The sequence below is a fragment of the Mauremys reevesii genome, linkage group 14, assembly GCF_016161935.1.
Source record: "Mauremys reevesii isolate NIE-2019 linkage group 14, ASM1616193v1, whole genome shotgun sequence".
In the NCBI taxonomy this organism is placed as follows: Eukaryota; Metazoa; Chordata; order Testudines; family Geoemydidae; genus Mauremys; species Mauremys reevesii.
This window is the reverse complement of record NC_052636.1, coordinates 14,637,187-14,704,060: the sequence shown is the minus strand read 5'-3', so window position 1 is coordinate 14,704,060 and position 66,874 is coordinate 14,637,187. Positions and strand designations below refer to the sequence as shown.

The 66,874-nt window shown below is 62.6% G+C and overlaps 4 protein-coding genes across 11 annotated transcripts; all 4 read right to left on the bottom strand.

The window, feature by feature from the left end:
* Positions 1–476: 476 nt before the first annotated feature.
* On the bottom strand, positions 477–4,578 carry LOC120381788 (thialysine N-epsilon-acetyltransferase-like). 6 transcript variants are annotated; one of them, XR_005588152.1, is made up of 7 exons: positions 4,369–4,570; positions 3,635–3,686; positions 3,361–3,444; positions 2,669–2,770; positions 1,831–1,871; positions 1,136–1,380; positions 477–764 (listed from the first exon to the last, which is right to left on the bottom strand). XR_005588152.1 is itself a non-coding variant. In XM_039499923.1 (6 exons), exons 1-6 carry the CDS (start codon positions 4,429–4,431, stop codon positions 750–752), a joined length of 561 nt encoding a protein of 186 aa, XP_039355857.1. In that variant the 5' UTR covers positions 4,432–4,575; the 3' UTR covers positions 477–749. The 6 variants fall into 6 exon arrangements, 5 of the variants coding, with proteins under 5 accessions (XP_039355857.1, XP_039355859.1, XP_039355858.1 ...); XM_039499923.1 differs by lacking the exon at positions 1,831–1,871 and having other exon boundaries at positions 4,369–4,575; XM_039499925.1 differs by lacking the exon at positions 477–764 and having other exon boundaries at positions 1,083–1,380.
* A 2,867-nt stretch (positions 4,579–7,445) lies between these two features.
* On the bottom strand, positions 7,446–21,058 carry CHRNB1 (cholinergic receptor nicotinic beta 1 subunit). Of its 2 annotated transcripts, none has more exons than XM_039499894.1 (11): positions 20,967–21,058; positions 18,218–18,357; positions 16,969–17,013; positions 15,193–15,302; positions 14,957–15,065; positions 13,988–14,135; positions 11,771–11,962; positions 11,206–11,429; positions 10,487–10,659; positions 9,193–9,340; positions 7,446–7,734 (listed from the first exon to the last, which is right to left on the bottom strand). In XM_039499894.1, exons 1-11 carry the CDS (start codon positions 21,016–21,018, stop codon positions 7,594–7,596), a joined length of 1,482 nt encoding a protein of 493 aa, XP_039355828.1. In that variant the 5' UTR covers positions 21,019–21,058; the 3' UTR covers positions 7,446–7,593. The 2 variants fall into 2 exon arrangements, with proteins under 2 accessions (XP_039355828.1, XP_039355829.1); XM_039499895.1 differs by having other exon boundaries at positions 13,988–14,108.
* A 5,192-nt stretch (positions 21,059–26,250) lies between these two features.
* Positions 26,251–51,159, bottom strand: FGF11 (fibroblast growth factor 11). 2 transcript variants are annotated; one of them, XM_039499914.1, is made up of 6 exons: positions 50,946–51,159; positions 47,563–47,759; positions 30,927–31,037; positions 30,164–30,267; positions 27,794–27,992; positions 26,251–27,613 (listed from the first exon to the last, which is right to left on the bottom strand). In XM_039499914.1, exons 2-6 carry the CDS (start codon positions 47,753–47,755, stop codon positions 27,498–27,500), a joined length of 723 nt encoding a protein of 240 aa, XP_039355848.1. In that variant the 5' UTR covers positions 47,756–47,759; positions 50,946–51,159; the 3' UTR covers positions 26,251–27,497. The 2 variants fall into 2 exon arrangements, with proteins under 2 accessions (XP_039355848.1, XP_039355849.1); XM_039499915.1 differs by lacking the exons at positions 47,563–47,759; positions 50,946–51,159 and adding an exon at positions 39,945–40,371.
* A 1,617-nt stretch (positions 51,160–52,776) lies between these two features.
* On the bottom strand, positions 52,777–56,288 carry LOC120381781 (translation initiation factor IF-2-like). The gene is made up of 3 exons (XM_039499911.1): positions 56,073–56,288; positions 55,489–55,546; positions 52,777–53,547 (listed from the first exon to the last, which is right to left on the bottom strand). Exons 1-3 carry the CDS (start codon positions 56,196–56,198, stop codon positions 52,832–52,834), a joined length of 900 nt encoding a protein of 299 aa, XP_039355845.1. The 5' UTR covers positions 56,199–56,288; the 3' UTR covers positions 52,777–52,831.
* Between the last annotated feature and the right edge of the window lie 10,586 nt (positions 56,289–66,874).

Sequence of the window (66,874 nt, the reverse complement as noted above, 5' to 3'; positions counted from 1 at the left end):
GGGAGTGGGGGCTGGTGGGTTAGAGCAAGGGGGGGCGGGAGCCAGGACTCCTGGGTTCTCTCCCCAGCTCTGGGAGGGGAGCGGGGGCTGGTGGGTTAGAGCAGGGCGGGCTGGGAGCCAGGACTCCTGGGTTCTATCCCTGCCTTCCCCCAGGAGCTCCTATAATCAGGAGCCACCGACCCAGAGTCATAAAGCATGGTCCTCGTTCTGCAGCTTTGAAGTCGGCCCCAGGCCCTGGGTCAGAGCACCGTGAACATAAGGACGGTCTCATGACCATGACCAGGGCCCTACCCGGACCCCCTATGACCGGGAGAGCCAAGCCCACTGCGGGATGATTTGGACACTGTGTGTCATACTCCCTCTACTGCAACTTCCCCATGGGCGAGTCCCCTACTGTCCAACGGATATTAGTTGAGTCTGCCCCCAACTCCCACTCCGCCATTCCTGGAGGAGACTGATTTACACACAGACAAATATTTGTTCCCCGTGGTTTTATTCCAAGCACTAGAGGCAGGGGCTTGCTGGGAGACGGGACCCCAGTGGATCTAGAGACCCCCCGCAGCTGGGGGGCTGGGCCCTCCCACCATCCTCATTCCCAGAGCCTTGTCTGACCCCGAAACCAACCCCCCCCCACAGAAATCGATCAGCAGAAAGGCGTTTTACAGGAGCATCTATGAAGTGCAGAGGAGTGAGAGGCCGGACTCCTGGGTTCTCTTCCCGGCACTGGGAGGGGAGTGGAGGCTGGTGGGTCAGAGCAGGGGGGCCTGGGATCCCGGACTCCTGGGTTCTCTCCCCGGTGCTGGGAGGGGAGTGGGGGCTGGTGGTTAGAGCAGGTGGCGCTGGGAGCCAGGACTCCTGGGTTCTCTCCCCGGCTCTGGGAGGGGAGTGGGGGCTGGTGGGTCTTCGCAGGGGGGGCTGGGAGCCAGGACTCCTGGGATCTCTCCCTGGCTCTGGGAGGGGAGTGGGGTCCGGTGGGTTGAGGGGGGGCTGGGAGCCAGGACTCCTGGGTTCTCTCCCCGGCGCTGGGAGGGGCGTGGGGGCTGGTGGGTCAGAGCAGGGGGGGCTGGGAGCCAGGACTCCTGGGTTCTCTCCCGGCGCGGGGAGGAGCGGGGCTGGTGGGTCAGAGCAGGGGGGCCTGGGATCCCGGACTCCTGGGTTCTCTCCCCGGTGCTGGGAGGGGAGTGGGGGCTGGTGGCCACGTCACTGTCCCAGCTGCCCCCGCGCTAGCTGCTTCAGGGCATCTCCTTCGACGTGGAAGAAGTGCCAGCCCTCCGCGGCCGTGAGGTCCACCGCCCCGTGGCCCCGGTAGAAGTCGATGGCCGCTCGATTCCAGTCCAGCACCACAAACTTCATCTGGGAGCATCTGTTCTCCACGCCGATCTGAGAAGGATCAACAGGGGGGGCTGGGAGCCAGGACTCCTGGGTTCTCTCCCCGGCTCTGGGAGGGGAGTGGGGGCTGGTGGTTAGAGCAGGGGGGTCTGGGAGCCAGGACTCCTGGGTTCTCTCCCCGGCTCTGGGAGGGGAGTGGGGGCTGGTGGGTCAGAGCAGGGGGGCTGGGAGCCAGGACTCCTGGGTTCTCTCCCCCGCTCGGGGAGGGGAGTGGAGGCTGGTGGTTACAGCAGGCGGGGCTGGGAGCCAGGACTCCTGGGTTCTCTCACAGCTCGGGGAGGGGAGTGGGGGCTGGTGGTTAGAGCAAGAGAGGCTGGGAGCCAGGCCAGTGCCTCAGTTTCCCCCAGGGTATAAGCGGGAACAATGATACCCCTAGGGGGCTGCCTTGCAATCTGAGACCAAGGAAAGGAAGGGACCAGAAAGGGACCAACATCCTGTTACCTCTGCAATTTTACTCATAAGCTTCTTGCCAATCCCTTTACCTGCGTGGGTAGAGAAATCAGTAAGTTAACAGCAGGGTCTAGTGGTTAGAGCTGGGGGGGGCTGGGAGCCAGGACTCCTGGGTTCTCTCCCCGGCTCCAGGAGGGGAGCGGGTGGGTTAGCGCAGGGGGGGCTGGGAGCCCGGATGCCTGGGTTCTCTCCCCGGGCTGGGAGGGGAGTGGGGGCTGGTGGTTAGAGCTGGGGGCTGGGAGTCAGGACTCCTGGGTTCTCTCCCCGGCTCTGGGAGGGGAGTGGGGGCTAGTGGGTTAGAGCAGTGGGGGCTGGGAGCCAGGGACTCCTGGGTTCTCTCCCGGCTCTGGGAGGAGTGGGGGCTGGTGGGTTAGAGCAGGGGCTGGGAGCCAGGACGCGTGGGTTCTCTCCCGGGTCTGGGAGGGGAGGGGGGGGGGGTGGGTTCGGGCAGGGGGGGCTGGGAGCCAGGACTCCTGGGTTCCCTCCCGGCTCTGGGAGGGGAGTGGGGGCTGGTGGGTCAGAGCAGGGGTGCTGGGAGCCAGGACTCCTGGGTTCTCTCCCGGCTCTGGGAGGGGAGTGGGGGCTAGTGGGTTAGAGCAGGGGGGGCTGGGAGCCAGGACTCCTGGGTTCTCTCCCGGCTCTGGGAGGGGAGTGGGGGCTAGTGGGTTAGAGCAGGGGGGGCTGGGAGCCAGGACTCCTGGGTTCTCCCCCCAGCTCTGGGAGGGGAGTGGGGGCTGGTGGGTTAGAGCAGGGGGATGCCTTACAGGCATCGCAGGGACTGTCTCTGGGGGGGACCCCAAAACGATCCCGTTCTCCCCCCGTTCCCTACCTCTGAACTCAGGCATGACGTACAAGTCTTCCATGTAGATGTTCCTGCCTTTCCAGGTACTGTAGGTGAAGAAATAGAGGCCGTACCCCACGACGGTGTGTCCTGGGGTGGGGAACAAAATCCAACAGCTGCCCCCACCTTAACCCCCCCCCCCAACTTCCTTGTACTCTCCCAGCCCCCCCGAACCCTCCCCCCAGCCTCCGAGAAATCCCTTCTCCACCCGGCCCCCAATTCCCCACCTCCGTGCCCCCCCAAATTCCCTTCCCTGCTCTCAGCCCCCCATTCTCCATCCCCAGAGCTCCCCAGGCACCCCCAAGTCTATCCCCTGCTGTGGGGACTGGTGGGTTAGAGCAGGGGGGGCTGAGAGCCCGGACTCCTGGGTTCTCTCCCCGGCTCTGGGAGGGGAGTGGGGCCTGGTGGGTTAGAGCAGGGGGGGCTGGGAGCCAGGACTCCTGGGTTCTCTCCCCTGCTCTGGGGGGGGCTGGTGGGTTAGAGAAGTGGGGAGAAGCTAAGTGTATCAGGGAAAACTGAGGATGCGGGGGGCTGGGTTCCCCCAATCTGCCACGGAGCTGGGCTGGGCTGGCTTCGGCCTCTTGGGGTCCCCCAGATCATGACTGTGATGGGATTCTGGACCCCACAGGTGCCTGGGGGGGTACCCCCCCTGGGGCATTGCTGGGATGGGGGGGCCTTACCGTCTCGACTCCGGTGCTCGGGCGGGACCTCCGCCACCAGGCATCTGTAGAAAGGGTCGTCGGCGAAACCGTCTTCCCGGAGCACTGGGGGAGGATATTGGGGTGACGGGGGGGTGGACATGGGGGGAAGGGGAGGAGAGAGAACCCCGTTGTCACTCGCAGGCAGGACCCCCCCACCTCCCAAATTGGGACACCATCAAAAGCCACTCGCTCTCCCCTCCTCCTGCCCCCGAAGAGGGGGTGCGTGCCCAGGTCCCCCGGGGGGAGGGCTCACCTCGGTCGCTGATTTCTACCTGGTCCGGGAGCTTCTCAAACTCTGCCAGCTCCTGGGGGGCAGAAAGGAAACCCCTGGATTAGCCCCCCCAACCAACCCCCCCAAATCTCCCCCCAAGTCCCCTCTCCATCCCTGCCCCACAATTCCTCTCCCAGCCCCCCAAACCCTCCCTCCAGCCTCCAAGAAATCCCTTCTCCACCCAGTCTCCCCAAATTCCTTTCCCTCTGCCCAGCCCCCCATTCTGCACACGCAAAGCTCCCCCCCACATGCTCCCCCTTCTATCCCCAGCTCTGGGAGGGGAGCGGGGGCTGGTGGGTTAGAGCAGGGGGGGCTGGGAGCCAGGACTCCTGGGTTCTCTCCCCGGCTCTGGGAGGGGAGTGGGGGCTGGTGGGTTGGAGCAGGGGGGGCTGGGAGCCAGGACTCCGGGGTTCTCTCCCCGGCTCTGTGCGGGGAGGGGGGGCTGGGGGTTAGAGCAGGGGGGGCTGGGAGCCAGGACTCCTGGGTTCTCTCCCCGGCTCTGTGAGGAGTGAGGGCTGGTGGGTTAGAGCAGGGGCTGGGAGCCAGGACTCCTGGGTTCTCTCCTGGCTCTGGGAGGAGTGGGGCTGGTGGGTTAGAGCAGGGGGGGCTGGGAGCCAGGACTCCTGGGTTCTCTCCCCGGCTCTGGGAGGGGAGTGGGGGCTGGTGGGTTAGAGCAGGGGGGGCTGGGAGCCAGGACTCCTGGGTTCCCCCCTTACCTTTATCATCCGCATGACGTCCGCGCAGTCTTCAGCCTTGCAGGGCCGGAGCACACACTCCATTCCCTCTCCCGAGCCGATCGCCTGGGTTCAAAGTCACGGCGGGAGGGAGCAGCCCCCCGCCCCTCCCTGCGGCTCAGCCGGGGGGCGGGGGGAGCTGCCGACTGGAGAGAATTTATTGCATTTCCCAGCATGCAATTGGCCCCACACCCTATGCCCCGTCCTACTTTCCATGGGGCACAACCCCCCCGTGAAAGAGGCCCTACCTCCCGCTTTCAACACGGAAATAGCTAATGGAACCCAGGAGTCCTGGCTCCCAGCCCCCCCTCCTCTAACCACCAGCCCCCACTTCCCTCCCAGAGCCAGGGAGAGAACCCAGGAGTCCTGGCTCCCAGTCACCCCTGCTCTAACCCACCAGCCCCCACTCCCCTCCCAGAGCCGGGGAGAGAACCCAGGAGTCCTGGCTCCCAGTCCCCCCTGCTCTAACCCATGAGCTCCCACTCCCCTCCCAGAGCCAGGGAGAGAACCCAGGAGTCCTGGCTCCCCCTGCTATGACCCACCAGCCCCCACTCCCCTCCCAGAGCCGGGAAGAGGACCCAGGTGTCCTGGCTCCCAGCCCCCCCCGCTCTAACCCCCCAGCCCCCACTCCCCTCCCAGAGCTGGGGAGAGAACCCAGGAGTCCTGGCTCCCAGCCACCCCTGCTCTAACCCACCAGCCCCCACTCCTCTCCCAGAGCCGGGGAGAGAACCACAGCCGTAACTAGCTATTTTTTTCGCCCTCCATATAATTTCATAGTCGTTACTTTGTAAAACGACGTCCATAAGAAGCAGAATTGTTAACAGAAAGTTTCTGCATTTGAATCACAGGATCCCTTTGCACCGGGGGGTCTTTGGGGGAAAAAAATATTGTTTGAAGCACCAACAATCAGAGCGTTTGTTTCTGTTCCCGGTTCAATCATGAGCTTTTGTGTTCGCACTAAGGACGCCTGTTTGCTAAGAAATCCCCAGGAAATTCTGGCTGCCCCCCCACCCCAGCCCTGGGCTCTCACCTTCCCCCCCTACCAGTGCCCCCCTGGCGCCCGAGCCCTGGGCTCCCCCCCCCCACCAGTGCTGACTCCGCCCGCTCCCCGCTCGCTGGGTCGGGGGAAGCGGCAGGGCTCCTGGCCGCGCCTCAGCCGAGGCTCAGCTCCCGCCTCCAGCACCGGCGCGGACCCAGGAGGGCAGAGCCGGGGCCGGCCCGGCAGGGGCTCCGTGTGCCCGTGGGCGGCCCCCGCCGAGCCTGCCCGGCCGTGCCACAAGGTGCGGGCGCCGCTCCCCCCGCGGCACGAACCGCAGCGGCCCCAGGGCGGCCCCCGCGTGCGACGGGGCCGCCAGGGGGGCGGAAAGTGGGTCAATTTGCCCCAGGCCCCCTGAATCCTCTGGGCCACTGGCTTGGGGCGGTGCTTAGACCCACGCAGCCAAGCTGCCCCCCCCCACACCCGTTCGTAGCCTCCCCTCCAAACCCTGCCGGGAGCCGGGAGCCCAACGTCCCCCCTTGCCGGAGCCGGCTCAGCCCCCAGGAGCTCCACGATCCGCACCGGGCCGGGCCCGACGTTCGGGGCTTTTTCCTGTATAACCCCCCCCACGTCCCGATTTTTCACATTTTGCCCCGTTCCCCCCTCCCGCCCTGGGCTGGCTCAGGCCGCAGGCGGCCCTGGAGCCGGGGCCTGGAATCGCTGCAGACCAAGTCCCGGCGCACGCGGAAAGGGGTGGCCGGGGGGGGGGGCTGCAGGTATCGGGGTTCCTGTTCTCCAGGGAGCCGCCCGCAGGGAGGCAACGAGCCCGACCCGGTTGGGGAGGGAGGCGAGAAAAATCAGTCTTGTTCTGCGCCCCTCCGCCGTGCGCCGCTGGAGAGAACCCAGGAGTCCTGGCTCCCAGCCCCCCCTGCTCTGACCCACCAGCCCCCACTCCCCTCCCAGAGCCGGGGAGAGAACCCAGGAGTCCTGGCTCCCAGCCCCCCCTGCTCTAACCCCCCAGCCCCCACTCCCCTCCCAGAGCCGGGGAGAGAACCCAGGAGTCCGGGCTCCCAGCCCCCCCTGCTCTGACCCACCAGCCCCCACTCCCCTCCCAGAGCCGGGGAGAGAACCCAGGAGTCCTGGCTCCCAGCCCCCACTCCCCTCCCAGTGCCGGGGAGAGAACCCCGGAGTCCTGGCTCCCAGCTCCCTGCTCTAACCCACCAGCCCCACTCCTCCCAGAGCCGGGAGAGAACCCAGGAGTCCTGGCTCCCAGCCCCTGCTCCAACCCACCAGCCCCACTCCCCTCCCAGAGCAGGGGAGAGAACCCAGGAGTCCTGGCTCCCAGCCCCACCTGCTCTAACCACCAGCCCCCCCACCCCACAGAGAGCCGGGGACAGAACCCAGGACTCCAGGCTCCCACCCCCACCCCCGCTCTAACCCACCAGCCCCCACTCCCCTCCCGGAGCCGGGAGAGAACCCAGGAGTCCTGGCTCCTGCCCCCGCTCTAACCCACCAGCCCTCACTCCTCCCAGAGCCGGGAGAGAACCCAGGAGTCCTGGCTCCCAGCCCCTGCTCTAACCCACCAGCCCCACTCCTCCCAGAGCCGGGGAGAGAACCCAGGAGTCCTGGCTCCCCGCCCCCCCTGCGCTAACCCACCCGCCCCTACTCCTCTCCCCGAGCCCGGAGAGAACCCAGGAGGCCTAGCTCCCCGCGCGCCCTGCTCTAACCCACCAGCCCCCACTCCCCTCCCAGAGCCGGGGAGGGAACCCAGGAGTCCTGGCTCCCAGCCCCCCTTCTCCAACCACCAGCCCCCACTCCCCTCCCAGAGCTGGGGAGAGAACCCAGGAGTCCTGGCTCCCAGCCCCTCCTGCTCTAACCACCAGCCCCCACTCCCCTCTGAGAGCCGGGGAGAGAACCCAGGAGTCCTGGCTCCCAGCCCCACCCCCGCTCTAACCCACCAGCCCCCACTCCCCTCCCGGAGCCGGGGAGAGAACCCAGGAGTCCGGGCTCCCAGCCCCCCCTGCTCTAACCCACCATACACCGGATTCAATGAAGCCGAAGGACCCGTTTTTACTGTGAACCAAACGGGGGGATTTATTCAGCCTCAGAAAACAACCAGCACCTCACAGCGCCCTCTGGAGGTCACGGGCAGCACTGACTCCCCCCCAATCCGGAGTCACTCCGCTGCCCCCCCCGGCGGGGTGTGAACGCGATTGGGAGTGACTCCGGATTCACGGGAAGGGGTGCGCGGGGGGCAGGTTGTAGCTGGCGTCGAGGAAGATGGTGAGGGTCCCGACGCTGGTGAAGGTGATGAACGTCCAGAGGAAGAGACGGTCGACGACCATCGCCACGTACTGCCAGTCCTCCTTGAGCTGGGGGGAGATGGGGGTCCCGGGGGGAGTGACATGGGGGGCTGCTCCTTGCAGCCCCCTAACGCTCTGCCAAGTAGGTGCACCTAGTGACCCCCAACCCTGCCCCACTGACCCCCCATAAACCTCCCCACCAGCCCCTAAGTCTGCCTCCTTGTCTGCCCCATAACCCTGCCCCACTGCAGCCCCCAACCCTGCCCCACTGACCCCCATACACCTCCCCACCACCCCCTAAGTCTGTCCCATTGGCGGCCCATAACCCTGCCCCACTGCAGCCCCCAACCCTGCCCCACTGATCCCCATACACCTTCCCACCAGCCCCTAAGTCTGCCTCCTTGTCTGCCCCATAACCCTGCCCCACTGCAGCCCCCAACCCTGCCCCACTGATCCCCATACACCTTCCCACCAGCCCCTAAGTCTGTCCCATTGGCGGCCCATAACCCTGCCCCACTGCAGCCCCCAACCCTGCCCCACTGATCCCCATACCTCCCCACCACCCCCTAAGTCTGTCCCATTGGCGGCCCATAACCCTGCCCTATCATAGCCCCCAACCCTGCCCCACTGACCGCCATACACCTCGCCGCCACCCCCTAAGTCTGCCTCCTTGTCTGCCCCATAACCCTGCTCCATTGTGGGCCCCAACCCTGCCCCACTGATCCCCATAAACCTCCCCACCACCCCCTAAGTCTGCCTCCTTGTCTGCCCCATAACCCTGCCCCACTGCAGCCCCCAACCCTGCCCCACTGATCGCCATACACCTTCCCACCAGCCCCTAAGTCTGCCTCCTTGTCTGCCCCATAACCCTGCTCCATTGTGGGCCCCAACCCTGCCCCACTGATCCCCATACACCTTCCCACCAGCCCCTAACTCTGTCCCATTGGCGGCCCATAACCCTGCCCCAGTGCCGGCCCCAACCCTGCCCCACTGATCCCCATAAACCTCCCCACCACCCCCTAAGTCTGCCTTGTCTGCCCCATAACCCTGCTCCATTGTGAGCCCCAACCCTGCCCCACTGACCCCATAAACCTCCCCAACCCCCAAGCCTGCCCCATTGGCCCCCTTAACCCTGACCCACAGATCCCCTAAGATCCCCCCCTAAACTTGACCCACTGGCCTCTAACCCCGCCCCACCAGCCCCCTAGTCCTGCCTCAGGCCCCCCTCAATTTGACCCCTTGGCCCCTAAGCTTGCCCCACGGATCCCCCCAAACCTGCCCCATTGGGCCAAGCCGGCCCCACCAACGCCCCCAATCTTCCCCACCCTCCAAGCCTGCCCCACTGGCCCCCCCTTAACCCTGACCCATAGGGGCCCCCAACGCTCCCCCAGCGACCCTCCCAAACCGGCCCACTGTGCTTGGTGCTGGACAGACAAGCTCCGATCCCAGGGACCGGGGGAGGGGGGCGTTGGCTGGGGACGGAGCCAGAGTCCACGGGTGATGGGCAGGCGGCCGCTCCCCACTCACCGTGTCGTAGTCCTCCTGGCCCTGCAGCTGCCGGGCGATGTAGGTGACGGCGTCCATGGCGGACTTGAGGTCGGGCGGCAGGACGAGGCATTCGCTCGGCCCGTCGATGAACCGCCTCAGGTCCTGCGAGAAGGGGTCCTGGGAAAACCTGAAGGGATCACCGGGAATTGCCGGGAAGACCTCCACAGGGGCCCATGAGATGCGCCCACCTCTGGGGCGGGGCGGCCGGTTACCCCGGGACCCCTCACCCAGCGCTGAGATGCGCCCACCTCTGGGGCGGGGCGGCCGGTTACCCAGGGACCCCTCACCCGGTGCTGAGATGCAGCCACCTCTGGGACGGGGCGGCCGGTGACCCAGGGACCCCTCGCCCGGTGCTGAGATGCAGCCACCTCTGGGGCGGGGCAGCCAGTTACCCAGGGGCCCCTCGCCCGGCGCTGAGATGCGCCCACCTCTGGGGCAGGGCGGCCGGTTACCCAGGGACCCCTCACCCGGTGCTGAGATGCGCCCACCTCTGGGGCGGGGCGGCCGGTTACCCGGGGACCCCTCGCCCGGCGCTGTAATGCAGCCACCTCTGGGGCGGGGCGGCCGGTGACCCAGGGACCCCTCACCTGGCGCTGAGATGCGCTCACCTCTGGGGCGGGGCAGCCAGTTACCCAGGGGCCCCTCGCCCGGCGCTGAGATGCGCCCACCTCTGGGGCGGGGCGGCCGGTTACCCAGGGACCCCTCGTCCGGTGCTGAGATGAGCCCACCTCTGGGGCGGGGCGGCCGGTTACCCAGGGACCCCTCCCTGGTGCTGAGATGCGCCCACCTCTGGGGCGGGGTGGCCGGTCACCCAGGGACCCCTCACCTGGTGCTGAGATGCGCCCACCTCTGGGGCGGGGCGGCCAGTTACCCAGGGACCCCTCACCTGGCGCTGAGATGCGCCCACCTCTGGGGCGGGGCGGCTGGTTACCCAGGGACCCCTCGCCCGGCGCTGAGATGCGCCCACCTCTGGGGCGGGGCGGCCGGTTACCCAGGGACCCCTCACCTGGTGCTGAGATGCAGCCACCTCTGGGGCAGGGCACGAGGGCTGCTTAACACCTGCACAGCCTTTTAGGCCCGGAAGGAAAGGGGAACCTCGCATCTGGCTGAAACTCCACAGGGGAATTCAGAGAGACGGAAGAAAATGCTGAAAAACTCTGCCCCACACAGCGCCCCCTAGCGCCGCCCTAGGGCCAGCCCTGCCTGCCAGGGGAGAGCGCCCCCTGCTGAGCCCCCCACCCCGCTCCCTGCCCCACAGCGCCCCCCATCCGACCTGCTGGGCTTGGGGAAGAGGAAGTCACAGGTGGGCTTGCGGATGAAATACTCGTCCGTGCCTCGGTTGCTCTTGACCCCCAGTTCCCGTCTGGGGGCCGGGGGCGGTTTCAGGACAGCCTCCGGTTTCGGCCGCTGCAGCCCCAGGTACCGTGGGAGCCGGTGAATGAAAATCTGCCCAGGAGAGAGAATCCAGGACCCTTCCATGAGCCCCCCAGAGGGGACAGGCCCCTGCCCCATTCCCCAGCCAGTCCCGCCCCGCCCTGGGGCCGTGGGGGCTGGCGCCCCCCCAGCCCAGCCAGGCCCTCCCCTGCCCCCCCCCCCCCAGCCAGTCCCGCCCCCCCTGGGGGCCGGGGGGAGCAGCGCCCAGAGGGGACAGGCCCCTGCCCCATTCCCCGCCCCCCTGAGCCAGCCAGTCCCTGCCCTGGGGCCGGGTGGGAGCCGGCGCCCCCCAGAGGGGACAGGCCCCTGCCCCATTCCCCGCCCCCCTGAGCCAGCCAGTCCCTGCCCTGGGGCCGGGTGGGAGCCAGCGCCCCCTAGAGGGGACAGGCCCCTGCCCCATTCCCCGCCCCCCTGAGCCAGCCAGTCCCTGCCCTGGGGCCGGGTGGGAGCCGGCGCCCCCCAGAGGGGACAGGCCCCTGCCCCATTCCCCGCCCCCCTGAGCCAGCCAGGCCCCGCCCTGGGGCCGGGGGGCAGCCGGGGGCGGAGGGGGCGCGTTACCTGCCGGACCCAGAAGGGCATGTCGTGGGTGTTGGGCGAGCGGTGGTGCAGGTTGAGCACCACCACGCTGAGGATGACGGAGAAGGTCACCAGGATCATGGTGAACATGAGGTACTTGACGATGATGGGCACGGCCAGCGAGGTCTCCGGCACCTTGTCCGCCAGCAGCAGCAGGAAGACGGTGAGGGTGAGCAGGGCGAAGATGGAGAGGGTCATCTTCTCCCCTGCGCAGAGACCGCGGAGGTGGGGCTCAGCCGGGCCCCGGGGAGAACTGGGAGACCCGTGGCCATCTAGCCTGGCCTCTGGTCTCTCCCCAGGCACAGGGGATTCTGGTGCCCATCTAGCCTGGCGTCTGGTCTGCCAAGGTGCCCATCTAGGATGGACTCAGGTCGGCTGAGGGAGACCGGAGTCCTGGCACTGGATTCCTCGCCCCTCTGGAAAGGAGGCAGTTCCTGGGAGGAGAGGAAAACCTGGCACTGGATTCCTGCCCCCCTGGAATGGGTCCAGCCCTTCCCCCGCCCCCCACTGCCCTGGGGCAGCCCGTGCCCGTCTGCCCGGCACCCACCGGCGTCGGGGGGCAGGTAGAAGACGAAGATGGCCAGGATGGTGATGAGGATGCAGGGGATGATGACGTTGATGATGTAGAAGAGCGGCTTGCGGCGGATGATGAGGTAGAAGGTCAGGTCCTCGTGTTGTGGCTCCCCGGGTAGCGTGTTGCGCCGCGCCGGCTTGTGCCGGATCTCCCACTGCCCGTTGTCTGGAGGGCAGAGAAGCGGGTCAGGGGCAAAGAGGTGCCAATCCGGAGTCACCCCACTAGGAGTGGCGGGGGAGTGGGGCCCAGAGACCATTGGTGGCAGTAGTGGGATCACTGAATATGCAGGGATTGGCTGTGTGATGCTGTGCAGGTTGTGTCTATGTGTCAAGTAACTGTGTGTGTGGGTGGGTGAGTGTGCATAGCTGGCGCTGTGTGTCATGTTGTATGTGTGTCGCTCTATGTGTGTCACTCTGTGTGTGGGGTGGCTTTGTGCGTGTGTCACTGCGTTTGTGGCGCGGCTGGGTGTCATTCTGCCTGTGTGGGCTGTGGCTTTGTCTGTGTATCACTCTGGGTGTGTTTTGTTGTGTGCATCACGGCTGTGTGTGTGCATTGCTCTGGGTGTGTTGTGGTCATGTGTGTGACACTGTGCGGGTGTGTGTAGCTGTGTGTTGCGGTTGTTCCTGTGTGCATGTAGTGGTTGTCAATGTATGTGTGTTGCTCTGTGTGTTGTGGTGGCATGTGAGATATGGCTGTGTGTGTGTGTACCTCTCTCTCTCTCTGTGTAGCTCTGTGTGTGTTGTGGTTGTGCATGCCGGGCTGTGTGTGTGTGACAGAGAGATGGCCATGTGTGTAGCTCTGTGCGTGTTTGAGATGATCGTGTGTTGTGTGCATGGCTGTGCATGTGTAGTGTAGGTGTGTGTGTAACTCTATTTGTGTGTGTGTTGTGGTTGTGTGTGTGTAGCTCTGTGTGTTGTGTTCATGTGTAGCTGTGAGTGTGTTTGTGTAGGTGTGTGTTTTGATTGTGCACTTGTAGCTCTGTGTGTATAGCTGTGTGTATGTGTGTGTCTGTGTAGCTCTGTGTGTGTTGTGATTGTGCATGTGTGACTCTGTGATGTGTGTGAATGTGTAGCTCTGTGTGTGCATGTAGCTGTGTGCGTCTCTCTGTGTGTAGCTGTCTCTGTGTGCAGCTGTGTGCACGTGTGTAGCTCTGTGTATGTGTGTCTCTGTGTGTAGCTGTGTATGTATGTCTATGTGTAGCTGTGTGCGTGTGTAGTTGTGTGTGTGTCTGTGCGTAGCTGTGTGTGTCTGCGTGTCTCTCTGTGTAGCTGTGCATGCGTAGCTCTGTGTGTGTGTATCTGTGTGTGTGTAGCTGTGTGTGTCTGTGTATAGCTCTGTGTGCGTAGCTGTGTGTGTGTAGCTGTGGGTGGGGTTGTGTGTGTGTAGCTGTGTGTGTGTCTGTGTGTAGCTCTGTGTGCGTAGCTGTGTGTGTGTGTCTGTGTGTGTGTGAGTGTGTAGCTGTGCATGCGTAGCTCTGTGTGTGTGTAGCTGTGTGTCTGTGTGTAGCTCTGTGTGTGTCTGTGCGTAGCTGTGTGTGTCTGCATGTCTCTGTGTGTGTGTGTCAGTGTGTAGCTGTGCATGCGTAGCTCTGTGTGTGTGTGTAGCTCTGTGTGTGTGTCTGTGCGTAGCTGTGTGTGTGTAGCTGTGTGTGTGTGTCTGTGTGTAGCTGTCTGTGTGTAGCTGTGTGTGGGTGTCTGTGCGTAGCTGTGTGTGTGTAGCTGTGGGTGTCTGTGCGTAGCTGTGTGTGTCTGCGTGTCTCTGTGTGTGTGTGTCAGTGTGTAGCTGTGTGTGTGTGTCTGTGCGTAGCTGTGTGTGTGTGTGTGTCTGTGTGTAGCTGTGTGTGTGTGTCTGTGCGTAGCTGTGTGTGTGTGTCTGTGTGTAGCTGTGTGTGTGTAGCTGTGTGTGTGTCTGTGCGTAGCTGTGTGTGCGTAGCTGTGTGTCTGTGTGTAGCTGTGTGTGTGTAGCTGTGTGTGTGTGTGTGTCTGTGTGTAGCTGTGTGTGTGTAGCTGTGCGTAGCTCTGTGTGTGTAGCTGTGTGTGTGTGTCTGTGCGTAGCTGTGTGTGTGTAGCTGTGGGTGTCTGTGCATAGCTGTGTGTGTCTGCGTGTCTCTGTGTGTGTGTCAGTGTGTAGCTGTGCATGCGTAGCTCTGTGTGTGTGTGTGTAGCTGTGGGGGCGGCGTGCCCGGCTCACCGATGAAGGTGTTGTCGAAGACGACGATCTCGCGCACCTCGCGCCCGTCCTCGCCCAGCGGGTGCAGGAGGCCGAGCTCGGCGGCGCTGTAGGCGTACGACTGGAACACCATGCTGCAGTTCTGCCAGTCGAAGGGGAAGTAGGTCACCTGGGCGGGGGAGAGACGGCGTGGACGCGGCGCCCCCTGCTGGGCCCTCGGCATGGTGCCCCTGCTGGGACCCCTCTGCATGGCGCCCCCTGCTGGGCCCTCAGCACGGCGCCCCCTGCTGGGCCCCCGCTGCACGGCGCCCCCTGCTGGGCCCTCGGCACCGCGCCCCCTGCTGGGCCCTCGGCACAGCGCCCCCCGCTGGGACCCCTCTGCACGGCGCCCCCTGCTGGGCCCCTGCAGCACCGCGCCCCCTGCTGGGCCCCCTCGGCACAGCGCCCCCTGCTGGGCCCCGCTGCATGGCGCCCCCTGCTGGACTCTCTGCACGGCGCCCCCTGCTGGGCCCCCTCTGCACGGCGCCCCCTGCTGGGCGCCCCTGCTGGGCACCCCTGCTGGGCCCCTGCAGCACCGCGCCCCCTGCTGGGCTCCTCTGAACAGCGCCCCCTGCTGGGCCCCTCTACCCCCTGCTGGGCCCCTGCAGCACTGCACCCCCTGCTGGAGCCCTAGGCACTGCGCCCCCTGCTGGGCCCCCCCTGCATGGCGTCCCCTGCTGGGCCCCTGCAGCACCGTGCCTCCTGCTGGGCCCCTCGGCACCACGCCCCCTATTGGTCCCCTCTGCCCCCTGCTGGGCCCCCTCAGCACGGTGCCCCCTGCTGGATCCTTCTGTCCCCTGCAGCACGGCGCCCCCGCTGGCCCCCTCTCCACGGCGCCCCCTGCTGGCCCCCTCTGCCCCCTGCTGGGCCCCTCTGAACAGCCCCCCCTGCTGGAGCCCTCGGTACGGCGCCCCCTGCTGGGACCCCTCTGCAGCACCGCGCCCAGCTCACCTGGATGCTGCAGCTGCTGCGGTACAGGGCTGGGGGAAGCCAGCGAACGGTCCCAATGTGAGAGACCAAAACATTCACAGCCAAGGCGATGTCGAAGTTCCCATCGTTACTGAAAGAAAGAAAGAAAGAAAGAAAGAAAGAAAGAAAGAGGGGGCACCACATGGGCGAAGGACCCTCAGCTGGTGCTGGGGCCTCGGGCTGCCCCCTCCCCGGCCCCGGCCCCCCGCCCGGCTCACTTGTTCATGAGGTAGATATCCGGGAGCCAGACTTTGTCGGACGAGGTCCGTATGGACGTGATGTCGTCGAAGTCAGACATGTTCCAGCTCAGGCGATAGTCCGTCCACTCCTGAGTGCGGCCGAGAGGGAGGGGTGGACAGAGAGGGGAAAGAGACAGGGGTGAGTGGGAAAGAAGGAAAGAAAGAAGGGAATAGTGGAAAGAAAGAAAGAAAGAAAGAAAGAAAGAAAGAAAGAGTATGAAAGAAAGTAAGAAAAAAATGGATGAGTGTGAAAGAAAGAAAGAAAAAGAAAAGATGAGTGTGAAATAATGCAAGGATGAGAAAGAAAGAAAGAAAGAAAGAAAGAAAGAATGGATGAGTGTGAAAGAAAAAAAGAACATGAAACAAAGAATGGATGAGTGTGAAAGAAAGAAAGAAAGAAAGAGAAAAGATGAATGTGAAAGAAAGAAAAAGAAAAGATGAGTGTGAAAGAATGCAAGGATGAGAAAGAAAGAAAGAAAGAAAGAAAGAAAGATGAGTGTGAAAGAAAGTAAGAAAAAAGAATGGATGAGTGTGAAAGAAAAAAAGAACATGAAACAAAGAATGGATGAGTGTGAAAGAAAGAAAGAAAGAAAGAAAGAAAGAAAGATGAATGTGAAAGAAAGAAAAAGAAAAGATGAGTGTGAAAGAATGCAAGGATGAGAAAGAAAGAAAGAAAGAAAGAAAGAAAGAAAGAAAGAAAGAAAGAAGATGAGTGTGAAAGAAAGTAAGAAAAAAGAATGGATGAGTGTGAAAGAAAGAAAGAGCATGAAACAAAGAATGGATGAGTGTGAAAGAAAGAAAGAAATAATGAGTGTGAAAGAAAGAAAGAAAAGATGAGTGTGAAAGAAAGAAAGAAAAAAGAATGGATGAGTGTGAAAGAAAGAAAGAGCATGAAACAAAGAATGGATGAGTGTGAAAGAAAGAAAGAAAGAAATAATGAGTGTGAAAGAAAGAAAGAAAAGATGAGTGTGAAAGAAAGAAAGAGAAAAGACGAGTGTGAAAGAAAGTAAGAAAAAAGAATGGATGAGTGTGAAAGAAAGAAAGAGCATGAAACAAAGAATGGATGAGTGTGAAAGAAAGAAAGAGCATGAAACAAAGAATGGATGAGTGTGAAAGAAAGAAAGAATGAGTGTGAAAGAAAGAAAGAAAAAGAAAAGATGAGTGTGAAAGAATGCAAGAAAGAAAGAAAGAGAAAAGATGAATGTGAAAGAAAGAAAGAAAAAGAATGGATGAGTGTGAAAGAAAGAAAAAGAAAAGATGAGTGTGAAAGAAAGAAAGAAAGAAAGAAAAGACGAGTGTGAAAGAAAGTAAGAAAAAAGACTGGATGAGTGTGAAAGCAAGCAAGCAAGCAAGCTCCTCCCCCTGTGTTTGTCCTCCCAGCCCCACCCCATCCTGTGAGGCCGGGCAGGGCTGTTTGCCCCATGGCACGAATAGGGAAACTGAGGCACGCAGTGACCTGCTCGCCGTCTGTGGCTGAGCTGGGAATGGACCAGCCCCCCCGCCCGGCTCCTGTTATAAGTAAGGAGGCAGAGCTGGGGCACCTTTCCTCATCCCCCCCTTTTATAACCCACAGAGGCCCCCCCCGACCAGAAATCTACCCCCGCACTTCCCCCCAGCAGCCATCAGGTGGCGCCAGCGACCTGCCCAGGTGCGAAGAGGCAGACTGGGGAACAGCCCCCCCCCCCCCATCTGGGATGGGATATGGGGGAGGGGGGGCAGTAGGCATGGCAATATTTTGGGGTGGGGGGTACCCACCAGGTCCATATACACCTTCGTGGTCAGCTCCTCGTTTTTTTCGTTCTGGGGGGGGTGAGAAAAGGTTAAAAAGTCATTCGGGGGATACCCCCTTCGCCTCCAGAATCCTGCCCCCTCCCCAGGATCGGTACCTGCCCCCATGTAACCCCCTTGAGAATGCCCCTCCCGGTGGCGGGATCTTGGGAGGACTAGGGCCCTTTCGGGGGGACCCGCCAGTGGGGGTGGGTTTTTGGTGGGGGGGCAGATGGAGCTGAGATGTGCCAACCCCATGCACGTATCCAGCGTCCCCTCCCCCTCCAGCCCCATTTCCTCCCCCCCTTCCCCGTCCACTGCTATTTATAACCTGCCTGGGACGGGCTCCGTGACAGCTGCTGTCTCTGTCTGTGGGCCAAGGGGGCGGGCGGGAGGTCCTTAACCCTCTCCCTGCCAGAGCCGGGGGTCCTGCTGCCCTCCCCCACCCCGCCCCCACGGGCGCTAGCTGCCTCAAGAAAGAAATCTAGAGCGAGAGGCCCGGGCGTCACAGCTGAAGCAACCGCGTTCTAGGTCGCTCTAGCGTGGCTTTGGGCCCTGGCCTGGAAGAAACGACCGGAAAGCTACTCTAGAACACAGTCGGTGCAGCACAGGAGCAGAGGTGAGCTAGGCCGCTCTAGAACATGGGCTAGAACGGCTCTGGAACGTCACTGGGGAGACCATCTAGGACACAGGGTCCTGTTCTAGGCTGCTCTAGATAGCACTGGGGCGGGGGGTGATTGGTCTAGGCTGCTGCCAAGGAGGTCACCTCAGAACACGGCACCCACTGGCCAGTATCGATCAGGAGTTGCTGTGTTCTAGGCCACTCCAGAACCCAGCCTGAAATAGCCTCGGTAACCAGTCTGGAACGTCGTCAGGGAGCGAGCCTAGAGGAGAGTCGCCTCTGGGCAGCGCGCCTGGCCGTGCCACACAGCTGAGCTAGAAAAGGTTTGATGGTTGAGCAGCCCAGACACCCCCTCCCCCCAAAAAAGCCAATCTAGATTGCAGTCCCTTCGGGGCCATCGAGGACCAGGAGCTACAGGCACTAGACTGGTCTAGAACATGGTCTAGAACAGTATGAGTGGCTCATCCACCATCCCACGTGTAAATTAATTTAGAACGTGGTCTCTTTTTTTTTTGCCAGCAAAGGACCAGGAGCTCTGGCCCAGTAGGACAACCTAGAACCTGGTCTAGAACATTCCAGGGTGTGTGTGACTGATCTAGAACGCTGGTTCCTCACCAGGCTGATGAGCTGGGAGAGCGACATGCCCACCCGGACGAACACCTTGTCGGTGAGGGTGCGGGCGGGGCGGACGTTGGGGTTGTAGTTCTCAAACAGCTTCTCCAGGAGACGCTCCTCGGTCTCCAAGCCGCCCGCCACTGCCGGGAGAGAGAAAGAGTGTGTGTGTGTGTGTGTGTGTGTGTGTGTGTGTGGTTCCCCATCACACACCCCTGCAGCCTGGTACTGCTCCATGGGACATAGGTAACTACTGAGCCAACTATCTATCCATCCATCCATTGCCCTCTCCCCACACGTTCCCTCTATTCATCCCCACCCAGACACCTCTATGTCTCTATCCATCCCTCCATCCATCCATCCTTCCATCCCTCCATCCCCATACACAGCTATCCATCCCTCCATCCATCCGGCCGGCTGTCCCCCCCGAGCCTTCAGTCTGTCTGTCCCCACACCCCTCTATCTATCCATCCCCACACAACCCCTAGGATCTATCTATCCATCCACTCCCACCCGTACATCCATCTCCACACACCCTCTGTCTATCCATCCATCCCCCCCATTCATCCCCATCCGTCCATCCCCCACCCTCCCATTCATCCCCATCCACCCCATCCATCCATCCATCCCCCAACTCGCCCATTCATCCCCATCCACCCCATCCATCCATCCATCCCCCAACTCACCCATTCATCCCCATCCACCCCATCCATCCATCCATCCCCCAACTCGCCCATTCATCCCCATCCACCCCATCCATCCATCCATCCCCAACTCACCCATTCATCCCCATCCACCCCATCCATCCATCCATCCCCCAACTCGCCCATTCATCCCCATCCACCCCATCCATCCCCCAACCCACCCATGCATCCTCATCCACCCCATCCATCCATCCATCCCCAACCCTCCCATTCATCCCCATCTACCCCATCCATCCATCCATCTCCCAACCCTCCCATTCATCCCCATCCACCCCATCCATCCATCCATCCCCCAACCCGCCCATTCATCCCCATCCACCCCATCCATCCCCAACCCACCCATGCATCCTCATCCACCCCATCCATCCATCCATCCCCCAACTCACCCATTCATCCCCATCCACCCCATCCAACCATCCATCCCCAACTCGCCATTCATCCCCATCCACCCCATCCATCCCCCAACCCACCCATGCATCCTCATCCACCCCATCCATCCATCCATCCCCCAACCCTCCCATTCATCCCCATCCACCCCATCCATCCATCCATCCCCACCCCTCCCCTTCCTCCCCATCCACCCCCATCCATCCATCCATCCCCCAACCCGCCCATTCATCCCCATCCACCCCATCCATCCATCCATCCCCCAACTCGCCCAGTCATCCCCATCCACCCCATCCATCCATCCATCCCCCAACCCTCCCATTCATCCCCATCCACCCCATGATCCATCCATCCATCCATCCCCCAACCAGCCCATTCATCCCCATCCACCCCATCCATCCATCCCCAACCCGCCCATTCATCCCCATCCACCCCATCCATCCATCCCCAACCTGCCCATTCATCCCCATCCACCCCATCTATCCCCCAACCCGCCCATTCATCCACATCCACCCCATCCATCCATCCATCCCCCCACCCTCCCATTCATCCCCATCCACCCCATCCATCCATCCATCCCCAACCCACCCATTCATCCCCATCCACCCCATCCATCCATCCATCCCCCAACCCACCCATGCATCCTCATCCACCCCATCCATCCATCCATCCCCCAACCCTCCCATTCATCCCCATCCACCCTATGATCCATCCATCCATCCATCCCCCAACCCTCCCATTCATCCCCATCCACCCCATCCATCCATCCCCCAACCCGCCCATTCATCCCCATCCACCCCATCTATCCCCAACCCGCCCATTCATCCCCCTCCATCCATCCATCCATCCATCCCCCAACCCGCCCATTCATCCCCATCTAACCCATCCATCCATCCCCCAACCCGCCCATTCATCCCCATCTACCCCATCCATCCATCCCCCAACCCGCCCATTCATCCCCATCCACCCCATCCATCCATCCATCCCCCAACCCTCCCATTCATCCCCATCCACCCCATCCATCCATCCATCACCCAACCCGCCCATTCATCCCCATACACCCCATACAACCATCCATCCATCCCCCAACTCGCCCATTCATCCCCATCCACCCCATCCATCCATCCCCCAACCCGCCCATTCATCCCCATCCACCCCATCCATCCATCGCCCAACCCACCCATTCATCCCCATCCACCCCATCCATCCATCCATCCCCAACCCGCCCATTCATCCCCATCTACCCCATCCATCCATCCCCCAACCCTCCCATCCATCCCCATCCACCCCATCCATCCATCCATCCCCCAACCCTCCCATTCATCCCCATCCACCCCATCCATCCATCCATCCCCCAACCCGCCCATTCATCCCCATCCACCCCATCCATCCATCCCCAACTCGCCCATTCATCCCCATCCACCCCATCCATCCATCCCCCAACCCTCCCATTCATCCCCATCCACCCCATCCATCCATCCCCCCACACACCCGCTATCTAGCTCTCCACCGCCCCCACATCTACATCAGATCTCTGTCCCCATCTCTCGCCCCAGTGCCCATGGCTCTGTCTGTCCCTACCCGGAGGGCCCCATCTCTGGCCCCACACCCCGCTCTCTAGCTGGGGCCTGGCTCAGGGGCTGGGGGGGGGCTGAGCTTACCCACTGCCGGGAGAAGCCAGAGGATCACCAGCACTGGGGGCGCCCACGCCATGGCTGCGTCCGTGTGTCCGTCTGTCTCCTTGAGGCCCAGCTGCCACCCAGCGCGCCCGCCCGCCCCCCACCCGCCACCCCATTGGTCCCACCAGCTGTCACTGGAGTGTGTGTCGCGGGGGGGGGGGGTGGAGAGTTCCGGGGCGGGGGTGGGGGCCACGTTCCATCGCAGCCGCGGGCAATCTGGAGGCGCCCCCGGTTGTGGACTGGGGGGGGGGAGGGATCTTTAACCCTTTGGGACCCAGAGCCTGCTAGGGGAGGTGAAGGGTTCCCAGCAGGATTCAAACCCACACCCCTCTGCAGGGGATAGATAGATAGATAGAGGGGGTGGATGGGGATAGATAGATAGAATAGATAGATAGAGGGGTGGGGGATAGATGGATAGATAGAGGGGTGGAGGGGATAGATAGATAGATAGAGGGGATAGATAGATAGATAGATAGATAGATAGAGGTGGTGGGGATAGATAGATAGATAGATAGAGGGGTGGGGATAGATAGATAGATAGATAGAGGGGTGGAGGGATAGATAGATAGAGGGGTGGATGGGGATAGATAGATAGATAGAGGGGTGGAGGGATAGATGGATAGATAGATAGATGGATAGATAGATAGAGGGTGGATGGGGATAGATAGATAGATAGATAGATAGATAGAGGGGTGGGGATAGATAGATAGATAGAGGGGGTGGATGGGGATAGATAGATAGATAGATAGATAGATAGAGGGGTGGTGGGGATAGATAGATAGATAGAGGGTGGAGGATAGATAGATAGAGGGGTGGGGATAGATGGATAGATAGAGGGGGGGGATAGATGGATAGAGGGGGTGGGGATAGATAGATAGATGGGCACAGAGGGATGAATGGAGGGGTGTGGATGGGGATGGACGGATGAATGGAGGATCGATGGGGGTGTCGGGGGTGGGGGGCGGCTTTCAGGGGCTGACGCCACCTGGAGACAGGGAAGACCCGGAACCGGACTCCCCTGTGCCCTGGAACGGCCCCTGGGGCAGGTGCTAGAATGTAAAAGTCTCACAGAAGATCCGGGTGGGAAGGGACCTCAGGGGGGGTCCAGTCCCACCCCCCTGCTCCAAGCAGGACCCATCCCCAGATTTTTACCCCACTCCCCTAAGTGGCCCCCCTCAGGGATTGAACTCACAACCCTGGGTTTAGCCGGCCAAGGCTCCAGCCGCTGGGGGGCTGAGGAAAACCCGGGGCTGGATCGTGGCCCCCCCTCGCCGGCGAGGAGGAAGGCCTGGAACTGGATCCCGGTGTGGCCTGGAGTGGAGTTAAATGGCAGCCACTTGTCCTGGAGACGGGTAAATCCTGGAGCTGGATCTCAGCACCCTCCTGGATCGGAGCTGGGGGGGTAGCTGCTCCCTCCCCCCCGGGAATGGGGTAAATCCCAGATCCAGGGCCCCGGAACAGAGTCAGAACTGCCCCCTACTCCCCTCCTGAAGACAGGGGTAAATCCCGGACCGGATCCCGGCTCGGAGTCCCACACAGCCCCTCCCCCTGGGATGGGGTAAATCCTGGACCGGATCCCGGCTCGGAGTCCCACACAGCCCCTCCCCCGGGACAGGGGTAAATCCCGGACCGGATCCCGGCTCGGAGTCCCACACAGCCCCTCCCCCTGGGATGGGGTAAATCCCAGAGCCGGATCCCAGCTCGGAGTCCCACACAGCCCCTCCCCCGGGACAGGGGTAAATCCCGGAGCCGGATCCCGGCTCGGAGTCCCACACAGCCCCTCCCCCAGGACGGGGGTAAATTCCGGAGCTGGATCCCGGCTCGGAGTCCCACACAGCCCCTCCCCCGGGACGGGGGTAAATCCCGGAGCCGGATCCCGGCCTGGAGTCCCACACAGCCCCTCCCCCGGGACAGGGGTAAATCCCGGAGCCGGATCCCGGCCTGGAGTCCCACACAGCTCCTCCCCCGGGACAGGGGTAAATCCTGGAGCCGGATCCCGGCTCGGAGTCCCACCCAGCCCCTCTCACGGGACAGGGGTAAATCCGTCACACCCCCTCCCCCCTGATGGGGGTAAATCCAGCCGGATCCCAGCTCGAGTCCCACACAGCCCCTCCCGGGACAGGGTAAATCCCAGAGCCGGATCCCAGCTCGGAGTCCCACACAGCCCCTCCCCCGGGACAGGGGTAAATCCCGGAGCCGGATCCCGGCCTGGAGTCCCACACAGCCCCTCCCCCGGGACAGGGGTAAATCCCGGAGCCGGATCCCGGCTCGGAGTCCCACACAGCCCCTCCCCCGGGACAGGGGTAAATCCCGGAGCCGGATCCCGGCTCGGAGTCCCACACAGCCCCTCCCCCGGGACAGGGGTAAATCCCGGAGCCGGATCCCGGCTCGGAGTCCCACACAGCCCCTCCCCCGGGACAGGGGTAAATCCCGGAGCCGGATCCCGGCTCGGAGTCCCACACAGCCCCTCCCCCGGGACAGGGGTAAATCCCGGAGCCGGATCCCGGCTCGGAGTCCCACACAGCCACATGGAGCCAGGTAGAATCATAGAAATGTGGTTTATTCCCTTGGTTGTGCAGGTCGGGGGGGGCTGGCCCCATTGCACTGGGGGGGTGGAAGGTTGAGGGGGTTATTGCAGAGGGAGGGGCTGGCACCCATGCAGGGACCCCAGGGTGCAGGCCAAGGCCCTTATTGCTGTCTGTGCAGGGAGAGGGTGGGGGAGGGGCAGGAAGAAGGAGGAGCTATAAAGGGGCGGGGCCGAAGAGGGAGGGGGCAGAAAAGGGGAGGGGCTGTAGGGGAGGGGCAGGCAGGAGCCGGAGAGGCAGTAGGGGTAAGAAAGTAGGGGAGGGGCAGTAAGCTGGACTGGGGAGGGCCAGTGGGGTGGGGAAGAAAATGGGGAGGGAAAGGGGGCCCAGGAGGGTCCCGTGTTCCCCTCCCCCACCCGCTACACATGGTGGGGGGCAGGCTGGGGCCCTGGGGGTCAGAGCTGTACAGAGATATACACAGTGTCGGCTTGTGAGAGAGAGAGATGTCCCCCGATCTCCGGAGCCCCCAATCCAGATTCTCCCGCCATGAATGTGACCTGAGTCCTTCACCCCACGTGGCATGATCCGGAGAGCGCCCCCTGCTGAGCCCCCCGCCTTGCTCCCTGCCCCACAGCGCCCCCTAGCGCCGCCCTGGGGCCAGCCCCCGGCCCGGGGGGAGCGCCCTCTGCTGAGCCCCCCTCCCTGCCCCACAGCGCCCCCTAGCGCCGCCCTGGGGCCAGCCCCACCTGCCGGGGGAGAGCGCCCCCTGCTGAGCCCCCCATCCTGCTCCCTGCCCCACAGCGCCCCCTAGCGCCGCCCGGGAGCCAGCCCCGCCTGCCGGGGGAGAGCGCCCCCTGCTGAGCCCCCCCAGGCACCAGTGAAAGGGAGAAGATAGAAGTCACTGTGTGTGTGTGTGTGTGTGTGTGTGTGTGTGTGTGTCTCTCAATGTGGGTGTATGTGTGTGTCTCCCTCTGTGTCTGTGTGTGTGTCTGTCTTTGTGTCTGTCTTTGTGTCTGTCTGTGTCTCTCCGTCTGTCTCTCTGTCTCTGTGTGTGTGTGTGTGTGTCAGTCTCTGTGTGTGTGTGTGTGTGTCTGTGTGTGTCTGTCTTTGTGTCTGGGTCTGGGTCTCTCTGTCTCTGTGTGTCAGTCTGTGTGTGTGTGTGTCTGTGTGTGTGTATTTGCTGCCCCCTGCTGGCTGCTCCCCCCCCCCACTTCCCTCTCGCAGACTAGACGGACTCACAACTGCTCCTGTATGTCATGCCCCCCCCATCGCCACTTTGTGGAGCTCCCTGTAGGCCCCCCCCTCCTCATGGACCTTCCACCCAGGCCTCACGAGGGGCAATTCCCCTGGGAGGGGGGGCAGAGGGGACCCCCCCAATATTCCTGAGTTCTTCCAAACCCCTGTTATTGCCTGTCATGGGGAGAGGGGAGGGGATGGGAGACCCCCCCCTCCACAGCTAGTTATGGCTCTTTCTTCGCCCCCCCCCCGCCATCTGGGGGGGGGGCTGTAGGTAGCTACCCTGCATATGGCTGGTGGCCAGACGGGCTAGGGGGGTGGAGCCAGGCGACGCTCCTCCTGTGATGGCTGGGAAAATATTGAACCAGGGAGAGAACCCAGGAGTCCTGGCTCCCAGCCCCCCAGCTCTGACCCACCAGCCCCCACTCCCCTCCCAGAGCCGGGGAGAGAACCCAGGAGTCCTGGCTCCCAGCCCCCCTGCTCTAACCCACCAGCCCCCACTCCCCTCCCAGTGCTGGGGAGAGAACCCAGGAGTCCTGGCTCCCAGCCCCCCTGCTCTAACCCACCAGCCCCCACTCCCCTCCCAGTGCTGGGGAGAGAACCCAGGAGTCCTGACTTTAGGAAGGGAATGGGGTGCACTGGGTTATAGTAGGAGTGGGGGGAATGGGTGGGCTGTGAGCCAGGACTCCTGGGTTCTCTCCCCAGCTCTGGGAGGGGAGTGGGGGCTGGTGGGTTAGAGCAGGGGGGGCTGGGAGCCAGGACTCCTGGGTTCTCTCCCCGGCTCTGGGAGGGGAGCGGGGGCTGGTGGGTTAGAGCAGCGGGGGCTGGGAGCCAGGACTCCTGGGTTCTCTCCCCAGCTCTGGGAGGAGAGAGGGCTGGTGGGTCAGAGCAGGGGGGGCTGGGAGCCAGGACGCCTGGGTTCTCTCCCTGGCTCTGGGAGGGGAATAGGGGCTGGTGGGTTAGAGCAGGGAGGGCTGGGAGCCAGGACTCCTGGGTTCTCTCCCCAACTCTGGGAGGAGAGAGGGCTGGTGGGTCAGAGCAGGGGGGGCTGGGAGCCAGGACTCCTGGGTTCTCTCCCTGGCTCTGGGAGGGGAGTAGGGGCTGGTGGGTTAGAGCAGGGAGGGCTGGGAGCCAGGACTCCTGGGTTCTCTCCCCAGCTCTGGGAGGAGAGAGGGCTGGTGGGTCAGAGCAGGGGCTGGCTCTGGGAGGGAGTAGGGGCTGGTGGAGGGGGCAGGAGGGGAGGGCTGGGGCCAGGGGGTTCTCTCTCTCTCTCTCTGGGAGGCGGGTGACACATGGCAGAGGGCCCGAGTCAGATAATTAGTAACCTAGGCCAACGCCTGGCCTAATGAGAACAGAAAGTGGCTTTGACTCGCCCCATCCCCACATATTCCCCCCTCCCTCCCCCACTAAGCAATAAAATTCAACCGGTGTCCATCAAACATCGACCCTCCCCCCCCCCCCACGATTGTCCTGGAGTCTGGCTCCAGCGTCCTCGCGACTGGCTCTGGCTCCTGTTGTTGCAGGGCTGCGTCCTACAGTATTTGGCATGTTGGCGCCGGCGGGAAAAGGGGGGCGGAGTTCCCGGTCGCCCCTCATTTCCCCCCCCCCCCGGATTGGCTTCTCATTTCCATGGAAACGGCGAAGAAATCTGGAACCGCCGGCTCTCTTCCCCTCCCCCCTTGTGACAATGTCACCCCCTGGTGGTCAAAGAAGGTACCACGCCCCGGTGACGTCTGGGACCCTCTCTCCTGCTGCGACCGGGTTGACACCTAGTGGGGAGAAACGGTATCAACAAGAACCATCTGTCCCCTCCCCAGTGTGACAATGTCACCCCCTGCTGGCGGGAAAGAGGAAGACGCCGTCTTTTTATTGCAAGGGAAAATGGCGTAGGTAATAGTCTCTCCCAACGTGACCGTGTCGCCACTCGGTGGTCTCACGCCAGGGGGCGACGGCCCAGTGTCTCCGCCCTCCGCCGGAAGAGGGCAGGAGACCCAATTTATTATTATTATTCTTATTATTATTGCAAAGGGAAGATCTCGCCCAGAACATCCTTTCCCGCTGCGCCCCAGCGGTCGAAAAGCGTTATCGTCCGCTGGGCCATGGAAGGGGATGTTTCGAACAGGCTTTCCCAATGTCGCCCTCCGCTGGCGAGAAAAAGCATCGCGCTCTTCTTGCGGCAATCAGACGCTGTCCCAATGTCGCCCTCCGCTGGCGGGAAAAAGCATCGCGCCCTTATTGCGGCAATCAGACGCTGTCCCAATGTCGCCCTCCGCTGGCGGGAAAAGGCATCGCGCCCTTATTGCGGCAATCAGACGCTTTCCCAACGTCGCCCTCCGCTGGCGGGAAAAGGCATCGCGCCCTTATTGCGGCAATCAGACGCTTTCCCAACGTCGCCCTCCGCTGGCGGGAAAAGGCATCGCGCCCTTATTGCTGCAAAGGAAGCTGGCATAGACCAGAACCTTTCCCAATGTCAATTCCTTGTTGGCGCAACAAGGAATCATGCCCTCAGCTGGCATGGAAGACCGTATAGATATAGATATATACACACACCCCCCAAATTATTTCTCCAGCAGGGCAATGTCGCCCTCCCAGTGGTGGCAAAGGGTATTACACCCTCGATGGCATTTTTTTTTCTGAGGTCCAGAGGTTGAATGTAGGTAGGCAGGCGTCCTGAGCAGAAGGGGGCAGAGCGGGACCGTGCGAGGGAGGGGCGCTGCTGGAGCGGCGCCGACGCCCCTCCCCGCCCTCGGGGTTACGTCGCCTTGCGGGGCTTGGCTGTCTCTTTGCTGGGGGCCCCGGCCTCGTCTGATTTCTGGGGCGCCGAGGGGTCCACCACGTTATGGAGCGACGGCTCGCGGTACATGGCCACTGTAGGGAGGGAGAGAGAGACACACTGAGAAGGAGGAAGTGAGGGATAGCGCGGGATTGGCTGCTCCAGCCACCCTACCACACAGAAAGACACCGGGATTGGTGGTGGGGTGTCTCTATTTAACCCCCCCCATTGCTTCCCCTAGCCCCTGCCCCATTGTTCCTGCTTCCCCCACTCACCTTCCAATAGCTTGGGCAGGAAGTGGGCGGCGGCTTTGGTCTTCTTGACTCGGTTTCCCTTCATGGGCTGCCCTTCCTTGTTGATGCCCAGGTACCAGGAGCGGCCGGATTCGCGCTGGCGGTACAGGGTGGAGGAGTACGTGACGTAGTAGTTCTCGAAGACACACTCCTTGAACCGGCACTCGGCGGTGAAGTGAGCCTGGGAGAGGGAGGGAGAGAAATGGGGTGAGCGAGAAAGAAAGAAAGAAAGAAAGAAGATAACGATGTCGGTGGTGGGGGGGTGCAATGACCAACTGTGGCCAGTAGAGGGCAGTGCCCGCTCTGGTCTTTCAGCAGGGAGGCGACGGGTCTCAGAGCTGCACCTTGGCTCGGACGCCTGGGTTTCACCAGGGCCCCCGCTGACTGCCAGGGGAGAGCGCCCCCTGCTGAGCCCTCTGGCCTGCTCCCTGCCCCACAGCGCCCCCTAGCGCCGCCCTGGGGCCAGCCCCCTGCCAGGGGAGAGCGCCCCCTGCTGCTCTCGAAAGGAAGCTCTGAGCTATTCCAACCCCAGTTAACTTTGGGAAGACCCCGGCTAGTGGCATCACGGCCTGGGGCCAGGGTCCAAGGGTCCTGACTGCGTTGGGGTGTCTGGGCTTCAGCAGGGGGCGGGGTGTGTGGCTGCCGTGTGTGTGGGGGGGGGGCTGGCTCGCGGGTAGTGAGAGGAATATTCCACAGACCTGGGGGGCGGCCCGTCGGGAACCATTAAGGGCGGCCCGTCGGGTTTGAGGGGTTGTGAATTATGCAGTCCCTGTGTGTGCGAGAGATGCAGGAGAAAGGGGGAGTGATTTCAGAGAAAGAAAGAAAGAAAGAAAGAAAGAAAGAAGTGTATGGGGAAGGCAGAAAGGATGGATGGATGGATGGGAAGGCATCCAGGGGGCTGGATGGATAATTAGGTAGATGGGGTGGGCTGCCTGGCTGGATAGAAGGGTTATGTGGGGATGGATGTTATTTTCCCTGTCAGTGTCACGTTCACCATTATTTTCACTATCAGCACCACATTCACCATGATTTTCACTACCAGGGCCACGTTGACTATTCTTTCCACTATCATCGCCACGTTCACAGTTATTTTCTCTGTCAGCACAACGATCACCATTATTTGCACTATCAACACCATGTTCACTGTTATTTTCACTATCAGTGCCATGTTCACCATTATTTTCACTGTCAGCACCAGGTTCACTGTTATTTTCACTGTCAGTTCCACATTCTCCATTATTTCCCCTATCAGCACCAGGTTCAGTTATTTTAACCGTCAGCACCAGGTTCACTGTAATTTTCACTATCCGTGCCATGTTCACCATTATTTTCACTATAAGCACAACGCTCAGTTATTTTCCATGTCGGCACCACATTCACCATTATTTTCACCTTCAGTACCAGTCACCGTTATTTTCACTACCGGCACCACTTTCACCATTATTTTCACCATCAGCACCATGTTCACCATTACTTTCCCTGTCGGTGTCACGGCGCCACGTTCACCATTGCTTTCCCTCCCATCCCGCTCTCCCCTGCCCACACCGAAAGCTCCCCAGCTTTCGCTGACCTCCACCATGCACCGTGGCTCGGGAGAAGCAGGGGGGGCCTGTGCGATGGAGAACGACAGGGAAAGCGAGTCAGAAAGACACAGCCAGACAGGCGTGCACGGGCCTAGGCAGACAGACAGAGGTGCACGGGGGACAGGCAGACAGAACAGCGCACGGGGATGGCTGATGGTGCAAGCCATCTCTCTCCCCGGTTGCGGGCGGGGATTTTCTTGGTCGCTCCCAGGGGTTCCCTAAAAATCAGGCCAGCTGCTAAATTTAATTCAGCATCAGCGGGGCGGGGGGAAGGATACGCCAAGGGGGAGGAAGGGCCCTGGTACCATGGGGCCTGAAGAAGGGGATTGTGTGGGGCAGAGTTAGGCGGGGGCACTCCTATCCCAGAGCACCCCACATGGGGAAAAGTGGGGGGCTGTTTTGCGGGGGTGGGGATGCCTGACAAATATGGAGGGACCCCTCTCCACTGCCCCAGCTACTGGCAGAGAGCTGATACTGCCCCCCTATTAACCACAACCAGCCCACCCCTCCAGGGCTCACCCAATGATCCCACCGCTGACACCAATGGACGCTCTGATCTGCCTCCCTAGGGATGCACTGTCACAACCCTCCACTAGACCCACCCTGCAGGCAGCGCCCCCTGCTGGAAGAGAGAGAATCGTGCACCCTATTGGCTACTCCACCGCTCTGGGACCCAGGGTGCATACACAACCCTGCGATCCCACTGCTGACACCAACGGTCGGTTTAGTCAGGAGGGAGGGCCGGGGCGGGGGGGGGGATGACACTCACGGAGGTATAGAGGTAGCCCTCTGCGTTCATGGCGATATACTGCCCCGACTTGGTACCCTGGATGGCGACCACGCGCAGGCCCACGGGGATCAGGTTAAAGAGAGCTGTGGGAGATGAGACAGACAGACAGCGAGGCATCAGTGCTGGCACCAGCAGAGGTGGGACTGGGACACGGGGCCTGTCCCCTCTAGGGGGCGCCGGCTCCCACCCGGCCCCAGGGCAGGGACTGGCTGGCTCAGGGGGGCGGGGAATGGGGCAGGGGCCTGTCCCCTCTAGGGGCGCCCCAGGCGGGGACTGGCTGGATCAGGGGGGTGGGGAATGGGGCCGGGGCCTGTCCCCTCTAGGGGGCGCCGGCTCCGATCCCCACTGCCCGATTTTGCAGATGCTCTGCCTGGAACCAGGACTCCGGGGTTCTTCCCCACGCAGAACCCCTCCCCCATTCTGCTTTAGAGCTGGATTTATTTTTCCTCCCAGTCATCCCTTCTCGGGGCTGGGTGAGCTCTGCTGCTGAGACGTTAATCCCCTTCTCTGCAATCCCAGACCGGAGACAGCTGGGAGCGGGAGGGGGATGGGTGGGATTAGGTGGAAGCAGGATTAACCCATCTCCTCTATGCACATAATGTGCTGCCCCCTAGAGGGGACAGGCCTCTGCCCCATTCCCTGCCCCTCTGAGCCAGCCAGTCCCCGCCATGGGGCCGGGTGGGAGTTTCCCCAGCTGCCCTAACCCTGCGTAACCGCTCGGCCTCGCCCGGGCGTCACTCACTGAAGCTGTTGGCGTCTTCTTTCGTCCCGTCGATGCTCCCGTCCGGGTGCAGGCGGAGGTAGAACCCGTGTCTGCAGAGGAGCTTGGTCACGATGCCTTTCAGCTGCGGCTCTGTGGCCGGAGGGATACGGCGATGGCGGCGGGGGGCGAAGAGAGGACAGAAAGTAGATTATTCACCGGCTGGGAGGAAGCCCTCCCTAAATATCTTTCTTACGGCTAAGCAAAACCACCGGGGACATTTAACTCTGGACATATCGAATTCTGAATGAAAACCCCTCAAGCAAACGCCCAAACAAATCTTTGCCCAGGCTGAGAAAGTCTCGGCAATTTCAAATCAACGAAGAGATTTTCATTCAAGCCAAGCTAAGGAAATTCCCCCCCAAAAAACTTGGTTAGGACGGAGAAAGCATCAGTAGTTTAAAATCAAGAAATGCAGGGGGGGGGGGTTGTATGAAAAAACCCTCAAGCAATTAAACAAATCTCTGACAAGACAGAGAAAGTATCTATCCAGGGATTTGCATAAAAAAAAAATCGGAGACAATATTCAGACAAATCTTTGCTAAGATTCAGAAAGGGTAGTTTTGAATCGACGAATACAACCTTTCATCTGAAAAGACGAGGCCAAACGAAAAACCCTGTGAACGTTGCCTAAATATCAGCGACTGTATAATTTCGCATGAAAAACAAAGACAATCCCCAAAGAAAACCACTTTGCTGGAAAGTAGCCGTAATTTAAACTCAGTAATTACAGATGCTCGTAAGAAAAACTAAGGACATTCAAGAAAACACGTGGTTAAGGCCGAGGAAGTATCAGTAACTTGAAATCAATGAATATAAATTTTTATATGAAAAACGAAGGAAATTCCAGACCAAAAACTTTGTTAAGACTGAGGAAGTATCAGTAACTTGAAATCAATGAATACACACATTTACATGGAAAACTAAGGCAATTCTGAACCAAAAACTTTGTGAACGTTGACAAAATATCGCTCGTTATAAATCGATGCATAAAGACAAGGAATTTCACATAATAACTGAAGAGATGCCCAGGCAAAACCCAGCCAAAACCTTTGTGAAGACCGGGAAAGTATCAGCAACTTTCATATGAAAAAATAATAAATAAATAAACGTCCTGACAAAAAAAAAACGGGATATCCTTAGTGTGACATCTGGTAACGGTGAGAAACTAAAGATATTCCAGATGAAAAAGATTGTTGGAGAAAGGATCCGTAGCCGTCAGAGAGCAAATATCAACTTTTATTTGAAAAACTGAGCAAATTCCCGGATCAAAAACACTTGGTTAAGCCGGACGTGGAGCTCACTAAATATTGGAAGTGGTAAAAGATAATTGAATGAGAGATTATTTTAGTTCTGATAGTGATAGATAGATAGATAGATAGATAGATAGATAGATAGATAGAGGGGTATGGGGATGGATAGATAGATAGATAGATAGATAGATAGATAGATAGATGGGGGGGTATGGGGATGGATAGATAGATAGAGGGGGTGGATGGGGATAGATAGATAGATAGATAGATAGATAGATAGATAGATGGGGGGGTATGGGGATGGATAGATAGATAGATAGATAGATAGAGGGGTGGAGGGGGATAGATAGATAGATAGATAGATAGATAGATAGATAGATAGATAGAGGGTTGGAGGGGGATAGATAGATAGATAGATAGATAGATAGATAGATAGATGGGGGGGTATGGGGATGGATAGATAGATAGAGGGGGTGGATGGGGATAGATAGAGGGGGTGGGAGGATGGGGGTAGATAGAATCTCTCCCGTAGGAATTTGGGCCATTGGATGCTGCATATGGGGGGAGGCCGTTCTCTGAATGCACGTCAGGTGGGGAAACTGAGGCATGGGGACCTGACCTGACTTGCTCAGGGTCACACAGAGGGTTTGGGGCAGAGCCGGGGAGAGAACCCAGGAGTCCTGGCTGGCAGCTTGCCCTGGTCTCACCACTAGATCCCACTCCCCCCCCCCAGTCCCTGGCAGAGGCCGCGTGCGCTGGAAGACGGATTGTTTGTGTTGCTGTGAAGGACGCCGGAGTGAAATTAGCTCTGACAGGGCCCCCCGTGGGACCCGGCCAGGCAGCGCTGCGCAGAGCGCGGCTGGCAGATAAATAAAAGATGCACCATAATTTCCTGCCGCTTTTAGCCCAGAATCCCGCAGGGCTCCACTGGCCCTCACCTCGCAATGGCCAAAGCCGGGGAGAGAACCCAGGAGTCCGGGCTCCCAGCCCCCCCTGCTCTAACCACCAGCCCCCACTGCTCTCCCAGAGCCAGGGAGAGAACCCAGGAGTCCTGGCTCCCAGCCCCCCTGCTCTGACCCACCAGCCCCCACTGCTCTCCCAGAGCCGGGGAGAGGACCCAGGAGTCCTGGCTCCCGGCCCCCCCTGCTCTAACCCACCAGCCCCCACTCCCCTCCCAGAGCCGGGGAGAGAACCCAGGAGTCCTGGCTCCCAGCCTCCCCAGCCCCCACTCCCCTCCCAGAGCCGGGGAGAGAACCCAGGAGTCCTGGCTCCCAGCCCCCCAGCTCTAACCCCCCAGCCCCCACGCCCCGCCCCGAGCCGGGGGGAGAACCCAGGAGTCCGGGCTCCCCGCCCCTGCTCTAACCCCCAGCCCCACTCCTCCCAGAGCCAGGAGAGAACCCAGGAGTCCTGGCTCCCAGCCCCCCTGCTCTAACCACCAGCCCCCACTCCCCTCCCAGAGCCGGGGAGAGAACCCAGGAGTCCTGGCTCCCGGCCCCCCCTGCTCTAACCCACCAGCCCCCACTCCCCTCCCAGAGCCGGGGAGAGAACCCAGGAGTCCGGGCTCCCCTCCCACCCCCTCTGCTGGGTCCCAGTTGTGTTGTGTGTATGGGGCAGAGTGTCTGTGCATAGTTGTTGTTGTGTGTGGGGTTGAGGGGTGCAGTGGGTGTGGTTCTGTGAACGCACACGGGCGTGTGAGGAACCATGGGGCGCGCGGACGGCTGTCTGGGGGTGCGTACGGGGCCGCAGGGCTCAGGGCCATTGCGACGCTGCCCCTGTGTGAGGGCGGGTGTGTGCGGCACTGGAGCGGGTGTCTTTGGCATGTAGGAGGAACATGCAGCCTGCGTGTGTGTCCGTGCGCTCAGCCTGTGTGTGTGTCTATCCGTGCATAAAGCCTGTGTGCGTGTGTATCCGTGCAGACAGCCCGTGTGCGTATCCATGCAGACACCCTACGTGTGTACGTCTGTGCAGACAGTCTGCGTGTATATCCGTGCAGACAGCCTGTGTGTATGTGTGTGTATCTGTGCAGACAGCCTGTGTGTGTGTGTAACCATGCACACAGCCTGTGTGTGTGTGTGCAGACAGTCTGCGTGTATATCCGTGCAGATGGCCTGTATGTGTGCGCATCTGTGCAGATAGCCTGTGTGTGTGTGTAACCATGCACACAGCCTGTGTGTGTGTGTGTGTATCCGTGCATAAAGCCTGTGTGTGTGTGCGTGCCTGTGCAGACAGCCTGCATGTGTGTAACCGTGCAGAAAGCCTGCGAGTGTGTAACCGTGCGCACAGCCTGCATGTGTGTATCCGTGCAGACAGCCTGCGTGTGTGTGTGTATCCGTGCACACAGCCTGTGTGTGTGTAACCGTGCACACAGCCTGTGCATGTCTCCGTGCACACAGCCTGTGTGTGTGTGTATCCGTGCACACAGCCTGTGTGTGTGTGTGTATCTGTGCAGACAGCCTGTGTGTGTGTGTATCCGTGCACACAGCCTGTGTGTGTGTGTGTATCCGTGCACACAGCCTGTGTGTGTGTGTATCCGTGCACACAGCCTGTGTGTGTGTGTGTATCCGTGCACACAGCCTGTGTGTGTGTAACCGTGCGTACAGCCTGTGCATGTATCCGTGCAGACAGCCTGTGTGTGTGTGTGTAACCGTGCACACAGCCTGTGTGTACGTCTGCGGGCTGCGTGGGGCGCTGCACCGCCCCGGTGTCATTATTCCTGGGTGTGGCACCCGCTGTTGGGCTGTTTAGCTCCCCCCCCCCACCCCGGCCTCAGCTTCGCTCCCCCCCCATCCCGTCCCGTTCCCAGCTGACCCCCCGGTGCCCCTGCCGGGCTGATTTATGGGAACACATTACACGGTGGATGCACCAATAATGATTTGCCTCCCGGCGGCGAGTAAAGGGTCGCTGACGCTGCGGGTGTGCGCGCGGGGGGTCCCGGGGTGAGGGATCCACTCGTGAAGGGTGCGGGAAGCCCAGCCCAACGGGGGAGCTCCCGAGAAGACACCCCCATGTAAGGCGGGGACATGGGGGGGGGGAATCACCAGGAGGAGACCTGGCAGGACTGATTTGGGTTTCACCGGCCCAGCCCCTCCCCCCGGGGCAGGTTATGCCAGGACGGTGGTGGAAATTGGCCCATTAAATCCCCTGCCCCCATCTGTGCTCCAACCAAAGCCTCCGGCCCCCCTGGGGGCTGCACAAGACCCACCCACCGGCCTTTCGCCGGCCGGGAAACAGAGGGTTGGGCCTGGCTTGTCTCATGCCCAGGGAGAGAACCCAGGAGACCTGGCTCCCAGCCCCCCCTGCTCTAACCCATCAGTCCCCACTCCCCTCCCAGAGCCGGGGAGAGAACCCAGGAGTCCTGGCTCCCAGCCCCCCCTGCTCTAACCCACAAGCCCCCACTCAACCCACAAGCCCCACTCCTCCCAGAGCCGGGGAGAACCCAGGCCTCCTGGCTCCCAGCCCCCCCAGCCCTAACCCCCCAGCCCCCACTCCCCTCCCAGAGCCGGGGAGAGAACCCAGGAGTCCTGGCTCCCAGCCCGCCCTGCTCTGACCCACCAGCCCCCACTCTCCTCCCAGAGCCGGGGAGAGAACCCAGGAGTCCTGGCTCCCAGCCCCCCCTGCTCTAACCCACCAGCCCCCACTCCCCTCCCAGAGCCAGGGAGAGAACCCAGGAGTCCTGGCTCCCAGCCCCCCCTGCTCTAACCCATCAGTCCCCACTCCCCTCCCAGAGCCGGGGAGAGAACCCAGGAGTCCTGGCCCCCAGCCCTCCTGGGACTGCTGGAGTGAGTCAAACGCAAAGGGACGTCTTAATGGGCTGGGTTTGTATAATTCATAACCCGGCATCACACGGGCTCTGCGCGCACGGAGCTGTACGCACGCTGCGGGGTGGCTGCGGTGGGCCCGTGCGCTGGGATGCACTGGGAGGGCGCGTGGGGGGGGGGGTCGCTTGGGGCGTGCGTGTGTATCCTCCCCCCTTCCTTTTTCCTTCACCCCCCCCCACCCCCGCGATGCCCGATTGCGCCCGGCCACGATGTAATTCCACTAAGTGCTCACATCACCTCGGCCGCCCCAGTGCCTGGCCCTGCTCCAGACCCCGCAGGGGGGGCTGTGGGCTGCGGGTCGGGAGTGAGGGGCACCGGCAGAGCTGGGGGGGGGGCAGGGCTGGCAGGGGCTGCGGGTCGGGAGTGAGGGGCACCGGCAGGGAATTTCCCTGGCTAATGATCCATCCTCTCATTTCATAGCAGCGGGTTCCCAAGCGCTCCCCCCCCCCCCCGCGTCAAACTTTGCTCCCCCATCCAGCTGCGCTCCCACAATGCCCTGTGCCTCCTGATGCATGCAAATGTATTTAAATGACTTTAATTTATTTTAATGTGCACACGCTGCCTGGCCGTGCAACGGATTATTGGCTGGGGAGGGTGAGAAAAATCATTGGGGCTTATTCAGCTCCATGAATGGGATTCAGCCAGGGATAAAAATTACAGGAGGGGCTGCGGGTCAGGAGTGAGGGGCACCGGCAGAGCTGGGGGGGGCAGGGGCTGCGGGTCGGGAGTGAGGGGCACCGGCAGAGCTGGGGGGGGCAGGGGCTGCGGGTCGGGAGTGAGGGGCACCGGCAGAGCTGGGGGGGGGGGCCGGCGCTGCGGGTCGGGAGTGAGGGGCACCGGCAGAGCTGGGGGGGGCAGGGGCTGCGGGTCAGGAGTGAGGGGCACCGGCAGAGCTGCGGGGGAGGGGCAGCTCCCGGACTCCTGGGTCACTGCAGAGCACGTGGGGCTTGGCCGGGGGCCACGAGCGCCTCGGTTGCCAGCAGCAAGGACGCGGGAGGAGAATGAGGTGCAGGCCCGGGGCCAAGGTGGCACCAGGCCCAGCGGGGATCTCGGCGTAACCGCGGCCAGCGGTGGGGGAGGGGCAGGAAAGCGGAGCGGGGGCGGGGGGGGGAGACAAGCCGCGGATGCGGCAGGAGGCGCCAGAGGGGGGATGGGTTCGGAGCAGGCTCTGGAGTTCAAGCCGGGCCTCGCGGACCCAATATGGACCCTTCCCTGCGCCCTCTGGGGGGCGCCGGCTCCCACCCGGCCCCAGGGCAGGGTCTGGCTGGCTCAGGGGGGCAGGGAATGGGGCAGGGGCCTGTCCCCTCTGGGGGGCGCCGGCTCCCCCCCAGCCCCAGGGCAGGGACTGGCTGGCTCGGGGGGGCAGGGAATGGGGCAGGGGCCTGTCCCCTCCGGGGGGCGCCGGCTCCCCCCCAGCCCCAGGGCAGGGACTGGCTGGCTCAGGGGGGCAGGGAATGGGGCAGGGGCCTGTCCCCTCTGGGGGGCGCGGGCTCCCACCCGGCCCCAGGGCAGGGACTGGCTGGCTCAGGGGGGTGGGGAATGGGGCAGGGGCCTGTCCCCTCTAGGGGGCGCCGGCTCCCACACGACCCCAGGGCGGGGACTGGCTGGCTCAGGGGGGCGGGGAATGAAAGAATGGGGCAATGGAGGGAAAGACCGAAGGGAAGGAGAAGATCCGCTTGCCACCCGGACTCCTGGGTCCAATCCCTTGGGTTCGGGACCCCTCCCCCTCAGGATGGGGCCCCGGCTGGTTCCCCAATATCGCCGCAGCTCCCGCCCCCTCATCAACCCCCCTGCCGGGAAAATCCCCGGGACTGGGCTATCCAAGAGGAAACGGTGCGTTGTGTGGAGCAGGGGGCGCTAAAGGCCGATACAGACCGGTCCATATAAACGCCACCATGTTTGGAACCCAAATTACGACTGGAAGCGACTGATTTCTCCACAGGAAACGATTAATCGGTGGAGGCGTCGATCAACAGGGGATTAGGGAGAGAACCCAGGAGTCCTGGCTCCCAGCCCCCCCTGCTCTAACCCACCAGCCCCCACTCCCCTCCCAGAGCCGGGGAGAGAACCCAGGAGTCCTGGCTCCCAGCCCCCCCTGCTGTGACCCCCCAGCCCCCACTCCTCCCAGAGCTGGGAGAGAACCCCGGAGTCCTGGCTCCCAGCCCCCCTGCTCTAACCCACCAGCCCCCACTCCCCTCCCAGAGCCGGGGAGAGAACCCAGGAGTCCTGGCTCCCAGCCCCCCCTGCTCTAACCACCAGCCCCCACTCCCCTCCCAGAGCCGGGAGAGAACCCAGGAGTCCTGGCTCCTGGCCCCTGCTCTAACCCACCAGCCCCACTCCTCCCAGAGCCAGGGAGAGAACCCAGGAGTCCTGGCTCCCAGCCCCCCCTGCTCTAACCACCAGCCCCCACTCCCCTCCCAGAGCCGGGCAGTCCTGATCTCCATTGACCCATATCTTGCAGTAGCACAGAGAGGCATAACCCAATACAGGGCGGTCCATAAATTTCCTCCAGGAATGGGACCCGCTCTAGCCCCGTATAGACCAGTCCGTATAAAACATCAGGGTGACTGGAAACCAAAGACACCCCACAGCAGGTATATCACCGAGGGGACAGTGCAACATCAATACGTTTCATCCAATGGGGAGCAATGACGTCCTATATGGACCAGTCCATATTGACCCTACTGTGGTTTTAAACCCTAGAATCAGGGACGCTTGTTTATCTGAGGGGGACGACACTTTTTGTGCTCGTTGGGGGTGACGCATTATTACCCAATGGACCAGTCCATATAAACATCACTGGAGCTGCAAATGAAACACTCACTGGCATTTCTTACTCTGAAAACAATGATCCCGGGGCAACACACCTTTTGGCCAGCAGAGGGCATTCTAGTTTAGATACCGCCCGGTCCATATACTGAAAGCATTCCACCTGTCTACTCTGTCCCTCCCTCAACTGCACCCACTACCCCAGCTCCTCCGCTTCTAACCTGGGCAAAACACCCCCCTGCCTCCCCCAGAGTGGTGACCCATAAATAATATTGGTTTACGGCGCCCTCTGCTGTCAGCACCAGGCATTGCAAGGAAAGATGGTCAATATATGCAATATATTGCATGATCAGCTCTGTCACAGTGCCCCCTGCTGGTAACACTAGGCAATGCAAGGAAATACGGTCAATATAAGCAGTATATTGCATGATCGACCTGTCACAGTGTCCCCTGCTGTTAGAACTAGGCATTGCAAGGAAAGATGGTCAATATATGCAGTGTATTACATGATCGGCTCTGTCACAGCACCCCCTGCTCTGAGCACTAGGCCTTGCAAGGAAAGATGGTCAATATATGCTATATATTGCATGCTTAACCTGTCACGGCGCCTCCTGATGTTACCACTAAGCATTGCGAGGACAGACGGTCAATATATGAAGTATATTGCATGATCGGCTCTGTCACAGCGCCCCCTGCTGTTAGCACCAGGCAATTCAAGGAAAGATGGTCAATATATGCCATATATTGCATGTTCAACCTGTCACAGTGCCCCCTGCTGTTAGAACCAGGCATTGCAAGGAAAGACAGTCAATATATGCAGTATATTGCATGACCGGCTCTGTCACAGCATCCCCTGCTGTTAGCACTAGGCAACGCAAGGAAAGCTGGTCAATATATGCTATATATTGCATGCTTAACCTGTCACGGCGCCTCCTGATGTTAGCACCAAGCATTGCGAGGACAGATGGTCAATATATGAAGGATATTGCATGATCGGCTCTGTCACAGCGCCCCCTGCTGTTAGCACCAGGCATTGCAGCCCGGGCATTAGCAGGAAATAGCCCAAGCTCTGTACCGTGCCCCCTACCATTGGCATCAGGCCACTACAGGGCTATATGGCCCCCCCCACACACCCCCTTCGCCGCTCAGAAATCACTCACCAGGTGTTTTTTCCAGCCGGCCTTTCCGCCCGCCGCAGAGCCGGACCTTGGAGATTAAAATGAGCAGCTGCTTCTGGCAGAGGGACTTGGTGCCGCGGGGGCAGACCTTCCTCTGGGGGGCCACGGGGCGGCTGGCGACGGGTTCCCGGATCTCCCGCTTCTGCCGGATCAAGGAGCTGGCCAGCGCCGCCATGGTCCTCGGCCGGCCGGTGCCCCGCTCGGGGGGGTTTCACGCCGCGCTCATCCCCCCGAAGAGCCGAGCCATGCGGGGGATTATACCCACCCCACCTAGATTAATCCGGCTAGGGGCGAATTTAGCCCCGGGTGGGGGGTCGCTGGTTTCTCTCTCTCCTTTCCAACAGATCGGCCGGGAGCTTAATAAAGCCAAGCGTCTCCTCCGGCCTCCCTGCCCCAATCAGGGGTAGTCAATATTTTGTGGTCACGGTGCCAACGGCGAGGACGGTCATGGTCCGGCCTCCGGCGAGGACGGCGGCATCGGCGAAAATCAATTTCCTTCCAAAGCGACCGGCGGGCCGGATTCGGGGCCCCCCATCCCACCTCCCGCCCCACCCCGCTTCCCTCTCCCCACACCGCAGCCTCCGGGAGATTTCCAGGGAGCGCGGCGAACTCGGTCTCTGAAAATCACCCGCCAGGAGCCGGGTCGGCACCAGAAATTAACGAGCTGGTGGCGAGATCCCCGGAGCTCGAACTTCTGTGATTCCTCGGGGCGCCGGAGAAAGCGGGGTGGGTGGGTGGCCCCCCCACACCAGGCAGACAGACACACACACACACAGCGCTACACAATCCCGGTTGTCCTTCAGCCGGCGAGGTTAATTTGTGGATGGCACAGGCTGCTGTGTGTGTGTGTGTGTGTGAAGCAGCGGTGAAGCGGAGGGGAGGGATGGAGGGATGGGAGAAGGGCGGGGATGGAGAGAGAGAGGGATGGAGAAACACACACACACACACACGGGAATCTGTGGGGGGGGCTCCCCCCACACCCTTGGGGAACTAACAGCTGGCGGGAATTCCCCGCACCTGCCCCAAAGAATGGCTCAGTTCCAGCCCCCCTCCCAGACCAGCTTAGTATTGGGGCCCCCCCTCTCCTAGTCTAGTTTATTGGGGAGCCCCCTGTCCCCCCCTAAAAATGGGCTCAGATCCAGTCTAGAAGCAGGGGGCTGCTCGGGCTTCTGGATTGGCTGAGACCAGGGGACCCCCCTGCACCCCCCCCAGAGATGGGGTGTCTGTAGCGGGGTGATGGGGGATTTGGGTCCCCCCAAACAGCCATGGCTCCCCATCCTCCCCAGTTCAGCAGGCAAGGAGAGAATGATTGGGGTTCCCCCCCACGCTGGGAAGCAGAAAGGGGGAGCTCCAGGTTTGGGGGTGTCTGCGCTCACCCCACCCAAAAATGCCCAGCAATTTAGCAGAGGAATTTTGGGGGGGGATCCCTGAGCTCCCCCTGCAAAGGTAGGATTGGAAGCGACTTGGAAATGGTTACCCCCCAAACCTTTCCCACCTGCCTGGATTTGGGGGTGTTTGTCCCGCCCTGGGCTCCCCCCGAGCCCCTCACTCCCGACCCACAGCCCCCTGCTAGCCCAGGCCTGCACCCCCCAGCTCTGCCGGTGCCCCTCACTCCTGACCCGCAGCCCCTGCCAGCCCAGCCCCCCCCCCCAGCTCTGGGAGGGCCCAACACAGAGAATACTTCAAAGGTGACCCCCCCCCCACTCACACAACACTTGGGGAGGGGGCGGGGGGGCTGGAGCAGGGAGCCCCCGACAGCCCCCCCCCCCGAAGGTTTGACTCCAATCAGGGGGCGGTGCAGTGAGACGGGGAGGGGGATTATTGAGACCCACCCTCCCCTCCCCGCTTCCCTGCTCCCCCCTCCACCAGTGCCCTCCCCCGGCTCATTAAATCTCCTCGCTCCAGTGGCCAGCCGGGGGGGGAGGGGGGACGCGGCTGGTGACACAGACCGGCCCCCCTGCCGAGTCCCAGCGGCGAAGGGTGACATTTGCTGGGTTCAGTCGGCTCCTGCCTGGCTGGAAAAAAGCCCCCCCCGGGTGGAGCGGTGGGGGGGGGGGCTCACGCGCTAGTGACAGGAGCTGGCCCCACAGCCGGGGAGAGAACCCAGGAGTCCTGGCTCCCAGCCCCCCCTGCTCTAACCCAACCAGCCCCCACTACCCTCCCAGAGCCGGGGGGAGAACCCAGGAGTCCTGGCTCCCAACCCCCCTGCTCGCACCCCCAGCCCCCCGCCCCTCCCAGCGCCGGGGAGAGAACCCAGGCGTCCTGGCTCCCAGACCCCCCCTGCTCTAACCACCAGCCCCCACTCCCCTCCCAGAGCTGGGGAGAGAACCCAGGAGTCCTGGCTCCCAGCCCCCCCTGCTCTAACCCAACCAGCCCCCGCTCCCCTCCCAGAGCCGGGGGGAGAACCCAGGAGTCCTGGCTCCCAGCCCCTGCTCTAACCACCAGCCCCACTCCCTCCCAGAGCCAGGGAGAGAACCCAGGAGTCCTGGCTCCCAGCCCCCCCTGCTCTAACCACCAGCCCCCACTCCCCTCCCAGAGCCAGGGAGGGAACCCAGGAGTCCTGGCTCCCAGCCCCCCCGGCAGGATCTAGACTCTCGTTGAGCAGGGCATCACCGAGGAGGGGGGAGGAGGAAAGGAGCCGTGTGGGGCGGGGGGTTGCACATCAGAAGGGGGGAAGCAGAAGGACCTGAGGGGAGAGAGGAGGAGATGGGGGAGGGGAACAGCGGGGGGGTGGGGGACGCACCGCTCCGCTGCTTTGCTAGGACGGGCGCTCAAGGTTGCATTTTGCAGCGGTATTTTTAGCCACCTGGTGGCACTGGCAGCGCAGCGCAAGGGGGGTGGGGGGGCAGCCCCAGCTCGGTGTGTGGGGGGTGGCATTCGGGGTGTCACCTCCTGACAAAAGGGGGGACGAGAATGTGCAGCTACACCCTTGAGGGAAACTGAGTCACGGAGCAGCCAAAGAACCCAGGAGTCCTGGCTCCCAGCGCCCCCCCTCCCCCCCAACCCCCCCCCCCCCGGGGGGGGGGGGGGGGACCCCCCCCCCACCCCCTACGATTCACCAGGACTTCCCCCAGCCTCCAGCCAGCCAGTAAATTTAGAAGGTTTAACAACGACACACACACACAGTCCACACACACAGCAGCAGGCACAGACCCCCCCCCCCATCTTGGGGGGGGGGGGGGCCCCCCCCGGCCCAGGGGGGATCAGTCTCCTGCCTGCCTCTCTCTCTCCTCCCTCACCACGTTCTCCCCCCAGTCCTCTCCCCTCCCTCTCTCCTCTCTCCTCTTCCCTTGTCTCCCCTGGCCAGAGGTGTCTCCTCCCCCCACAGACAGTCTGTGCTTTCCTACTCCTTCACACCCCACTCCCAGAGCAGCCAAAGAACCCAGGAGTCCTGGCTCCCAGCCGCCCCTGCTCTAACCACCAGCCCCCACACCCCTCCCGGAGCCGGTGGGAGAACCCAGGAGTCCTGGCTCCCAGCCCCCCTGCTCTAACCCAACCAGCCCCCACTGCCCTCCCAGAGCCGGGGAGAGAACCCAGGAGTCCTGGCTCCCAGCCCCCCTGCTCTGACCCACCCATCCCCAGGCTCCGGTATATACTTAGCCAGGAGATCACACCCAGTGCTGAGATGCGCCCACCTCTGGGGCGGGGCGGCCAGTTACCCAGGGACCCCTCGCCCGGCGCTGAGATGCAGCCACCTCTGGGGCGGGGCGGCCGGTTACCCAGGGACCCCTCGCCCGGCGCTGAGATGCAGCCACCTCTGGGGTGGAGTTTAACAGCGATATTCGCCAAGCGTTCAGGGTAGGAACCGAGGCGGAATCGTGCCTGGGCCCACGGGCCAGGCGGGGGATTTCAGGAGGAGGGATGGCCCCGCCCCCGCTGAGATTCTGCCCGGATGCCGGGGTTCAGAGCCTGACTTTCGGGAGAAAATCCAGACGGGCTTTAGAGATTATGGGTGAGAAGCGAGACTGAGGATTATGAGTCATCGAGACTCACCACTGCAGGCAGGGGAGGGGGCGCCCCCTGCTGAGCCCCCCACCCCACAGCATAGCAGCTCCCTGCCAGGCCCGTTGCTTGGTGGATGGGAGGGGGGGGGCCTTGAAACTGACTTTTCTGGCTCGGTCTTGAAACGGGAGCCAATTTGTATCCCGATCTGCATATGCAAATTTGGCCACTTCATTTGCCAAGCAGGAAAGAAGCAATGCCAGAAGCTATAAGCGGATCAGGATTGTAATCCCCCCCCCCCCCACACCAGCCATTGGGTGCGGGTGCTGGGGCTCATGGGATAGTGGGGGGGTTGGGATGGGGGGGTTCTGCTGGTGCCCCTCACTCCCAACCCGCAGCCCCCCTGCCAGCCCAGCCCTGTAACACACCGGCCCACCCAGCACCTTCGAATTTACATTTTATTATCTACATCTCAAGTCGGAAGCAATGAAACGTCTCTTTCCGGCGCAGGCCTGGGGGACTCTGATGTACAGATGCAGCTGCCACCCCCGCTCACGCCCCCCACCCATCGGCCCATTCCTTCCATCAGGGACAACCCCCCCCCGCTGCCCCCCAAACGACAGAGGGACGAAGAACTACCCCGAAAAATCACTCGCCTTCCCGCAAGCCCCCTTCTACCAAACCGCTCTGGGCCCCCTCGTTTAACGGGGGGCACTTGGCTGGGGCCGCAGACTCTGGTAGCAGCTCCACCGGTGCCCCTGATTCCCCACCCACAGCCCCCCGCTGTCCCCCCGCCCCGGACATATCAGCCCCCTACACTGCTAAACCCCAGAGAACCCCAAACTTTGATTGGGGACGCAGCCCAGCTGTTCACCCCCACAGTACTGACATTGGGAGCCCAGTGGAAAGATTCAATAGCCCCTCATTTGGCACATTTAAATGGCACAGGAAAAAAAAAATCAGTAGCCCAAGATAAAGTCTTAGTAGCCTCGAGCGGTCTGGGAAACTTGTATTTTCATTACAGGAGCGGGTGGGCAACCTCCAACCCCCCTGCCCCAAGAGAGTAGGGATATAAAGAACCCAGGAGTCCTGGCTCCCAGCCCCACTGCTCTAAGCCACCAGCCCCCTCTCCGCTCCCAGAGCCAGGGAGAGAACCCAGGAGTCCTGGCTCCCAGCCTCCCTGCTCTAACCACCAGGACCCACTCCCCTTCCAGAGCCGGGGAGGGAACCCAGGAGTCCTGGCTCCCAGCCCCTGCTGCTCTGACCCACCAGCCCCCACTCCCCTCCCAGAGCAGAAGGAGACAGACTGACCCCCCCACCCCCTACTCCTCAGCAGCCGACCCCGCATCCGGCCCCCTGCCCAACTTGGCCGCCATCTTGACCCTCTCCACCGCTTGCCGCAGGTGCCCAGCCGGGTCCCCCCTGACGGCGGCCACCGCGCGGGCCAGGCCCGGCTCCGAGCCCCCCGCCAGCCTGTCGCAGCCGGGCAGGAAGTAGTGCGGGCAGGCCCCGGCCCCCAGGCCGGCGGCCATGTCGTCCAGCAGGCCCAGCAGGCAATGGGCGGCGTTCTCCTCCCGGCCCAGGTAGCGGGCGGGCAGGCGTTCGCAGGCCCAGAGCACCAGGGTCCAGAGGTGATGCCCCTGGCGCCCCGCAGGCCCGAGGCCCCAGAGCGAAGGGGGGCAGCCGCCAGCCAGGCCGCAGCCTCCGCCAGCGGGCCGAGGCCTCCCGGGCGAAGGCGGCCCGAGGCCTCAGGCCAGCCGGGCCGAGGCCTCCGCCCGCCCGAGGCCTCCGCGCCGGGCCAAGGAGACTCCCGGCCCGGCCCGAGGCCTCCCGCCCCGCCGGGCCCGCGGCCTCCCGCCAAGCCGGGCCCGAGGCCTCCGCCGGGCCCGAGGCCTCCCGCCAAGCCGGGCCCGAGGCCTCCGCCGGGCCCGAGGCCTCCCGCCAAGCCGGGCCCGAGGCCTCCGCCGGGTCCAAAGACTCCACCGGGCCCGAAGACTCTCGCCTAGCCAGGCCCGAGGCCTCCACCGAGCCCGAGGCCTCCCGCCAAGCTGGGCCCGAAGCCTCCCCCGGGTCCGAGGGCTCCCGCCAAGCCGGGCCCGAGCCCACCCGCCAGGCCGAGGCCTCCGCCGGTCCGAGGCCTCCCGCCAAGCCAGGCCCGAGGCCTCCGCCGGGCCCGAGGCCTCCGCCGGGTCCGCGGCCTCCCGCCACGCCGGGCCCGACGCCTCCGCCGGGGCCGAGGCCTCCGCCGGGTCCGAGGCCTCCCGCCAAGCCAGGCCCGAGGCCTCCGCCGGGTCCGAGGCCTCCCGCCAAGCCGGGCCCGAGGCCTCCGCCGGGTCCGAGGCCTCCCGCCAAGCCGGGCCCGAGGCCTCCCCCGCGCCCGAGGCCTCCCGCCAAGCCGCGCCCGAGGCCTCCGCCGGGTCCGAGGCCTCCCGCCAAGCCGGGCCCGAGGCCTCCCGCCAAGCCGGGCCGGAGCCGGCAAGGAGGTAGAAGCCCGGCCACGTCCTCCTCCTCAGCTTGCCGTCCCAGAAATGGCTGCGGCCCAGCCACTCGCGGGCCGCCGCCGGCCACCCCTGGAAGGCCACCACGGGCACCACGTCGTAGAGCGCCCGCACCGCGCCGTGGCTGAGCAGCAGGGTCACCGGGCCGCCCCGGCCGGCCACCCACTCCACCGCCGGCCCCCCCGGGCGCGGGGCGGCCCGGGCCCGGTCGGCCACGGTGCCCAAAGCCTGGGAGAACCAGGCCGAGACCAGGCCCGGGGCCAGGTAGGCCTCGTCGCCGTGGCGACGGCAGCAGTCGGCCCAGCGGTGGCAGGCCTCGGGCCCGAAGGGGGCTAGCGCCAGCCAGGCGTGGCCCGGCGGGCACCGGCGCAGGTCCAGGGTGACGGGGCAGCCGCGGGCTTGGAGGACGGGCACCAGGAGCGTGTAGTCAGCATCGTAGTCGGCCCCCGGGGCCAGGCGGGCCAGGACGCCTGGGTCCACGTCCACCGAGCCCTGGCGGGCCCCGCCGGAGAGGAGGAGGTATTCGTTGGCCAACGGGAGCCTCCCGTCCAGCTGCTGCACCAGACCTGGCAGGAGAAAGGACCGAGGGGCTACGAAAAAGGGAACCCAGGCGTCCGGGCTGACTAATCTGCTTCCAACCGCCATAGCCTCAGAGTTCAGGAGAGAACCCAGGAGTCCTGGCTCCCAGCCCCCCCTGCTCTAACCCACCAGCCTCCACTCCCCTCCTAGAGCCAGGGAGAGAACCCAGGCGTCCGGGCTCCCAGACACCCCTGCTCTAACCCACCAGCCTCCACTCCCCTCCTAGAGCCAGGGAGAGAACCCAGGCATCCGGGCTCCCAGACACCCCTGCTCTAACCCACCAGCCTCCACTCTCCTCCCAGAGCTGGGGAGAGAACCCAGGCGTCCGGGCTCCCAGCACCCCCCTGCTCTAACCCACCAGCCTCCACTCTCCTCCCAGAGCTGGGGAGAGAACCCAGGCGTCCGGGCTCCCAGACACCCCTGCTCTAACCCATCAGCCTCCCCTCCCCTCCCAGAGCTGGGGAGAGAACCCAGGAGTCCTGGATCCCAGCCCCCCCTGCTCTAACCCACCAGCCCCCACTCCCCTCCCAGAGCTGGGTAGAGAACCCAGGCATCCGGGCTCCCAGCACGTCTTCACTCACCCAGCAGGGAGAAGACAAAGTCCTTGAGAACCACCAGCTCCTGGGTGGCCCGGACGCCTGGGTCCCGCGCCGTCCGCTTGCTCAGCTCCTGCACCAGCTGGTTGAGTTCGGCGATCCGGGCCCCCGAGTGGAAATCCAGGTCCGTGAGGGGCTGGGCCGGGCGGGGGGCAGCGCCCCCCTCTGGGGAGGTCATGACCCTGCACGGGGGGAGGAAGGGAGTAAAAGGGGGGGTGCTAGGCAGGGAGGGGTCCCAATTTTCTGTCCCATTGCACCCCTAGACTGGACCATGCCCCAAACGGCCCCTCCCCACCCCATAACCTGCCCCTCCAACCTACTCCCCCACCCTCCATCACCACCCAGGGCCCCCAAAGCTGCACCCCCATAACCTGCCCCTTCCCCTGTATCCTGCCCCCAGGCTGCCCTGCCCCCCACCCAACCCTATATCCAGCTGTAATCGGCCCTCTCTTCTACCCCCATAACCTGCCTCCCCTCCCCATAAGCCGACCGTCTCCCCTTCACAACCTGCCTCCCATGGTCATCCTCCCCCCAACTCCCCTCCCCACAACCCCCTGCTGTCCCATCCAGCCCCTCCCCATAAGCAGGGCCCAGCCCCTAGACTTCCCCTCCTCCCAGGGCTGTGGGGGCTGCGGGTCGGGAGTGAAGGGCACCGGCAGAGCTGGGGGGGCAGGGGCTGTGGGTCGGGAGTGAGGGGCACCGGCAGGGGCTGCGGGTCGGGAGTGAGGGGCACCAGCAGGGCTGGGGGGGCAGGGGCTGCGGGTCGGGAGTGAGGGGCACCGGCAGAGCTGGGGGGGGCTGCGGGTAGGGAGGAGGGGCACCGGCAGAGCTGGGGGGGGCAGGGGCTGCGGGTCGGGAGTGAGGGGCACCGGCAGAGCTGGGGCTGGGTCGGGAGGGGGCACCAGCAGAGCCGGGGCTGCGGGTCGGGAATGGGGGCACCGGCAGAGTGGGGAGGGGCTGCGGGTCGGGAATGGGGCACCGGCAGGGCTGGGGGCAGGGGCTGCGGGTGGGGAGTGGGGGGCACCGGCAGGGCTGGGGGCTGCGGGAGTGGGGGCACAGGCAGAGCTGGGGGCTGCGGGTCGGGAGTGGGGCACCGCAGAGCGGGGGCTGCGGGTCGGGAGTGCGGGGCACTGGCAGAGCGGGGCAGGCTGTGGGTTGGGAGTGGGGCACCGGCAGGGCTGGGGGCAGGGGCTGCGGGTTGAGAGTGGGGCACCGGCAGAGCGGGGGCTGGTCGGGAGTGGGGCACCGGCAAAGCTGGGGCTGCGGGTCGGGAGTGGGGGCACCGCAGAGCTGGGGGCTGCGGGTCGGGAGTGGGGGCACCGGCAGAGCTGGGGCTGCGGGTCGGGAGTGGGGCACCGCAGAGCGGGGGCTGCGGTCGGGAGTGGGGGCACCGGCAGAGCGGGGGCTGCGGGTCGGGAGTGGGGGCACCGGCAGAGCGGGGGCTGCGGGTCGGGAGTGGGGGCACCGGCAGGGCTGGGGTTGCGGGTCGGGAGTGGGGGCACCGGCAGAGCGGGGGTGCGGGTCGGAGGGGGCACCGGCAGAGCGGGGGCGGGTCGGGAGTGGGGGCACCGCAGAGCGGGGGCTGCGGGTCGGGAGTGGGGGCACCGCAAAGCTGGGGGCTGCGGGTCGGGAGTGGGGCACCGGCAGAGCGGGAGGGGCTGCGGGTCGGGAGTGGGGCACCGCAGAGCGGGGCTGCGGGTCGGGAGTGGGGCACCGGCAGAGCGGGGGTGCGGGTCGGGAGTGGGGCACCGGCAGAGCGGGGGCTGCGGTCGGGAGTGGGGGCACCGGCAGGGCTGCGGTCGGGAGTGGGGCACCGGCAGAGCGGGGGTGCGGTCGGGAGTGGGGCACCGGCAGGGCTGGGGCTGCGGGTCGGGAGTGGGGGCACCGCAGGGCTGGGGGCTGCGGTCGGGAGTGGGGGCACCGGCAGAGCGGGGGCTGCGGGTCGGGAGTGGGGGCACCGGCAGGGCTGGGGGTGCGGGTCGGGAGTGAGGGGCACCGGCAGGGCTGGGGGCTGCGGGTCAGGAGTGAGGGGCACCGGCAGGGCTGGGGGCTGCGGTCGGGAGTGGGGCACCGCAGAGCTGGGGTGGGGGCTGCGGGTCGGGGTGGGGGCACCGGCAGAGCTGGGGTGGGGCTGCGGTCGGGAGTGGGGGCACCGGCAGAGCTGGGGGCTGCGGGTCGGCAGTGGGGGCACCGGCAGAGCGGGGGCTGCGTGTTGGGACTGAGGGGCACCGGCAAAGCGGGGGCTGCGGGTCGGGAGTGGGGGCACCGCAGAGCGGGGGCTGCGGGTCGGGAGTGGGGGCACCGCAAAGCTGGGGCAGCGGGTCGGGAGTGGGGGCACCGGCAGAGCGGGGGCTGCGGTCGGGAGTGGGGGCACCGGCAGGGCTTGGGGGTGCGGGTCGGGAGTGGGGCACCGGCAGAGCGGGGGCTGCGGGTCGGGAGTGGGGCACCGGCAGGGCTGGGGCTGCGGGTCGGGAGTGGGGGCACCGCAGTGGGGCTGCGGGTCGGGAGTGGGGGCACCGGCAGAGCTGGGGGCTGCGGTCGGGAGTGGGGGCACCGGCAGAGCTGGGGGCTGCGGGTCGGGAGTGGGGCACCGGCAGGGCTGGGGGCTGCGGGTCGGGAGTGGGGGCACCGGCAGAGCGGGGGCTGCGGTCGGGAGTGGGGGCACCGGCAGAGCGGGGGCTGCGGGTCGGGAGTGGGGGCACCGCAGAGCGGGGCTGCGGGTCGGGAGTGGGGGCACCGGCAGAGCGGGGGCTGCGGGTCGGGAGTGGGGGCACCGGCAGAGCTGGGGGCTGCGGGTCGGGAGTGGGGGCACCGCAGAGCTGGGGGCTGCGGGTCGGGAGTGGGGGCACCGGCAGAGCGGGGGCTGCGGGTCGGGAGTGGGGGCACCGCAGAGCGGGGGCTGCGGGTCGGGAGTGGGGGCACCGCAGAGCGGGGGCTGCGGGTCGGGAGTGGGGGCACCGGCAGAGCTGGGGCTGCGGGTCGGGTCGGGAGTGGGGCACCGCAGAGCGGGGGGCTGCGGTCGGGAGTGGGGGCACCGGCAGAGCGGGGGCTGCGGGTCGGGAGTGGGGGCACCGGCAGAGCGGGGGCTGCGGGTCGGGAGTGGGGGCACCGGCAGAGCGGGGGCTGCGGGTCGGGAGTGGGGGCACCGGCAGGCGGGGGCTGCGGGTCGGGAGTGGGGCACCGGCAGGCTGGGGGCTGCGGGTCGGGAGTGGGGGCACCGGCAGAGCTGGGGCTGCAGATCGGGAGTGGGGGCACCGGCGGGGCTGGGGGCTGGGGTCGGGAGTGGGGGGCACCCCAGAGCTGGGGGGGCGGCAGATCGGGAGTGGGGGGCACCAGCAGAGCTGGGTTTTAGCAGCAGCAGTTTTTACCTCCCCGCCGGGTGATTGGCGTGTGCCGGACGCCTGGGTCCCACCTGAGGGCGGGGGTGTGTGTCTGGGGGAGGGGCCCGGGGCACCCAGCTTTGCCCCCCAGGTGGGAGCGACACTTCCGCCTTCTGCCTCCTTCCTTGGCTGGGCCGGCTCCCAGGTGCGCCAAGCCCCGCCCCCAGCCAGGTGAGGCCCCGCCCCCAGCCAGGTGTGGGGAGCAGAGGCCCCCTCCCTGCAGCCCGGGCGGGGAAATCACACACCTGGCAGCGGGAGCGCACCTGGGAGCGGCCAGCCCCTCCCCTAGCAGGGCCAGCCGCACTGCACCCTGGGGATTGTAGTCCTGCCAATGCCCCCCACAATAACCCCCTGGGAACTGTTGTCCTGTCAATACCCCCCCCCCCATGCACCTGGGAATTGTAGTCCTGCCAATGCCCCCACAATAACCCCTGGGGACTGTAGTCCTGTCAATACCCCATGCATCTGGGAATTGTAGTCCTGTCAATCCCCAGTGCACCCTGGGAACTGTAGTCCTGCCAATGCCCCCCACAATAACCCCCTGGGGACTGTAGTCCTGTCAATACCCCATGCACCTGGGAATTGTAGTCCTGTCAATCCCCCCCCTGCACCCTGGGAACTGTAGTCCTGCCAATGCCCCCCACAATAACCCCCTGGGAACTGTAGTCCTGTCAATAGGCCCCCCCTCCCCATGCACCTGGGAATTGTAGTCCTGCCAATGCCTCCCAGTGCACCCTGGGAATTGTAGTCCTGCCAATGCCCCCACAATAACCCCTGAGACTGTAGTCCTGTCAATACCCCCAGTGCCCCTGGGAACTGTAGTCCTGTCAATACCCCTCCTCCAATGCACCTGGGAACTGTAGTCCTGCCAAGACCTCCCAGTGCACTATGGGAACTGTAGTCTTCCATTATTCCCCCCATGCACACTGGGCAGTGTAGTCCTGTCAATATCCCCCCAGTGCCCCCTGGGAACTGTAGTCCTGTCAATACCCCCGCCCCATGCACCCTGGGAACTGTAGTCCTGCCAAGACCTCCCAGTGCACTATGGGATCTGTACTCCTTCCATTATTCCCATAATGCACCCTGGACATTGTAGTCCAGCGAATGCCCCCAGTGCCTCCTGGGAATTGTAGTCCTGCCCCTCTCCCTTGCCCAGTGCACTCTGGGAAGTGTAGGGCTCCCTCCCAACCCCCAGCAGTCCATGGGCCCCCTTCTGCATCACTGCAGGGCAAATTTGGGAAGAGACCATTTTGCAGGGCCACATGGGCGTTAAACTGAAACACCAAAACTGGAGGCGATTCTGAGCTATATGCAACCTGGGAGCTGTAGTTTCTTCAGGATAAAAAACCACCCCGCAAAGCATGCTGGGGGCTGTAGTCCTGTGGCATCTTTCCCCCTCAAGACACTGCCAGCTGATGTCATGCCCCCCCCCTCATACTAGTACCCTCCCAGTGTGGCGTGATTTGTGAGCACCCAATTCAACCCAGTGTCATGAGATTTGCAGCCAGGACTCCTGGGTCCTCGCCCCGGCTCTGGGAGGAGAGTGGGGGCTGGTGGGTTAGACTAGTGGGGGCTGAGAGCCAGGACTCCTGGGTTCTCTCCCCAGCTCTGGGAGGGGAGTGGGGGCTGGTGGGTTAGAGTAGTGGGGGCTGAGAGCCAGGACTCCTGGGTTCTCTCCCTGGCTCTGGGAGGGGAGTGGGGGCTGGTGGGTTAGAGTAGTGGGGGCTGGGAGCCAGGACTCCTGGGTTCTCTCCCTGGCTCCGGGAGGGGAGTGGGGGCTAGTGGTGGGAGTGGGGGGCTGGGGTCAGGCACACCCCCATACCAGGCAGCTTTACTCTTTATTTTCCAAGCCGGGCGGGGGGAAGGGTCCCACTTTAGCCCACTTGGTTCCAGTTCCACTGCGGCTCCTTGACGGGCCGGTAGACCCAATCCTGCATGGAGGGCTCCTGCCCTTTGTAGTACTGGGCGCGGCCACCGGGCGGCGCCAGCTTCCCCGCCGCCCCGTCCGCGGTGTCGGTGGCCGCGTCCCGGCTCTGCCCGGCGCCCCCTGCTGGCCCCTCCGCGTCCTCCTTCCAGCGCAGCTCCCGGCGCCCGGGCGACGGGTCGCGGCTGGCGGGCGGCGTCTCCGGGTGGACGGGGTAGATGTAGACCTTGGTGGGCCGCTGGCGCTGGGAGCTGGCGCCCGACGAGGCGAGCTCCTCCCGGCTGGCGCGGCCGAACCGGACCCCGGGCGCCGGGCGGGCGTCGGTGCCGCGGGAGACGGTGGCCGGGCGTGGCTTGGGGCGGCCGGCGTCTCGGGGCAGGGCGGAGGGGGCCGATGAGGCCCGGGGGCAGGTGCAGTTCTGGTAGGCCCCCGGGGCATTGTGGTGGGGCCGAGGGGTGTCCCGGGAGGCCTCGTGCTCGTGCCGGCCTGGGTCCCGGTGCAGGTTGACGTCCATGGTGAGCCGCATGGGCTGCCACGGGCACAGCGGGCAGCGCCGAGGCAGCGGCAGCCCCCAGGGAGTGGGGCACCGGTCACGGGCAGAGATCGGGCTCAGGTCGTGCGTCGGGCAGCGGGGCTTCTGCATGGGGGAATCGGGGGGTGGGGGTGCTGTGAGGGCGAGAAAGAAAGGAAGGAAGAAAGAATTAATGAGAAATGAAAAATGTGAAAGAAAGAAAGAAAGAAAGAAAGAAAGAAAGAAAGAAAGAAGTGAGTGAGAAAAAGAAAGAAATGAGTGAGTGAGTGAGAAAAAGAAAGAAAGAAGGAAAGGATTAATGAGAAAGAAAGAAAGGATTAATGAGAGAAAGAAATGAGTGAGAAAAAAAAGAAAGAAACGAGTGAGTGAGAAAGACAGAAAGAAAGACAGAAAGAAATGAGTGAGTTAGAAAAAGAAAGAAAGAAAGAAAGAAAGAAAGAAAGAGGAAGAAAGGAAGGAAGGGATGACTGGGAAAGGAGGAAAGGGATGAAGGAAGGAAGGGATGACTGGGAAAGGAAGGAAGGGAGAGATGGGGAAGGAGAGAAGGGAAGAATGGAGAAGGGAGGAATGACTGGGGAAGGAAGGGAGGGAGGTATGGGGAAAGAGGGAAGGGAGGAATGAGGAAGGAAGGAAGGAGGAAAGGGAGGGATGACTGGGGAAGGAAGGAAAGGAAGGATGGGAGGAATGGAGAAGGAAGGAAGGAAGGAAGGAAGGAAGGAAGGAAGGGATGACTGGGGAAGGAAGGGAGGGAGGGATGAATGGGAAGGAAGGAAGGAAAGGATGACTGGGGAAGGAGGGAAGGGAGGGATGACTGGGGAAGAAAGGAGGGAAGGAGGGATGGGGAAGGAAGGAAGGAGGAAAGGAGGGAGGAGAGGAAGGGAGGAGGAATGGAGGAGGGAGGGAGGGAGCACTGAGGAAGGAGGGAAAGGAGGGAGGGAGAAGGGAGGAGGGAAGGGAGGGAGGACTGGGGAAGGAGGGGAGGGAAGGGAGGGATGGGGAAGGAGGGAAGGGAGGAAGGGATGACTGGGGAAGGAAGGAAGGGAGAGATGGGGAAGGAGAGAAGGGAAGAATGGAGAAGGGAGGGATGACTGGGGAAGGAAGGGAGGGAGGGATGGGGAAAGAGGGAAGGGAGGAATGAGGAAGGAAGGAAGGAAGGAAGGAAGGAGGAAAGGGAGGGATGACTGGGGAAGGAAGGAGGGAAGGGATGAATGAGGAAGGAAGGAAAGGAAGGATGGGAGGAATGGAGAAGGAAGGAAGGAAGGAAGGAAGGGATGACTGGGGAAGGAAGGAGGAGGGATGAATGGGAAGGAAGGAAGGATGACTGGGGAAAGAAAGGAGGGAAGGGAGGGATGGGGAAGGAAGGAAGGAGGAAAGGAGGGAGGAGAAGGAGGAGGGAGGGAGGGATGGGGAAGGAGGGAAGGGAGGGAGGGAGACGGGAGGAGGGAGGGGGGGATGGGGAAGGAAGAAAGGAGGAAGGAGGGATGGGGAAGGAAGGGAGGAGGAGCACTGAGGAAGGAGGGAAGGGAGGAGGGAGAAGGAGGAGGGAAGGGAGGGATGGGGAAGGAGGGAAGGGAGGAGGGAGAAGGAGGAGGAGGAAGGAGGGATGGGGAAGGAGGGAAGGGAGGGGAGGAATGGAGGAGGAGGGAGGGAGGGAGAAGGAGGAGGGAAGGAGGGATGGGGAAGGAGGGAAGGAGGGATGGGGGAAGGAGGGAAGGGAGGGGAGGAATGGAGGAGGGAGGGAGGGAGCACTGAGGAAGGAGGGGAGGGAGGGAGGGAGAAGGGAGGAGGGAAGGGAGGGATGAGGAAGGAGGGAAGGGAGGGATGGAGGGAGGAGGGAGGAGGGAAGGGAGGAATGGAGGAGGGAGGGAGGGGTGACCGAGGGAGGCGGAAAGGGGGCGCTGCCGAAGCCGCAAGCCGGGGATGACCCGCCCCCCCCCGGCCGGTCCCCGTGGGGCGCAGGAGCTGAGCGGGGCCCCCCCGGTCTGTTCCCCCCCCTGCTCCTCCCCCGCTCTCACCCCCCAGCGCGTCCCTCAGGGCGGGGCCCCCCGATCCCAGACCCCCCCCCCGCGACTTACCCTCGGGCACGAACAGGCCCCCGAGCCCCGCGAGCAGCCTCCAGAGCCGGCAGCAGATCTGGGGAGCGGAGCAGGGGCCGGGCTGAGCGGGGGAAGGCAGCCACTTCTGGGGCGCAGCGCCCCGCCCCCTCCCTGCCCCACAGCGCCCCCTAGCGCCAGCCCCCGCCCCTCCCTGCCCCACAGCGCCCCCTAGCGCCAGCCCCCGCCCCCTCCCGGCCCCACAGCGCCCCCTAGCGCCAGCCGCCGCCCTGCTCCCTGCCCCACGGTGCCCCTCCCTGCCCCACAGCGCCCCTAGCGCCAGCCCCGCCCTGCTCCCTGCCCCACGGTGCCCCTCCCTGCCCCACAGCGCCCCTAGCGCCAGCCCCGCCCTGCTCCCTGCCCCACGGTGCCCCTCCTGCCCCACAGCGCCCCTAGCGCCAGCCCCGCCCCTCCCTGCCCCACAGCGCCCCTAGCGCCAGCCCCGCCCCCTCCCTGCCCCACAGCGCCCCCTAGCGCCAGCCCCCGCCCCCTCCCTGCCCCACAGCGCCCCCTGCTGAGCCCCCCGGCCCGCTCCCTGCCCCACAGCGCCCCCTAGCGCCGCCCACCACCGTCACGATCTTCAGGCCGAGCTGCGCCGCCAGGCTGAGCGCCACCAGCAGGATGACCGTGTCCTGCACGTCCAGGCAGCAGGGGCCGGTTAGGGGGCACCCGTGGCAGGGGGTCTCCCCCATTGGAGAGGGGGTGGGGCTGGGAGCCTGCGAGCCGGGCCCTGCATCCCTGCCCCCCACCCCGCCGGCTCAGCTGACTGGGGGGAGGGGGGCGGGGGGGTAGCCCCGGCCTGGAGCTTTGTGATGCAGTTCCCGGGGCGTCCTGGAGGGGGCGGCAGAGACCATTGTGACCTGGGGGAGGGGCGGGGACTTGCTGCCCCCTAGCGGCGCCTCTGTGTGTGAGCGTCCACCCGGCCCCAGGGCGGGGGGGAGTGGCTGGTTCAGGGGGGCCGGGATCCCACCCTACAGGAGATGGGGGGCAGGGGGAGCACGTGTCCCCCCTCCCCTCCCAGAGCCGGGGAGAGAACCCAGGAGTCCTGGCTCCCAGCCCACCCTGCTCTAACCACCAGCCCCCACTGCCCTCCCAGAGCCGGGGAGAGAACCCAGGAGTCCTGGCTCCCAGCCCCCCCTGCTCTAACCCACCAGCCCCCACTCCCCTCCCAGAGCCGGGAGAGAACCCAGGAGTCCTGGCTCCCAGCCCCCCTGCTCTAACCACCAGCCCCCACTCCCCTCCCAGAGCCGGGGAGAGAACCCAGGAGTCCTGGCTCCCAGCCCCTCTGCTCCAACCCACCAGCCCCCACTCCCCTCCCAGAGCCGGGAGAGAACCCAGGAGTCCTGGCTCCCAGCCCCCCCTGCTCTAACCCACCAGCCCCCACTCCCCTCCCAGGGCTGGGGAGAGAACCCAGGAGTCCTGGCTCCCAGCCCCCTCTGCTCTAACCCACCAGCCCCCACTCCCCTCCCAGAGCCGGGAGAGAACCCAGGAGTCCAGCGTCCCAGCCCCCAGACTCCACCCACACCCAGGGACAGAACCCACGAGTCCTGGCTCCCAGCCCCTCTGCTCTAACCACCAGCCCCCACTCCCCTCCCAGAGCCGGGAGAGAACTCAGGAGTCCTGGCTCCCAGCGGCCCCTGCTCTAACCACCAGCCCCCACTCCCCTCCCAGAGCCGGGGAGAGAACCCCGGAGTCCGGGCTCCCAGCCCCCCCCCGTTCTGTTTCTCCTCAGTGCAGGGTGAGCTCCTGGAGAGCTGCGTTGCCATGGTTACGCCTGCCAACCCCCCCTCCCCGGAATCCCCCCCCCCCCACGCTGCAGCCGGGATTCAAGCAGGCGGCTATTTATAGCACCCAGCGACAGGGAGAGAATCCTAATGAGCGGTGCCCCTCACTCCCGACCTGCAGCCCCCCCAGCCCCGCCGGTGCCCCTCACTCCCGACCCGCAGCCCCCCCAGCCCCGCCGGTGCCCCTCACTCCCGACCCGCAGCCCCCGGCCCCGCCAGTGCCCCTCATACCCGACCTGCAGCCCCCCCAGCCCCGCCGGTGCCCCTCACTCCCGACCCGCCGCCCCAGCCCTGCCGGTGCCCCTCACTCCCGACCCGCAGCCCCCCCCAGCTCCGCCGGTGCCCCTCACTCCCGACCTGCAGCGCCCCCAGCCCCGCCGATGCCCCTCACTCCCGACCCGCAGCCCCTGCAAGCTCCTGCCCCCTCCTCACCCCGCCGAGCTGTGGGGTGGGGTCTATCAGCCATGGGTCAGCAGACACGGTGCTTTAGGCAAATTTTGGCAAGGCCATTAAATGCAGCTGCTTCTGGGCTGGAGCATCTGGTAAATGAGCCCCTCCCCTGTCCTGTACCCCACAGCCCAGCGCCCCCTAGCGCCGCCCTGGGGCCAGCCCCACCTGCCAGGGGAGAGCGCCCCCTGCTGAGCCCCCTGCCCCGCTCCCTGCCCCTGGCGCCCCTGCTGAGCCCCCTGCCCCGCTCCCTGCCCCACAGCACCCCCTAGTGCCCCCCTGGGACCAGCCCCACCTGCCAGGGGAGAGCGCCCCCTGCTGAGACCCCACCCCGCCTCCTGCCCCACAGCGCCTAGCGCCGCCTGGGGCCAGCCCTGCCTGCCAGGGGAGAGCGCCTGCTGAGCCCCTGCCCCACAGCGCCCCTAGTGCCGCCTGGGGCCAGCCCCGCCTGCCAGGAGAGCGCCCCCTGCTGCCCCCGCCCTGCTCCCTGCCCCACGGCGCCCCCTAGCGCCGCCCTGGGGCCAGCCCTGCCTGCCAGGGGAGAGCGCCCCCTGCTGAGCCCCCTGCCCCGCTCCCTGCCCCACAGCACCCCCTAGTGCCCCCCTGGGACCAGCCCCACCTGCCAGGGGAGAGCGCCCCCTGCTGAGACCCCCGCCCCGCTCCCTGCCCCACAGCACCCCCTAGCGCCGCCCTGGGGCCAGCCCTGCCTGCTAGGGGAGAGCGCCCCCTGCTGAGCCCCCTGCCCCACAGCGCCCCCTAGTGCCGCCCTGGGGCCAGCCCCGCCTGCCAGGGGAGAGCGCCCCCTGCTGCCCCCGCCCTGCTCCCTGCCCCACGGCGCCCCCTAGCGCCGCCCTGGGGCCAGCCCTGCCTGCCAGGGGAGAGCGCCCCCTGCTGAGCCCCTGCCCCGCTCCCTGCCCCACAGCGCCCCCTAGCGCCGCCCTGGGGCCAGCCCCGCCTGCCAGGGGAGAGCGCCCCCTGCTGCCCCCGCCCCACAGCGCCCCTTAGTGCCCCCACGCTCCCTGCCCCACAGCGCCCCCCCCCCCCCGTTGGTGTCTCTCTCCCTCCTGGTGCTGCATCATCAGCGCCGGGATCTTGCACCGTTGGCAGAAATATCTAGGTCAGCGCCGAGCTCTGCTGCTCCTCGCAGTGCTGGAGGGGGGGGAGCTGGGGTGGTGGGGGGGTGTGTGTCCTGGATTCCTCTGCTCCCCCCAATGCACAGCGCCCCCTGCTGGGGGAGGCTTGGACTGGCGGAGCCAGGAATTGCCCCTGCAAGGGGGAAGATTGGGAGCCAGGACTCCTGGGTTCTTTCCCTGGCGCTGGGAGGGGAGTGGGGGCTGGTGGTTAGAGCAGGGGTCTGGGAGCCAGGACTCCTGGGTTCTCTCCTGGCTCTGGGAGGAGTGGGGCTGGTGGGTCAGAGCAGGGGCTGGGAGCCAGGACTCCTGGGTTCTCTCCTGGCTCTGGGAGGAGTGGGGCTGGTGGGTTAGAGCAGGGGGCGGGGAGCCAGTCCCCGGTGTTGTGGGTCAGGGGTGGGGGCCCTGGCTGTGACCCCCAATCACTTTCAGATCTCAGCAGATATCGTCAGGGGGTGACGATAGAGCGGGGGGGGGGGGGAAGGAGGAGACAGGGGTCGAGGAAAGCTGTGGGGGTGGGGCGGTGGGGCAGGGGAGGACACGGGGGTAGGAAATGGGAGGGTGGCATTGAGGGAGGAGCAGTGGGGGGTGGGGGGATGCTAAGTGGGGGGCCCTGGGGGCAGGTGAGGATGGCTGGGAGGTGGAGGTGCAGGGGGGGGTCTGGGCAGTGAGGGCCCATGGGGTGGCTGGGAGGTTGGGGGTCTGGGGGGGCACAGGAGGGGGGGCTGAGAGGTGAAGACCCTGGCTGGGAGTTGGGGGGACCCCAAGGGATGTGGAGGGCCCCCCCTGGGGTGGGGTCACCACAAGCCGAGTCAGTTAAACTTTTTTGGTTTTATATTTACAATAAGTTTCATTTCTTGCAAGGTTTTAAAAATGTGTACAGCTCCCTGCGCCCCACGGCTCCGCCCCCCACGGCTCCGCCCCCCCAAGGTCCACGCTGGGGGAGGGGAGACACGAACCAAAAAAAAAAAAAAAAAGTCCCTTTGTCGTGTCTCTCGTCTCCTTCGATCCTGGTTGGGGGAAGGGGGGGGTCCAAAGTCTTGGGGTCTCTGGCATGGGGGAGGGGTCCGGGGGTCCCCCCAAAATAGCTCCTCCTCCCTGGAGTCTCAGGAATAAAAATAGAGGCTCTCTGATATGTGGGGGGGGGGGGGCTGGCGAGGGGCAGAGGGGGTGACCGCTCCCCTCGCTGCCTGGGGGAGTTGGCGTTCCTGGCGGCCATCTTGGTGGTAGGCCGAGGAGGACGTCCATCTTGACAGTAGGCCGGGGAACGGGTTGCCGTGGTAGCCATCTTGATGGTAGGCCGGGCCAAGGGCTGGGGCCATGGCCAGCATGACGGAAGGCCAGGGAAAGCGCCCCCATGGCGGCCATGTTGAACATGAAAATGACAGGAGCCTGCCGGCGGCCATCTTTGATGGTAGACCCAGGACGGCCCGCGGGGCCCACGGCCGGCCAGAAACGCGCCACGGGCAGCCAGGTTGGATTTTCGACCAGGGAGGCCCCCTCCTCTCCCCACCGGCAGCCATCATGGAGTTAGGAAAAGGAAGTCCCTCCTAGGCGGCCATCTTGGAATTCAGAACACCGGCCGCCATCCGCCATCTTGGATTTGAGAACCACGGGCCTCGTCTCTGAGTGCAGCATACGAGCGGCCCAGCTTGGATTTTACCATCCAGGCAGCCATTTTGGATTTCACCGCCCGGGGCAACCATCTTGGATTTTAGCGTCCAGGCGGCCATCTTGGAATGCACTGCCTGGGGCAGCCATCTTCGATTTTGGCACACTGGCCACCAACGTACATTTCACCGCCGTGGGAGCCACCTTGGATTTCAGCCCACGGGCGGCCATCTTGGAATTCACCACACTGGCGGCCCTTTTGGATTTCACCGCCCAGGCGGCCATCTTGGATTTCACCGCCGAGGTGGCCATCTTGGATTTCCAAACCGAACGAGTGCCGTGTCCGGACAACGACAGGACAGCTGGGCACGGAAAGGGGAGGGCAGTGAGCGTCGTTTGGCACCAGCATAAGGCCTCTGCTGAAAACAGACACCCCCCCAACCACCCCAAAGTTGCTGAGTTTGGCACAAGTTTCACAAACTGGATCGAACAAACCCAATCCCCGCCGGAGATGTCTTAAACTCCCCCCCCTCCCCCTCCAAGCCAAAGGGAAGCAAAGACAGAGATTTCCAGCATGGCTTTTGTTTGCAAGGAGACCGGCCGCCCTGGCAGGCCATCCGGCCTCGCACACGTTCGCTGTCCCCTTCCCTGCATTGGCAGGTGGAGAAAAAAAACCCACACGGTGGCCCGAGAGCAGGAGAGAGAGAAACAGAGGCGGGGGAGGCGATAAAGACAGTGCTTCGTAAACTGAGGCGTTCGCTCCCTCTCGGTCCTCCCCGTCTGCTCTCGGGCCATCTCCGGTCGGCGCCGCGGGCCTCTGCCAAGGAGGAGAGGGACGGGAAGGGGGCACTCGGAGGCCGATGTCGGGCGGTGAGGGGGTTAACCGGGTCCGTGCCTCGATCTTGCAGCCCGGCATGGGACATGGAGAGAGGGGGAGACCCGGAGATGTGAAAGAAAGATGTATGGGGGTGGGTGTAGCTAGATAGATATGGTAATGGATAGATATTCATGGGGAGGGCTGGCTGCCTGGATAGATAGATATAGGAATGGGTGGATGGATAGACAGAGGGGGTAGATGGGGATAGATAGATAGATAGATAGATAGATAGATAGATAGATAGATAGATAGAGGGGTTGGATGGGGATAGATGGATAGATAGATAGAGGGGGTGGATGGGGATAGATGGATAGATAGATAGATAGATAGATAGATAGATAGATAGATAGATAGATAGATAGATAGATAGATAGAGGGGGTGGATGGGGATAGATGGATAGATAGATAGATAGATGGGTTGGATGGGGATAGATGGATAGATAGATAGAGGGGTTGGATGGGGATAGATGGATAGATAGATAGAGGGGTTGGATGGGGATAGATAGATAGATAGATAGATAGATAGATAGATAGATAGATAGAGGGGTTGGATGGGGATAGATAGATAGATAGATAGATAGATAGATAGATAGATAGATAGATAGATAGATAGAGGGGTTGGATGGGGATAGATGGATAGATAGATAGATAGAGGGGTTGGATGGGGATAGATAGATAGATAGATAGATAGATAGATAGATAGATAGATAGATAGATAGATAGATAGATAGAGGGGTTGGATGGGGATAGATGGATAGATAGATAGAGGGGTTGGATGGGGATAGATAGATAGGTAGATAGATAGATGGGGTGGATGGGGATAGATGGATAGATAGTGGGGGTAGATGGAGATAGATAGATAAAGAGGGTGGATGGGGATAGATAGATAGATAAATTAGATAGAAGAGAAGAACATAAGAATGGCCAGACTGGGTCATACCAAGGATCCATCTAGCCCAGTATCCTGTCTTCCGACAGTGGCCAATACCAGGTGCCCCAGAGGGAATGAACAGAGCAGGGAATCATCAAGTGATCCATCCCCTGGCGCCCATTCCCACCTCCTGGCAAACGGAGGTAGGGACACCCTCCCTGCCCAGCCTGGCTAATAGCCATTGATGGACCTGTCCTCCAGGAACTTCTCTAGTTCTTTTTTGAACCCTGTTATGGTCTTGGCCTTCACAACATCCTCAAGGCAGAGCTTGACTGTGCGTTGCGTGAAGAAATACGTCCGTGTGTTTGTTTTCAACCTGCTGCCTGTTCATTTCATTGGGTGACCCCCTAGTTCTTGTGTTATGAGAAGGAGTAACCAGCACGTCCTTATCCACTTCCTCTACACCCGTCATGGTTTTATAGACCTCACTCCTATCTCCCCTTAGCCGTCTCTTTTCCAAGCTGAAAAGTCCCAGTCTTACTAATCTCTCCTCGTACAGAAGCCGTTCCAGACCCCGAATCATTTTTCTTGCCCCTTTTTGAACCTTTTCCAGTGCCAATCAATCTCTTTTGAGATGGGGCCACCACATCTGCACGCGGTTTTCCAGGTGTGGGCGTCCCATGGATTTATATGGAGGCAACGGGGTATTTTCTGTCTTATTATCGATCCCTTTCCTAATGATTCCCAACGTTCTGTTCGCTTTTTTGCACATTGAGTGGATGATTTCAGAGAACTATCCACAATGACTCCAAGATCTTTCTTAAGTGGTACCAGCTAATTCAGACCCCATCATTTTACATGTATGGTTGGGATTATGTTTTCCAATGTGCGTCACTTTGCATTGATCAACATGAAATTTCATCTGCCATCGTGCTGCCCAGTCACCCAGTTTTGTGAGATCCTTTTGTCGCTCTTCGCAGGCTGCCTGGGTCTTAACTATCTTTGGTCATTTTGTGTCATCTGCAAATTTTGCCACCTCGCTGGTTACCCCTTTCTCCAGATCATTTATGAATATGTTGAACAGGGCTGGTCCCAGTACAGACCCCTGGGGGACACCACTATTTACCTCTCTCTGTTCTGAAAACTGGACATTTATTCCTACCCTTTGTTCCCTATCTTTTAACCAGTTACCGATCCATGAGAGGACCTTCCCTCTTATCCCGTGGCAGCTTATTTTGCATAAGAGCCTTTGGTGAGGGACCTTGTCAAAGGCTTTCTGAAAATCTAAGTACACTGTATCCCCTGGATCCCCTTGGTCCACATGCTTGTTGACCCCCTCAAAGAATTCTAGTAGATTGGTGAGGCATGATTTTCCTTTACAAAACCCCTGTTGACTCTTCCTCCACAAATTATGTTCATCTACATGTCTGACCATATGGTTCTTTATTATAGTTTCAACCAGTTTGCTCGGCACTGAAGTCAGGCTTACCGGCCTGTCATTGCCGGGATCACGTCTGGAGCCCGTTTTAAAAATTGGCGTCACATTAGCTATCCTCCAGTCATCTGGTAAACAAGCTGATTTAAATGATAGGTTACAGACTACAATTAGTAGTTCTGCAATTTCACATTTGAGTTCCTCCAGAACCCTTGGGTGAATCCGGTCTGGTCCTGGTGACTTACTACTGTTTAATTTATCAATTTCTTCCCAAACCGCCCCTAATGGCACCTCGATCGTCCAGTGGCCCCAGTGGCTGTTTACCAGGCTTCATGCTTCTGATGTACCTTTAAAAAAATTGCTATTACTTTTTGCGATTTTGGCTGGCTGTTCCTCAAATTCTTTTTTGGCCTTCCTTGTATTTTTACACTTCATTAGCCAGTGTTCATGCTCCTTTCTCTTTTCTTTCACTAGGATTTAACTTCCATTTTTTAAAGGAGGCCTTTTCGCCTCTCACGGCTTCTCTTATTGGTTGTTTAGCCACGGTGGCTCTTTTTTGGTTCTCTTCCTATGTTTTTTTAATTTGGGGGATACATTTAAGTTGAGCCTCTGTTATGGTGATAGATAGATAGATAGATAGATAGATAGATAGATAGATAGATAGATAGATAGATAGATAGATAGAGGGGGTGGATGGGGATAGATATATGTGTCTGGGTAAGGAGGGATTGGGGAGTGGATGGGGATAGATAGATGGATGGATAGACAGATAGATACGGTAATGGATAGATAGGTATGGGGAGGGAGGTCTGGCTGTCTGGCTAGATAGATAGTTATGTATGGGAAAAGGCAGACAGACAGACAGCCAGATAGATATGTATGGAGACAGACGGACTGACAGGTAGATATGTATGGGGATGGATGGACAGACAGACAGATGTTATGGGGATGGACAGACAGGTAGGGATGTATGGGATGGACGGAAAGACAGGTAGGGATGTATGGGATGGACGGACAGACAGGTAGGGATGTATTGGGATGGACAGACAGACAGGTAGATGTTACGGGGATGGATGGACAGACAGGTAGGGATGTCTGGGGATGGATGGACAGACAGGTAGGGATGGCTGGGGATGGACAGACAGACAGGTAGATGTTACGGGGATGGACGGACAGACAGGTAGGGATGTATGGGATGGACAGACAGACAGATGTTATGGGGATGGACGAACAGGTAGGGATGTATTGGGATGGACGGACAGACAGATGTTACGGGGATGGACAGACAGGTAGGGATGTATTGGGATGGACGGACAGACAGGTAGGGATATATGGGATGGACGGACAGACAGATGTTACGGGGATGGACGGACAGGTAGGGATGTATTGGGACGGACAGACAGACAGGTAGGGATGTATGGGCTGGACGGACAGACAGGTAGGGATGTATGGGACAGACAGACAGACAGATAGGGATGTATTGGGACGGACGGACAGACAGGTAGGGATGTAGTGGGACGGACAGACAGACAGGTAGGGATGTATTGGGATGGACGGACAGACAGGTAGGGATGTCTGGGCTGGACGGACAGACAGACAGGTAGGGATGTATGGGACGGACAGACAGGTAGGGATGTATTGGGATGGACGGACAGACAGGTAGGGATGTCTGGGCTGGACGGACAGACAGACAGGTAGGGATGTATGGGACGGACAGACAGGTAGGGATGTATTGGGACGGACGGACAGACAGGTAGGGATGTATTGGGATGGACGGACAGACAGACAGATGTTACGGGGACGGACAGACAGGTAGGGATGTATTGGGACGGACAGACAGACAGGTAGGGATGTATTGGGATGGACGGACAGACAGGTAGGGATGTATTGGGACGGACGGACAGACAGGTAGGGATGTATTGGGACGGACAGACAGACAGGTAGGGATGTCTGGGCTGGACGGACAGACAGACAGGTAGGGATGTCTGGGCTGGACGGACAGACAGCTAGACAGACATGTGCGCACAACGCCAATAGACGGCTAGAAAGAGCCGACCGGGGTGGGGGGGGTAGCTCACGGCTCCGACACAGGCCGACCTTTCCTGGATACGTGGGGGTCTTCTACCCACCTCTCCCCCTGCCGACCGCCCCCCGGCAGCCGCCCTCCCTCAGAGACGGCCCTCTATGGGGGTTGCTGGCGATTCACCACCCCCTTCGCCCCCCACAGATATCCCCCAGGTTGCCTGGCACTTTGTCTTTCGCCCGGTCCCTCGTTTCTGGGGGAGGGGAAGAGGTGGGGATTTGGCACCGACAGTCAGCGAGCAGGAAGAAGAGACGGGGGGGAAACAGCCGGTGGAGGAACAGAGAGAGGCCCTGGGAGGAAGAACAGAAGGAAAAAGCGTGAAGCGGAGGAGTAGAGAGGAGACTCTTGGCAGGCTGGAAAGAGAGAAGGAAAAAGTGGCTGGCGGAGATAGAGATGCGGGGGGACGGGGTTAAGAGAACGGACCGATTCCATCCCATCTGCTCCCCCCCCCCCGTTTCGTTCTTTTTCTCATTCCCTCTTTTTTTTTCGTTTGTCATCGTTTTTCTGTAGCGGGATCGGAACATGCAACGCGCCTGGTTGGTTGGTTTGTTTTCGAAACAATTTTCCCATTCCACCCCCCCCTCCAAAAAAAAGTCTCTTAGTTGTTAAAAAAAAATTACACCCCCCTTCCCCGCATTCCTGTCCCTCCCCAACCCCCCCAAAAATTGAATCCCAAGTCGTCGTTACATTCAAAGTTTGGCTTGGAAAAAAATAGAGTAGAATTACCCCCCCCTGGAAAAAAAACCCCCAAAAACAATTTCCAGGTGTAACTTTCCCCCATTTCTGGCCTCTGTGGAGCAGGTGGTTTCCTCCCCAGGAGTGGTGGTTGCGGGGGGCGTTGGCTTCTCGGTTGCAAGTGAAGAACTGTTGGCTTCTCTCAAACGTCCTAGACTCCCGTTCCGTACCGGGAAAGACGCCGGTTTCTCCGCCTTACACCCAAAAGGACTGAAGAACGGTTGTGCTCCGTCACTCTGGGTAGAGCTTTGAGGATCTCCATCATCCAGCCAAGGCAAACCACGGGCAGTTGGCCTCTCTCCAACGCCTCTCGGGGCAGATACTACGTCGGGAAAATGATTGAGCATCTCCATCATCCAGCCAAGGCAAACCATGGGCAGTTGGCCTCTCTCCAA

Coding starts and splice junctions, on each gene's coding strand:
- LOC120381781 (XM_039499911.1), bottom strand. CDS start 56,198: ATGGGGGAGACCCCCTGCCACGGGTGCCCCCTAACCGGCCCCTGCTGC. Junction 55,547..56,072: donor GCCTGAAGATCGTGACGGTG/GTGGGCGGCGCT, acceptor TCCGCTCCCCAG/ATCTGCTGCCGGCTCTGGAG. Junction 53,548..55,488: donor GGGCCTGTTCGTGCCCGAGG/GTAAGTCGCGGG, acceptor TCGCCCTCACAG/CACCCCCACCCCCCGATTCC.
- FGF11 (XM_039499914.1), bottom strand. CDS start 47,755: ATGACCTCCCCAGAGGGGGGCGCTGCCCCCCGCCCGGCCCAGCCCCTC. Junction 30,268..30,926: donor AGAAGACGCCAACAGCTTCA/GTGAGTGACGCC, acceptor CATCTCCCACAG/CTCTCTTTAACCTGATCCCC. Junction 27,993..30,163: donor AGGGCTACCTCTATACCTCC/GTGAGTGTCATC, acceptor TCCCTCTCCCAG/GCTCACTTCACCGCCGAGTG.
- CHRNB1 (XM_039499894.1), bottom strand. CDS start 21,018: ATGGCGTGGGCGCCCCCAGTGCTGGTGATCCTCTGGCTTCTCCCGGCA. Junction 17,014..18,217: donor TCTCCCAGCTCATCAGCCTG/GTGAGGAACCAG, acceptor CACCCCCCCCAG/AACGAAAAAAACGAGGAGCT. Junction 7,735..9,192: donor GCCAGGAGGACTACGACACG/GTGAGTGGGGAG, acceptor ATCTCCCCCCAG/CTCAAGGAGGACTGGCAGTA.
- LOC120381788 (XM_039499923.1), bottom strand. CDS start 4,431: ATGGAGTGTGTGCTCCGGCCCTGCAAGGCTGAAGACTGCGCGGACGTC. Junction 2,771..3,360: donor CGAGCACCGGAGTCGAGACG/GTAAGGCCCCCC, acceptor TCCCCACCCCAG/GACACACCGTCGTGGGGTAC. Junction 1,381..2,668: donor CGTCATGCCTGAGTTCAGAG/GTAGGGAACGGG, acceptor GATCCTTCTCAG/ATCGGCGTGGAGAACAGATG.